Genomic DNA, 54956 nt, shown 5'->3' with positions numbered 1-54956 from the left:
ACCTATGAAACAGCTGTCCTGCCCTACATAAGAGGTACTACAGACAAAATTAGTAAGATACTACACAGACATCACATCAAGACTGCCTTCAAAACAGACAGAAGAATAGCAGCCATCCTTAGAAACCCCAAAGATAAAACTGACCTGGAAAACCAAGGCATATACGAAGTCCCCTGTGCATCATGCCCGGCCACATACATTGGACAGACCAATAGAAGAATAAGTACCCCCCTGGATGAACACAAAAATGCAGTCAAAAAGCTGGAACACACTTCCTCACTAGTCCAACACATGGAAGCCACAGGTCATAGCATCAACTTCAATGGCATCAAAACCCTAGCCACTATAGAAAACCCCAGCCACAGAATCATCAGAGAAGCCATAGAGATTGAAAAAAGACCAGAAAGCATGAATAGAAGAGATGATTCCACCAGACTGTCAATCATTTGGAAGCCTGCACTCACAAACAAAAAAATCTCCACACCACAAGCCAGGCAAACACCTGGGCACAAACAGATCCCCCCTGATACCTCCAGCTCAAACACACCCCAACCAGGCACCCAGATGAAACCTAACTTCCTAACTAATGAAAGCCGTCCATTTACCCAGAGCCAAGCTACACTAAAGGCCTCCAATAAAGTAACACAATGTTGCCAGCCAATCAAGATACAAAAAGAGCCAAAAAACAGACAGAAGATATTAGAAACACCAATCAAGCAGAACACAGTAAATATCCAAGACGAATAAACACAGACCAAGACTCCCAACCAATCAGGATGAAGAAAAAACCATTCTGGCACAGCAATAGGCTGCCCCAAATTTAAATCTGAAACCACTGTAAAAGTCTGACTCACAGATGAACACTATACAGAAGCCTGATGAAGGTAGATGAGATTCTGCTGAAAGGTTGCTACAACTTTAAAAGCACAACTACAATGACGTGGGAAAATACCCAAACAAAGCTGAATGCCATATATATATGGTATATGGTATTCAGCTTTGTTCGGGTATTTTTCCACATCATTACAGTTGTGCTTTTAAAGTTGTAGCAACATACATACATACATATTAAAAAAAACACATTTTTTTTAAAAAGGTCTAAATCCTGAAATGTAGGTGGAAAAATACATTTTGAAGCTCCTCCAGAACTATTTTAATGAAGAAGTAAGTTTCTTCAGTAATCCAGTTTCTTCATCAATCCACTTTCTCCTACTACAGAAAAAAAGATTGTTGAATTTCATTACTAAAGCTAACTTTGAAACTAGCAATAGGTATTGCATTCAATTTAGGCAGAAAACCTCTTATCGTTATGGAATAGGGCAGTGAATTGGGCATAAACCTGGTTTAAATTAAGCATTTGAATTCAGTTCAGAAAGAATGCCCACATTCCTTCTACAGACTAAGGTGCCTATCTGACCATTCTCTGACTGTGGCTCTTCCTCCCACCCCTGTCTCCCATGGTCATTACCGTATACCATTATAGATGGCAAGTTTGGCTTAGTAAAATGGTATATGCAATGGAATTGGTGTATATCAGCAAGTTGTCATGACTATGCATGGAACTGGAAAAGACCCTCACCAAACTGGCAATTGATGGTACACTGACAGTCTACCTACCTGGCACTGGATCTTTATAATGATCTGTGAGAATATCCCTGAGAGACAGAAAGAAGTGGAGCTGCAGACTAGCCAATGGTCAGATAAGAATCAGTTTAAAGAGCATGTGACAGACATCTCAGAAGAGACCCTCCCTAGTTTCTGGGACTATAAAGGTGACGGGGGAGAAATTGGTGGATCTGTAAAACACAGAAGGGCCATGAGTACTGGATGAAGCTATTCCAGCGAAATATCTTCCAAGCCCTCAATCTTATGCAGCTCTTTGATTCAGGGAGGAACTGAAATAAATGAAATGACTGAAATGATACCTGTAACACAAAAAAACTCAGAAGGGATGTGACTAAGCACTTATAAGAGTTCATATTCAATTCTATATACATAATGGCAAATGAGTGGTGAACCCTCACTGTTGCCCTGCATCTACTGCATCCATAGATTCCTCTATGGCAGCCCTTTTCAGAATAATCTGAAAAGCACAAAGCATACTAATGTAACTGTGCCCATTAAGACTATTTTTATGAAAAGCTGAAACCAACTTAGGTATCAAAAACATAAGACAAGAAATAAGATAACAATTAGGATGCTGTTTTGCAACCCTCTTTCTACTTTATTAAGATTAGATTTAATATAAAGGCTATAATACCTGGTTTGTTTGCTGGCCAAGATTGTGAAATAACATTAGGATATTTTTCAGCTTTTAAAAGTTGGTGATTTAAATATTTCCATCTACCAAAGTTGATACCGTATTAACATTCTAAAATACTTTGTTTGGATAAAATCAGGATGTCACTACAAGTAACAAACTCTCATACTGAAATTGATACTATTTAATCCAGCATTAGTCAGTATCAGAGTAGGTATCAGAGAATGAATTGATACCTGGTTATCCAGAAGATATTCAACTCTTCTACAAAAACAAATAGATTAACATACAACTGATAATTCCATCTGTGTTGTCATTAACATTGCTTTTTGAATAAGGTTCATATTCAGCCTCAATCACAAAACTGACTAGGTAAAATAAAATAAAAATAAATCTGATAAATTTTCAAAAACCAGTGGGAAAACATCTCCACTCCCCAAAACATTAACCCACTGACCTTAAGTTAGTCATTCTTGAGCAAAGACATTTAAACAGAAAAGTCCAACATTAAGTTACAAAATCACAGTTTAGCTTTAGCTCTTGGGTAAATTTTTAATTCCACTACATATCTTAATTAGCATACAAATACTGGGATATCTGTGTTGTCATTAATATAGCTCTTTGAATAAGGCTCAAATTCAGCCTTAGACATGAAGCTTGCTGGGTAAGGTCAGGCCAGAGAGACAACGTGGTCATAACAATTAAGGCGTAGGCTGGCAGCAGGGGCAGTCACGTTTAAATCTACCTTCAATCATGGAAGCTCACTGAGTGACTTTGACCAGTCATGCTTTCTTATCCCAACCTATCTTACAGGGTTGATATTGTGGGGGAAAAGGAATAGAGAACACTATGTACACTGCCCTAAACTTCCATCTACCCACAATTCTGTCCCTTAGAATTACAACTACCATCAATTAGATTTCCATAGTTCTTCATATTATTCCAGAGGAGACTCTACTGTTTTAAAGAATGAACCCAGTAGACAGTACAATTTGTCTGTCACTTCTCTATCCAACCAAGACTTTAGCGTATCTTTGCCGGTTGCCTAATTCTGTCCTTTTATCCCACCTGTGACTGAAGATGAATGCTAATCTTGGTAATTTCCACTGTTAATTGTGTTAATGTTATTAGAATTATTTTATTAATGTTATTGTGTTTAGGCTAACTTTTTAATAACAATTTTATGTGCATATGTTTCTATGTAGTACTTTCTAGATATAAAGGCCATTATAAAGATTTTAGGGAGGTTGTTTGTTAGTTTGTTTATAGGTGACAACCCACATCATGAATTGTATCTGAAAGCCTATGGTTACTAGTACAGCTGGTGTTACAGAGATGTTATGAAAGTATACCATTGCTTACTTATAACTTCTCATATCACTGCATTCTGGACCAGCTGAAGCTTCTAAATGGTTTTCAAGAGCAATCCGTTCAACAACACATTGCAATAGTCCCAAATGCAAAGTGATGAAGGCAAAATTAATTGTGAGAAGAGTCTTCAATTTAGGAATGAGTACAATGTAAGCTTGAAATGAATGTTCCTGGTTGCAAAAGCCACTCTTCTTTGATCAAGTCCAGGAAGAGTCCTAAAGTGCTATAATGAGCAGAAGGAATAATTCTGAGAAACAGAAGGAAAATATGCAATCAAAAGTATAGTCAGATAAAAAAATAATAATTTAAGAGAGTATCTGACATGACCATCCTAGTTCTCATGAAGATAAGGGAAGCAGGAGTGAGATAATATTATTGTTATCTTATAATAGTAGGATTAGTTTAGTTTAGTTTATTGTCATTGCACCTCGTACAATGAAATCAAACACCATCTTCAGTGCACATCATGACCATGACCATGAAAATAAACACAACCACACATCCTTCACCCTTCACATATTGAACTGGAAACCCCCGACACCACACCAACATTGCACTATACAGCAGAATTCAAAAGAGCTACTGCCCTGGGATAGAAGCTGTTTTTCAGTCTATTTGTGCTTGTTTTTATTATTCTGTACTGTCTGCCAGATGGTAATAGTTCAAAAAAAGGGTTCCCAGTATGAGATGGATCGTTGGGAATATTTTGAACATTCTTAAGGCAGCGGGAGTTATAAAGTTCTTCCAAAGAGGGGAGAGGGCAACCAATGATCTTCTGGGCAATGACGTTAACCCTCTGGAGTGCTTTCTTATCCGCCACTGTGCAATTGGCAAACCATACAGAAGTACAGTAAGTTAAAATGCTCTCTATGGTGCAGCGGTAGGTCACCAGCAGTTTCTCATTCAGTTATTTTCTGAGAAGTCTCAGGTAGTATAATCTCTGCTGGGCCCTTTTAACCAGGGCTGCAATGTCAGCACCCCAGGTCAGGCCCTCTTTTAGGGTAACACCCAGAAACTTAAAACTAGCCACTTGCTCCACTCGGTCTCCATTGATAAGCAAGGGCTGGATGTCTGATCTGTTCCTTCTATAATCCACTATAAGCTCCTTAGTCTTATTGGTGTTGAGGACCAAGTTGTTGTCTCCACACCATGAAAGCAACCGGTCTACCTCATCTTGGTAGGCAGACTCATACACACCCCCAAGATAAGTCCCACCACTGTTGTATCATCTGGAAATTTACAAATAGTATTACTAGCGTGAGTGGGAATGCAGTCATGCACATAAAGAGTATAAAGTAAGGAACTCAACACGCAACTCTGTAATGTACCAGTGTTAAGAATAAGGGCTGAAGAGGTATGATTACCTAATCTGACCCTCTGCCAGACAGGAAATCCATAATCCAAAGGCATATTGAATTAGAAAGCCCAAGGTCCAGAAGTTTAGTCACTAGTCTATGTGGAAGAATTGTGTTAAACGCAGAACTAAAATCCACAAAAAGCATCTTCACATAGCTCTTGTGCTGTTCTAGATGAGTCAGAGCAGTGTGAAGAGTGATGGCTATAGCGTCCTCTGTAGGTCTATTTTTTCTGTATACAAACTGGTGCTTATCAAATGTATGTGGAAGATCAGAAATGATGTGCCGGCAGACCAATTTCTCAAAGCACTTCATGATGATAGGAGTGAGTGCCACTGGTCTGTAATCGTTGAGGTTATTGATAAGGAACTTCTTTGGCAGCAGAACAATGGTGGAAGCCTTCAAACAAGATGGAATAGTGGATTGGGATAAAGACAGATTGAAGATCCTGGTAAAGACTCCAGCCAACTGTACAGCACAGTCTTTAAGCACTCGGCCATAGATACTGTCAAGACCAGCAGCCTTTCTAGGGTCCACAGCCCTCAGAATGCTCTTCACCTCCTGTTCCTCCACAATGAGGTGGGGGCTACAATTGGCTGTTAGTTGTGTTTTATCTGTCTCTGATGTCTCCACTTCAAAGCAAGCAAAGAAATGGATTTCTTCCCATGAGGCAGATCAGATATAACACAAGAACAATAATAGACATATTAGAATATTATAAAAAGCATCCAAGAAGCCAAGTGGCCATGGTCTTTCTGGACGCACAAAAGGCCTTCGATAACCTAAACTGGGACTTTATGAAAAGCAGATTAATTTGATGGACTTTGGAGATAATTTTGTAAAAATGCTGAATGCAATCTATGTCACACAAAAGGCCAATGTATTATTAAATGGAGAAATTATCAAATCATTAAAGATAAGGAAGGGGGTCAGACAGGGATGTCCGCTTTCACCTCTGCTTTTTATAAAAATTTTGGAAACTTTGCTAGACAGAATTAGATTAAATAAATTAAAGGAATCAAAATTAAAAATCAAGAATATAAATTACAAGCCTTTGCAGACGATATGGTTTTTGTTATAGAAGATCCAATAGACTCAGGACCAGCTCTACTAAATGAAATAGATAAATTCGGTAAATTAGCAGGATTAAAAATCAATAAGGAGAAAACCAAAATGCTAGTTAAAAACATAACAAATAGTAAACAGAAAAAATTGGAAGAGAAGATGGGATTACAAATTGTAAACAAAATTAAATATTTAGGAATTTGGTTAAGAGCTAGAACATTAAATCTGTGAGAGGATAATTATATGAAATTACTGAAGCAGATTGAAAAGGATTTGGAAAATTGGAATAAGATGCAAATTTCATTATTAGGTAGAATAGCAACAATCAAAATGAATGTTCTACCTAAAATACTATATTTGTTTCAAACAATTCCAATATTACTGGACAATTTTTTAAAAAAAGATTTAGATAAAATTGTGATGAAATTTGTCTGGGCAAAGAAAAAAACCACGATAAAAAAACCTTATTTACAGGATAATAAAAGCAGGGGTGGATTCAGACTACCTGTCTGGGAGATATATTATAGAGCAGTAGCATTAGTGTGGATAAAAGATTGGATTCATTTAAGGAATAATAGGATTCTACAATTGGAGGGACATGATTTACAATTAGGCTGGCATGCATTTTTATGGAACTCAAAGAGTAAAAATAATCTATATTTTACTAGACATGTATTCCGAAAGTCTTTAATTAAAATTTTGACTGATATAAGAAGGAATCATTATACTAAAATCCTGAGGTGATTTTCAACGATGGAGGCGATGTTTCACTTAAATACTATGGACATTAGTAAAAAATTTAAATATAACCAAATATTAGATAGTGAGGGAAGAATTAAAATGAAACAGGAACTAGAATCACAAGAGATAGTTATGGATAATTGGTCATATTTTCAAGTAAAACTGAGATATAACAAAGACATAAAGGAATATGGAATTGAAGTAAAAGACACATATTTAGATAAAATACTTTTAAACCCTGAGAATAGTTTGATTTGCAAATTATATAATTATTTATTAGAATATGAAATGGCTGAGAAAATTGTGAAAGGTCCTATGTTAGCTTGGGAAAAAATTTTTTGGTTATAGTATTGATCTGAATGTCTGGGAAGAAATCTGGCAGAAAAACCTGACACTAACCAAATCAGTAGCACACCAGGAGAATCTATACAAAATGATGTACAGATGGCATCTGGTACCCTCTAGATTGGCCAAAATATTTCCGACAGCCAACCCTCATTGTTGGAAATGTAAAGGGAAATTTGGTATATATTTTCAGTCATGGTGGACTTGTCCTGAGATAAAGAAATATTGGTTAAAAATAAAAAACATGGATAGAAGAAATTATAGAGTGTGGGCTGGAGTAGAAACCGGAATTATTTTTGTTGGGAATGATCAAAGGGGATTACCCCGCTAAAGTAAAATATCTGACCATCCATTTATTAACTGCGGCACTTATTTCACTAGCACAATATTGGAAGAACTCAAATGTACCACCGATACAGGTTGCTATTCAGAAAACATATGTGTGTGCCCAATTGGAGAGGCTTATAGGAAGGGGGATACAAATTACTATGGATATGGGATAAACGGTATAAGTGGGTAGATAATAAAAGGAGAAACATGTAAATGAACCTAAAATACAAATTACATTCAGTGGTTTATACTAAATATATAAAAACAATTAAAGGGTTTAAATCTTCTTTTCTCTGTTACCACTATTAATATTATTAGCCCTTTATAATATTTCTTTGTTTACAAGTTAAAAAACATGAATGTATCTGTTTTAGAGGAGTAGTTATAAACCAATGTGAAAATAGAGTATATTGTGAATTAATTAGCACTTAGGATGTGATAATGAATGAAGATGTGATTAGTACTAGCTAATACTGATTTTTAGGACTTACCAAATTCAATAACAAATGTGTTGTTCACATGTTATTGTTTCTGTATTTTTGAATTTGTATGTTTTTAAATTTGTAAATAAAATTGTTTTTAAAATAAAAAAAAAAGAAATGATTCAGTTCCTCTGCCAATGTAGCATCCCCCTCAGCAGGGATGACATTCGTCAGTTGATGGTTTGTAATTTGTTGAATCCCTCGCCACACCTGCCTCATGTTATTGCTATAAAAATTATCCTCAACCTTCCTCTTATAATCAGTCTTGGCCTTCTGAATACCTTTCTTCAGATTAGCTCTGGCAACACTATATCTTGCCCCATCACCGGACCTAAAGGCCTTGGTCTTGTCATGCAAGAGGCACTGGACTTCCTTGGTCATCCAGGGCTTCTGATTGGGATAGATCCTAATACGTTTATTCACAGTGATAGTATCTGTGCAGTGTTTGATACAGCACAGAACAGTTGCAGTGTGCACCTCTAGGTCAGGGTGGTAAAAGATGTTCCAATTTGTGTTCTCAAAACAGTCCTGAAGTTGTTGGGAAGCATCTTCTGGCCAAGATTTCATTTATTTATTAAAGGCAGAGCCCGTCTCCTAAGAGGGATGTAAGCTGGTGCTAAAAGCAGTGACATATGGTCTGATTGTCCTAAATGTGGTAATTGTATAACCTTATAACCATGTTTGATGTTGGTATATACTTTGGCCAATATGTTTGCTCCTCTAGTAGCACACTTAACATGTTGATAGAATTTAGAGAGCACTTCTTTTAAATCAGCTTGATTAACGTCCCCCACTATGATATGCACAGCATCAGGATACTTATTCTGCTGATTACTAACAATGTTATACAAGAATCGCAAAGCTATGGTAGTATTGGCATCAAGTGGGATATAGACTGCAGTAATCAAAACCACGCTGAATTCCCGCAGAAGATACATGGGTCTACATTTAAGAGTCATATACTCCATGGAGCAGTAGCTGTCTATAGTCACTGTATTAATACACCAGCTTTTGTTCACATAAAGGCTTAAACCTCCCCCTTTGATCTTGCCAGAATCTCTACTCCTGTCCTGCCGGTGAGCTATGCATTACCTCTAGTCTTGGAGGATTTGTAACATGTTGTTATACTGGTGTTACTTTACTCTAGAAATCCTGTTCCAATTGATCCTGTGAGGTGAACATTTTATTTTATTTTATTTTTAATTTTAAAAAACTTTATTAAATACAGAAAGTTAAAATACACATATACAAAAGTAAAAAAAAAATACAAAATTGTACAATTAAACATCCTAACGAATAGTACAGCCAGTCTTATTTTCCTCTAGTATGGTTTGATAGTAATTTAATTATTTCATCTAGATTATTAAGTGGCAGTTACTTTCTATCCATTGTGAAATTTCTATATTAATAATATACATTATCTATTAATCATTTCTTACTTCTTAATTACGACTATATAATTTTATAAATAAATCATTTATTCGGCTTCATCAAAACAAAGGACAGGTAAAAACTCATGCCCAATGATTGTCTGTCCTTCGAGTTATATATAATAATATATTTCTTAAGATCCTTATTTCTTTTTATTTTATACATTGTTTTTCTTTACGATCTATCCATTCGTACCATTTGTCCCAGATCTGATAATATTCTGTATCATCTTTTTCTTTTAATTTCAATGTAAGCCTTTCCATATCCGCACATTAGTATATTTTCTGAATGACAAAATATAGAGGTGGTATATTGGGGTTTTTCCAGTAGTATGCCAGTGAAATTCGTGTCACTGTTAAAATGTGGATAATTAAGTGTCTGAGTGAGTAATCCCTTTTAATTATGCCCAGGAGAAACAATTCCAATTTCCACTCCAATCTATCCTGGATTATCTCTTCTATCCTAATCCTGATCCAGAATTTCTTAATTTCCACCAGAGATGGAAGAAGGTACCATTATTTCCCTTACATTTCCAACAGATTGAATTTACTGTTGGGTACATTTTTGCCAATCTAGAGGGTGCCAGATGCCATCTGTATAACATTTTGTATAAATTTTCTTTATAGGATACTGATTTTGTTAATGTAAGGTTCTTATGCCAAATCTCATCCCAATCATCTAAATTTATATTATAATCTTTTTTTTTTTTTGCCCAAGCTATCATCGGTCCTTTCACAATTTCCTCAGCTAGATCAAATTCTATTAAATAGTTATATAATTTGGATATCGTATTTTTTTTCTTGGCCCAGGAGGATTTTGTCCAATTGTGTATTTTTTATTTCTAATCCAAATTCTTTTGCATCTCTGACATATCTCATAGCTACCTGAAGATAGGACCACTGATCAACAGATAGTCCTTGGGTTCTAATTCATAAATCAATTTAAGTTTCCCTTCCTTATTTAGTATTTGATGGTATTTTAGTATTTTACTAATATCCATTGTATTATCAGAGATTTTCTGATATTTGTATGACTTGTAAAATTAAGATTCCACAAAAAGGCATGCCACCCTATTTGTAGGTTGTGACCTTCTAATGTTAAAACTTTTATTTTCCAATTTAATCCAGTCCTTTATCCAGACTAATGACGTCGCTCTGTAATAGGTCTCCCAGGCAGGAAGTCCACAGCCACCTCTGCTTTTATTATCTTGTAAATAACTCTTTTTAATTATTGCTTTTTTACTAGCCCAAATAAATTTCATAGTAATCTTATCCAAAGAATTTTCTATCTAATTGTATAGGGATCGTTTGAAATAAATATTATAATTAAGGTAGGACATTCATCTTGATGGTGGCAATTCTGCCTAGTGAGATGAAGATTTTAAATCTTAAAATCTTCTCATTGGGCTTTGGATGGTGAATATAGGAACTAATATTCTCAGGGGTAATTCTGTTTTCCAGTCTTGATCTTTCTTATTTTGTTTGACTAATTTCTACCTACTACACCTAAAAAGTAAAAATTGAAAATAAAATTCAGAAATTGAAATTTGCATAACAAAGTACTGCTGTCATTGGAACAAGAAGAGGCAATGACTATTCTTTGGCAAAGAATCCTTAGCATGGAATTGCAAACTGAATATGGCAAAATATCAGAAGATATAAAATTAGGTCATATAAAGATCTATTTCAAATTAGCTAAACATTTTAACTACTTATAGTCAATAAATTCTATAGGGCTTTAATGCTGTTGCATTTTGATATCTTGCCATCAGTTATATTAGAAATAAGTTTCAGAAAATTTCATGTGGAAAGAGGAATTAGTCCTTTCACTCTGGGGATATTGAATCACTAGCCTATATATTGTTCTCCTATAACTGCTACAGACACACATATGGAGCTTTTAACACCCCTCATTAGACCATTCTCTGGAACCCCAGATGAATTTATGTTAAAAAAAAACTGGCAGATAAAGAGCTAAAAATAACACAAGCTGTTGCAAAATTTGCATTTGCAGCCTGTATAACTTATGTGTTCTTAATGGCAAATTAATTTTAGTCTGATTTTTTTTTTGCTGTAGTTTATAGGGTAGTGCATAAAGCACTAGAGTATTGTAGCATTTTCATGGCCTTTTATTATACAGTCTTTTCCTTCTTTTTTCTTTTATTTCCTTTTAACCTTATTTTATTGTATTTGAACTACTTGTCTAAATACGTATATTGGGTTTGTAACCTATAATAAAGTAATTAAATTGAACTTCCCTTTCCTTTCCCCAAACTGCCTTCTTTAGTTTTTTTAATCATATTCCCTTGATATCACTAAAAATTAAAAATATGCCATCCAGATTACATTTTTTTTCACAAGATTCTGTTTCGTCTGCATGTTATTCAATAGCTATGTTTATATGCCATAGTTACCTACCATTCCCTAATCCCATGGCATCCACATATAGTCTTTAATTCCCCGTAATCTCACCAAAGGCCACAGTACCTGGGGAATATTGGGAGGTAAAATCCATACATCTAGAAGAGATTCAGACTGAAGAAAAAAAATTAACTGTTGAATGTATCCATAATTGGTGAATTAATCCAATTAACCACATTTTAACTTTGCGGGTAACACAAATATAGTTTTAAATATTTAAATATTAAATTAAATATAGTATCCATATTTAATCATTGAAGAGGCCCATTAGGCTTTATATATTTGGTATCACCAAGCTATAAAACATACACAATTCAGTTTCTACTTATTCTAAGCAAGCTATCAGGACACTGTGAGTTTCAGGGCCACCTTATGAAAAGATGGTTGGGTGACTTTGGGCCAGTCACTTTCTCTCAGCTCCTCACTTCACAGGGTTGTTGCAAGGAAAACAGGAGGAGAAATGAGTATTGGGTATGTTCACTGTCAGAGTTATTTATAAAAATAACAAAGGCAGGATAAAATAAATAAGAATGTTCTGAGAATTGCCTGGTAGCATGCATACTACTAACTCTTGTTCAATGGAATGAATCTGAGAATTAGTGGAAGTGGAGACCTAACCTCCACTGAGTATACTTCCCCTTGAAAATATCATTTGGGTACATTTCTAGATTAGACCATAAACATGGATGCTCAATCTTGATAAAGCCAAGCATTTTAATTCAATTGCCTCCAACAATATTAATTGCAACTAGAGTGCCCCATACTTTAGCTTGATTACATATGTATTCTTAGAATGTGCTGCTCACAAAGTCACCAAGGATATAATTTTTGTGATTCATCTACTAATTTAGCCTTCCATCACTCCTATGTATGGCTTCCATTTCGGTAGAGCTGTAATTCCCAAAATCCCAACTGGGAAGAACAAACGTTATCAAATACTTTTAAAGTATTAGATACTATTAAAGTGTGAAAACATTGATTATGAAATATAATCCATTGATCCATCAGAACCAACTGAAGCTTCTATCAAACATCCTCCATGCATAAAATAAACTATTCACAATATATTGTTACAATGTAATTCAAAATTCAGGATATTAACTTTTTACAGTAGACCTACAGACTAATTTTAGTTCATCAGTATGTTCCCATACAAACCAGAAAAACCATCTAGTTATTTTTACACTATAGAAAAAAAATCAGATCAATAGAAAAGTCAAATCATCATTATGTTTAATTCAGGAACAAATTAAAATTACACATCACCACACAAAGAGTAGATTATGTATTTCATGGAGTCATCTTGATTAAAAGCCAGATATGGATCACTGCAGATCCTCACAGTTTGAAGAATCTTGCATTTCAGAGTGTCCCAATAATGGAAAAACGTCATAAATCCTCTGAGTTTATAGAATGGATACTGCAAATAAAGACTCACAATGATGATCAAATAACAAATTGCAACCACATCCATAAGTTGTACAAGGACAATCAAGAGAATAATTTTTTATTTGCTCCTCAGGCCCAAATACCTGAACATTAGGAAGAATTAGGAGTCATGGTTATGGCAACAGAGGTTCCAAAATGAAGTATAAAGATATGGTTTATCATCATAAACAAAAAAATCCTTTTGTAAATACCCATGCTTAAATCTATGTTTTTTTTCTAAAGATACCACCCTAAATAACCAAACCATAATTTTTATGATTCTTCTTGTAATCTGACATAGCTTTAAGTGAATAAAAATAGCTAATTTCTACATTATGTTCTGCATCATAGCATTGTCAAAAATAAACAGATACATTACTTCTGTGATCTGTGGTTTTTCTGAATTTTGAATTAGAGCAGTGTAATTATATTAAGAGTTGACAAGGATTTGTTCTTGGAACAGGTATTTTGGTATTGTGACAGCTTCAAAAAGTGCTGGCACCTGTCAATATAGACAATGGTTTCAGACAAGTGTCATACAGAATTGTGAAGATCTATGTGTATCTGTACTTTGGACACAATTTTCCAGCATAGGAATACAAAATATGTTATAAATGAAAACAGAAGCAGCCAGTATTATTTTGCTGACTTTTGGATTGTTTAAAATCCATGAAAATCATGATAATTCATATTTTAGATTCTTTATTTGTGCTCCAGGTTGGCAAAACACTACTACATCTAGAATTGTGTTCTTTATCCATGGAATCACATATGACCTGTGATTTGTTGATAGTATCCCTTTCTTTTGCAACAGGTAACTGTCCTCCTTAAATAGGCAAAATATAACCTGCTACTGGTATGATGATTTTCCCTATTACAGCTTCTACTTTATAATGGATTTGCTATTTAGTTTTGTATTTTATTCTACAAATTTTATAAAATGCTTTAATATATGTTTAATTATTTTAAATCATTATTTTAATTTTTATTGTAAACTATTTTAAGGTTTTTTTTAAAAAAATGGGATATATATTCATACATATATACACAGGCACACAGAGACATGCAGTCTGAAACTGCAATAGTACTCTTATGGAGACGGATGTGAACTGTGGTTTGACATCACGAGCAAATGTCTTCTAGTCTAGTGTATCAATGTAAACACCATGTAAAACTTAAGAAAATCCATTTATAATTTCATGGATGTAATTCTTACTTTTATTGTTTTCTTTTTCATATATGTAATAAACATTTTTATATCATATCATTCTACTAAATAGATATTTAGCTCTTGCAAGTATATGTCCACATAATAACTACAAAACTAAGATATGAAGATACTTAAAATTTCTCAAATTTCAGTTCCAACAATTGTAAAAAGCCAAAAGAGAAAATATACAATCCTCATTGCAGAGGAAGAAATTCAATCCCTCAAAATATTAAAATTGTTTGAAACCTAAAATGGTGTTTTTCCAAATGCATGTAAAGTCTATAATGTGGATGATAGGGAATAATAGCTCTACTTCATGAGTTGTTTCATTTCACTCATAAATATGATTCCTTTATTTTGGTGCTGTAGGATTCCCTTCCCCCTCTCCCCATATCCGCACATACATATTGAAATGACCTCTATATGGTGGAGAGGAAGGAGAGCAAGGCCTGGCGAAATATTTTCCATTTCTTTCAACTGGCAAAGCACAAAGAGAAAATAAGCAAACGTACGCTGGTTCATCTTTGCTTGTTTGTATGTACAGGCAACCCATTCACTATTTTTAGCTTATCTCCCAATCCTCGGTCCCCTCCCCTCCCTCATAATTTCTAATTGCATTTTGGCAGGTCTATAAAAGTCGCGTTTGCGTATTAGAATCGGCTTTAATTTGACAGGCAACTCCAGAAGAAGGTGATTGGCTCTATAGAAGATGACGCCCTTAACAACAAGGTGGAGCTGGAGAAAAATGGATTTAAAAAAAGAGAGAGAGAGCGAAAAGGGAGTGGGGGAGGAAAAGCTCGGCTTTTGACTAAAATCTACACGAATGTCATTTTCACGCAATGATTTAGACTTCAATCCCAAACCAATTGTCAATAAAATCCGACGGGACACAAGGAGTTACAGCCTTCCCTTCCCGCCCCCGTTGTTTATAAGGCAAATGGGACATTGGAAAAAAAAAGCTCGATTGTTGCCAAAATATGTCTTCCTCAGAAATAATCTGATGGCGTTGCAGCAGCTAGCGCTCTCCGGGTTGTAATTTTGAAATTCTCCCCTCCCTGGTTCTTTCGATACGATCTTTTGAAAAGGAGATGAAGAAAGGGGAGGTCGCAGGAGGAATTAAAATCGAGTGCGTGTGATTTGTGCTCGTTTTACAAATGCCAAACGAAGAGGATTTGTAGCAAATGTAAGCGTTTTCTCCCCTCCTCTCTCTCTTTTCCTTTCCCCTCCTCCCTCCTCGTTTGACTACAGTGTTGCAAAAGCAAAGAGCAATAAAAACATACACACATACACACTCCAGAATCGGGAAAGATAGACCCACAACCTGGTGAGATTAAACAGAGAAAGCGAGACGAAGCTCTGGAAACATGTTTCCTTTTTATCAATCCCATCTAGGGAGCAGCTGGGAAAAATGGGGACTTGTGAAGAAGGTCTGTAAGGTTGCCTAAGGATCCGGGAGCCGAAGAGACCGGCTGATTGGAAGAAAAAAGCAGAGAGATGGAGGCGGGGGAAGTGCGAGCTCTCTGCGGGGACTGGAGCGAGTCCACGCCCGGGGCCAGCGCTGCAGAGCTGGCGAGCATTCAACCAACGCTTCCCAGCTAAAGCAAGCCCAGGAAAGAAGAGGGGGAAAAGGGGGGAGCTTTTCTCCAAAGTCCTTCCGATCTGCAGGTAGGTTGCAGATGTAGAAGGGGACTAAAAAAATCTCCCCTCAGATCGACTCCAGGATGGAGCCCCCGTTGCAAAGAAGGGCGGGTAGGCAAAGACGGATCAGGGGGAGGGGGGGAAGCAGGCACGATCCGAGGCGCCGCTGCCTACAGCCGGGGCTGGCTTTGCGGCAGTACGAGCGCATGTGGAGCTCGCCATTCGCCCGACGTTGTACTCCACCATCTGGGCTGGAGGGAGGCGCTTTTGTTACCTCCTCGGCTCCGGCGGTGAAGCAGCGCAGCCAGGCTGGGACGCAGGCGGCGGCGGCACTACCACCACAACCAACACCCGTTGCTGCTTTTTCTGCCCAGCATCTCAATTTCCTCGGTAAGGTTAAAAAAAAGGGTTCAAACAAATTTTTCGGGACGCATATATTAAAAGAACGAAATAACATTTTGAATTTTAATATTCCCTTTTTTCAAGCACATTTTAGAGAGTTCGGGTATATTAATGTCACCTTATCTATCAACTGATACTTTAAAATAGCATGTAAATATATTTTTGCAAACGCGTTTGGGGTTGCATTTTCTCCAAGGAATCCGATCGGAGCCTTGGCAGAGACAATCGAATCGGGGGCCCTTTCCTCTCTTCCGGCCGCCTTCTAGATAGGCCGCGCCGCGGCATTCGACCCATAGAAGGGCGAGATCGGAAGGCGGTGGCTGCCCCTGTCGCCGTTGAGTCGCGGCGGAGGTAGATGGAAAAACTAGGCGGTGCAGGCTGTGGCGCAGAGATCCGATCTCTTTTCCTGCTCCCGCCTGAGCTGCTTTTAGAACCAAAAGGGCGCTGCCAGGCGTGAAGGGAAAAAAGCGGTGGAAACAAGCCGTCGTCTTGTAAGCTTTTCCCCCGTCGCCTGCACCGTGAAAGAAACCAAATGCGGCGGAGGAAGAGTCTTGGTTTTTTTTCCCCGCCTTTCCACAATTGATGCACCCTGGCTTTATAAATTACGTGCAAAACATTTCGCCTCAGTTTTTACGGAATCTGCCGCGGTGGATTCCTATTACTTTCCCTCGCTTCTACCGCGTTGGACGGTCTTGGCGAGATCGGGCACCAGAATGGCTTTTTCGACCGTCGACCGGTTGGAGCCAGCGCGAAGGGTGGTTCCATGCAGGCGAAGAGATCGGTGTCCCTCCCCTGCTCTCGACGATCATTTTTTTCGGGGGACCCCAGTTGCGGTTGGGTGTGGAGAATCGAGTTAACGGGGTTTGAGTCGCCGATTTCCCCTGCGCCCTAGGCACACAGGGGGAGGCGCTCCCGGGGGTCTGGGCGCTGGTAGAGGGAAAGGAGGAGGCGGCGGCGGCGGCAGTAGCTGCCGCAGCCAGGACGTGCTGCCCTCCCTCGGCTCTGCCTGGACGCCCCCAGCCGGGCATTCATTTCTCCCTCCCGCCAGCCAACCATCCCCGCCCCCCTTCCACCAGCGGCTCCGATGGGGCTGCTGCTGCAGCGGCTCTCCGGCTCCTGCTCCTCCCCACTCGCGACTGCCGCCGCCACAACGAGGCGGGCTTGTCTCATCCTTATTAACCGCCTCAGCGAGGTTACACCGACGGAGAGAAGAGAGACGCGGAACTCGCTTGCTGCTCCCCTTTCTTCTGCAACACGCTGGGCACTTCGGCGCCTGGCTCCCGGCCGACGAAGCGGGATCCGCTGCTTCGCGCTCTGGTACAGGGGTTTGGGGGGAACCGAAGTTCTTTCTTTAGTGGCAGGCAAAGCTTTCACCGTCCGCCCGATCGACGGGGAACAAAGCGGGAGCTCGCCTTCCCCGCTAGATTTTCCGAAGGGGGATAAACGAACGATTTACTGTATCGAAAGCTGCCTTCTTTAGGGATCGTGGCTTGGGCTGGGATGCGAGTCTTATTTATTGAGATAAAGGAAGGGATCTTCTAGTGAAGGGAAATGCTGCACTTGGGAAACGAGCTGGTTTCCTTAGGATTATTTTCGTAGGGAGGATTCCGCGGGGAACCGAGGGTGATCTGTTAACGCACGTTGTGTGTATGTGTAGATCTTGAATAAATCCCGTAGAAATCCAGTAAAACGAATGAGAAGGGAGCGAAATCCTGCGGAAGGAGGGAAAAGATCCTGGAATCCGTCGATCTCAATGTTCCCCCTCCCTGGAAGGTCGACTGAAGATGGTTGGCGAGGAACGCTGGCAATGTCGAGGGCCGACGGGGGCGAGATCGTAGCGAAACCCTGACTTTCTCGTCTTCGAGAATCAAGGCGGGGAGGAACGAAGGAACGGGGCCAGGAGGCTGGAGCCCGAGCAGGGGTTGAAAAAAATGGGGTGGGAGCGAAATCAGGCAAGCGAGGTGGCGGCGGCGGCTAGATTTCCCCTTCGGTGGCGCCCGCAGGGCGTGCGGAGAGGAAGGAGGCGGGGGGAAGGAGGCGAAGCAGAAGCAGCTGCACCACCAGCTCCGTCGGTTCGGCTCGGCTCTCCCGCCTGCCTGGAGACAGGCGAAGAGGGGGAGGGTGGTAAGCAGCAGCAGTCGCGCTTCTGCTGCTGCAGGAAGGCGGCAACGGAGATTGGCTGGCGATGGTGCGGCCTCTGAAGAGCTGGTGAAAGGGGAGGGAGAGAAGAGAGGTCCGCAGATCCCTCCTCTTTGCCTGGCCTGCCTCCTCTCCACCCTCCCGCCCGATTCGCCTTTACTCCGCCCACCTTGTGCCTTCGTACTGCATTCTCCGCTGGCTGCTCCAAGAACGTCTCCGCTTTCTCATTTCTTTCGCCTGGAGATCGAGTCCGATCCCTAGCTTTTTCTCCCTTCATTAATGCTGGCGATTTCTCAATCGCAATAATTCTGCTTTGATACCAAGGCTCTCAGTCTTTTTTTTTCTTTTCAGTTATAATACCTGAAAGTATTTTATTAATTTTATTATTGCTTCTATGCTTACAGATGGAATCTTTCTCCGAATATCTTTCTATTCTCTGATTTAGCTGTGAGGCGGGTTTGGCTTAACTGTTCCAGTGTTCTCTGTGGCTACAGATCATGACTACATTAGCTGGCCAAATTCCCTTGATTTTTGTGCTCCCCACCCGGGTTCCTTTACTGTAAAGTGCCAACACTCCTCCACTTCTGTTTTAGTTTTCTTCCTCGCCTGCTTGAAGCAGCTTTCCTCACCTGCATCATTGGGTGTGTTTTTTTCTAGGAAAGCAGATTCCACCAAACCTTGCTCCTTAGAATGTATTTATTTATTGAATTTGAATCGTCCCTTATGGCTAAATAAAGTGCCATATCAGTTTACTGAAGAGAGAATTCTAAGCTGTTCCTGTAGCAATCTTAGGCCACTAGTAACTTCCTCAACTTCATAGAAAACTTTTCAGCTATACATTGTGGGTACCTGTCTTCTCTTTCAGTTCCCATTTACTCTTGAATTTATGAGTAGCTCACAGGTTATAGGTTCAAAAATTGTTTAATTCTTGTATTAATTTCCAGGAGTTACTAACCCAAACTCCCATGTTTGTGACATCAGCTCTTTTACCTCTTTGTGAAGGTAGCCTGGTAAGCAGAGATCCTTATTCCAGTTTGTCTTTTTCAGGGTGAAAATTGATTGACGCCACCGTGAAGGGGGAAGACAAGGAGCTGGAAGGGGGAGACCCGGGAGGTGTCACCCTTGGGTCTGAGAGGTGGAGGATGAACGGAGAAGCAGATAGTCCAACTGATTTAGAAATGACGGCCCCCAAAAATCAAGGTGAGAAGGAGTGCTCCCGGAAAAGCTAACACTGCAGTAGAAAATTATGCAGAATCATGTTCACAGCTGCCACTTCTTGAAATATTCAACTTCATTTACTGATTTTTAAATATATTGATATTTAAATAAAATTACTTATTGATTTTTAAAGATGCTTAGCTAATTTCATTAAAAAATATCAAAACAGAGCTAAATACTGTTGCTAATAGATAACATGTGGAAGAAAAACTTTTAAAATGTATGATACTTTCTCAGATATTTGCTATGATGACACAAGATGTAATATTATTTTGCTGGCTTTAACAGCAACTTCATCTCGTTGGCCATTCTATTCTTGTCCGCATTTAGAAAACACTGACCTTGTTCGTGGTTAACCATGAATACATCTCAAGGCTGCCCATCAGCAAGTTGTTTCTGTGCTGCCTGTAATAATTTATCATTTTCTTTTATAACTCCCAAAATTCGAAAGACTATGCTGACCTTAAAGGGTGTTAGATTGCTGTGCCAGAACATTTGAAGAGCACTAATTTGATAATAAGTCCTCAGAAACATATATGAAATTCTTGCATAATATGTTTTTTCCCCCTTTTTGCTTTTCCTCCAGACCGTTGGACCCAGGAAGACATGCTGACCCTCTTGGAGTGTATGAAAAATAACCTGCCCTCCAATGATGGCAGCAAGTTCAAAACCACAGAATCCCATTTGGACTGGGACAAAGTGGCCTTCAAAGACTTCTCTGGTGATATGTGCAAGATTAAATGGATTGAGATCTCCAATGAGGTAATCAATTGCTTTCTGAGCTCAAAGAGGACTGACCTGAAATGATGCTTTACATATGATGATTTGCCTTGCAAATGTGCTGTATTGGTTAATTTAATTTGAGTATTTGATCCAGTAACAGTTCCAGTGTAATGGCAAGAATTACTATATGGTAAGATGAGCAGCCAATAAATTTTATAAATGGCAGAGTTTTTAGTGCTGTTTACCTATGTCTCATTTATGTCTCAGAAGCTCTTTCAATAACTTATATATTCTCAAACCTCTAAAACAATGTTTCTTTTCTTTCTCTCCTCCAATCAAGGCACCCCTATTCTGTCTTTATTTGGCTCATGTGAGCTGTCTTATTAGTCTTGACTGCTTTACTGTATTCAGGCTACAATTTTGTACTGAATTGCCTGGAGATAAGGCTGAGGCTTGCTGTTAGAATGGCAGAGGATTGCCTTGTTAAATTTGAAACTGTACAAAAATACACTGCTATTACTAATAGAGATGGTGACTGATCAAATTTGACTGCATGTTGAACCATGATATAGAGCAGGGCTCAGTAAGCTAAGGAAAATTGGAGGAGCTACAACTCCGTTGCTATCTTATTAGCAGGGAATGCTAGATGGGATTGTAAAAGTTCATCAAACCTCAAAGAGTCCCACTCCCCCACCCAACCCCTGCATGTGAATAAGCCTCAACAAAAATTAACCATACATCAAATTTCCCTCTCCTCATTTTTCATTGAATGGTTAGGGGGACTGCTAAACTGAGTTTCACTGGTTAAAAATGTGGGTTTACTGGTGATTTGAATGAGGAATTATGGTTTAAAACAAATTTTAGTTCTTGTTTTCCCAGTTAACAGTACTAAATTTTCCAGATGCATTGCAAGCTGCCATTCTTAGAATATGCAATCAGCTTTATGGTTGTGAATGTATATTGAGGACATCACTTTGGGAAAGTTTGCATTGGTTTAATTAATATATGTTATCAGCAGCTGCATGTTAGCTGCAACACAGAATATCGATCAATAGTCCCTCCAAATTCCCAATGTAATTATTAGACCTATCTATTGTTCAGTTGCCTGCATGACAAATGGGCATGGTAAATTTAGTGTTCTGATAATCTCAGCATAGGTGTAGGTTTTTTTGGAAATGAAAGGCAGGAATACATTTCAGTTCAGTAAAACAAAAGAAAAAGAATTATTCCATTGGCAGGACAGTACTCTTTTTACTATTACTAGTTTCTGCTTAAATTTACACAAATAGCTTGACAAAAGACCCTACTTGTCAATTGAATCATACAGCAAATAATTGATTTTGATTTATCAGTTTAAACTAGCAGCTTTCAAAATACTCATACCACTATTCTCTTGTCTCACTTCTTACTTCACTACATCTATTTTCTACTTATTCCTGCAGGTGAGAAAGTTCCGGACCTTAACAGAATTGATAATGGATGCTGAAGAACATGTGAAAAATCCATACAAAGGCAAAAAACTGAAGGTAGGTGTTGGCTTCAAGGAGGAAATAATAATAACAACGACAACAATAAAAGAACTTTCTTTTGAATCAATTATTGCCTTCCCCCAAATGGCACAAAATTGTGATTTACGTATTTCTTAAGACTCAGTTTAGCGTCCATTTTCTTTTTTCTGGTTATCCCTTATTTTAATAATGGATTACAGGAAGTCATAATTGGTAACATATCCCACTCCTTGGATTTATCCATAATTTTCTCAGCAGAGTTTATTTACTTGTTAGATTTATATCTTCCCTTCCCTCCAGAGACTCAAGGTGGATCATGTGACACTCCTTTTTCCACCACAATTCTGTCTAGTGTTTTGGGCTGACAGATAGTAACTGACCTAGAGTTATCCATTGAGCTTTCTAGGCCTCCTGGGTCTTCATCAAACACCTTAACAACTGTATCCCCAACTTTACATGTGCAGATGGATATACCTAATTGTATATTTGTATTTTAGGTGAAAGTTTTTCTAATAAATATTGATCAATTCAATTCAGGAAAATGGGAGAAAATTTACAGAGTTCCTTAGTGGGTGCATAATTCCAAATACCATATATCAACACAGTGGCTGTTTTGTATTGATTAAAACATAAGTATTAAATAGTAAATTATTAATTGTACAGTACTGGTAAAAATGGATGATCTGACATTGAGAGTCACACGTTCATCAGGTAGGTCAAGTGATTCCAGATCACACCACTATCATACAGTTTTTGAATATAGTTTATTAACTATTACAAGGTAGGAAAAGGGTTCCGTTTATTTCTCAATTAAAGATAGAAACAAACACAAATGACTTTTAATAGACTTACTCTTAGAATGTGAAACATTGAAAATGACTTATCCCAAAGTGTGTGCCAAAAAAGAAATATTACAGTTATGACAACAAGCATCTTAATTATTAAAACGGACTTAGAATCAAACTGGTCATTCACGAATGCAAATCATAGGGAAAAAAAACAATTACATTGCCCTGGGATTTTCTCCACAATCAGATGCTGTTAGTCTTGCTCCATTATGCACATTAAAACTAGTGAGATCTCTCCTCTTCCTTGTAACAATTTGCATGATGAATTACAACTTATGTCTGTGCACAATCCATTTTTCTAATCGGTGGACGATGAAGAGAAGGTATTTCTGCCACCTATTTGGAATGTAGCCGAATTGTTCAACATTCTGCTGAAGATATTTATGCTTTCATTCCTTGTTCAAAATCCAAAATATTGATTTGTGCAGAATGAATAAACATGATGATGGGTCTCTGAGGACAGGCTAAACTTGATTTGAGTAATCTTGCTACCCTAGCCAGCGCATACTGTTTCTTGTGTGGGTATTTGCAGACATTATTACATTGTCTAACTGTAGAGTTTACAAATAATTGTCAGATGAAATCTGGATGGGGAATCTACCTTCATTCTATGTTATATTACAGAAAAACAAACAAAAAACCAAAGAAATTCTCTGTGACTTGGAAGATTGAAATTGTCCGAACCATGAAAAAAATTGAATCTGAACAAGAAGTCCTTAACTTACGATCAGTTTGGTCAAGAATTGCTATTGCTAAGCAAGGTGCCTGTTAAGTAAGCTGCACCTAATTTTACAACTTTTTTTGCCAGGTTTTTAAGCAAATCACTTCCAATTGTTAAATGAATCGTTGTCATTAAGCAAAGCTGACTTCTCCCATTCAGTTTGCTATTGAAAGGTAACTGGAAAGATTGAGAATGGTGATCATGTGTCCCAAGGATGCTGCATCCCTCATAAATACATGATAATTGCCAAGCACATGAGTTACGACCATATGACCTTGGAGATACTGCAGTGGCCATAAGGGCAAAGGCTTGTTTTAGAAGAGAGACTTGTACTTTTCAGTTGAGTTTTCTGATGCATCATTTGAAAGACCTCCTCCTCGCACACATACACATTTCTTTTCTGTGTGTTCTCTTTCTAAATCATTCTTACATGTAGCAAACCATGTTGTGGTTGAAACTTTTTGATAATTTTTGGGAATAAATTCTGGAAATGAACTAATATGTCCAGACAGCTACATCCCTAGTGTTTTGCATACATGGCTCTGCTGGTTTTCAGCTTGATTTTTACAGCACTTACAACCTTATATAGCCTTGTATATCAAACATTAAAAAGCTATAATGTTTAATTAAAAAGTACAGCGGTCAGAAGAAAATATGTATTTGCTGTTTAGTTGAGGGCTGTTCTTTTTCCAGGTGACAAAGCTAAAGCCCCCCCAAAATGTAAAGATTTTTTTTTCTTTGTGATGCTATTTCCTTTTTCTGGCCATATAAGTGGGACATACTGCCTTGAAGGTCTGAACTTAACAAAATAATTTATCTTGCAATACTTGGATTATTTAATATGTTTCTTATATTTTCCCACTTTTTTTAATAGTAGAGTGGGTGGCAAGTAAAATACAATATTGTGATAACTACTGATAACTACAGAAAGAAGCAAAAAAACAGTCATAAAAAAAGGAAAAGTAGAAAAAAGTATTTTAAAAGGTTTATGTTTTTTTTTAAAAAAAAGCCTTAATATATATAATCTTACAGCGAGTATATTAGCGGCCAGTAATTAACAAATAAACAAAGGTATCCAATAGCAGGAATCCCTAATTGGAAATAACAAAAATGAAAGTCAAATTTGGAAGACCTATTCTTATAACAAAACAGACAAGATATACTATTTTAAAACTCAAACTTCCAAAGCAATGAGCGTCCATGTGTAGAATTATAATCAATCAGTGGACCCTATGACAGCCATTATACCAAACAAATATGGTATACTTTGTAGGGATATGTTTAAAAAAAAGCTACTGGCAGGAAAGATAAGGCAAATTAAGGTGTGTTATTCAGCAGTAGGCAATGGGAAAGATTTTAAGTTGGCCGTAGCTCCTTCCGCCTTTGCTTGCTTGAGAATGAGTATGAAATAAAGCCTTCTAAAATAGGAGTGTCTTCCTTTGGCCAACAGGCAAAGCTTATCAAAAGATGCAATCAGATGTTGAATAGGCATTGATGTGCAAATATATGTGAACAATTGGAACAAAGGCTATGTTAAATAACCTGTAAATTGCAAAGATCTCTTCCTCTCCCCAAATATTTTCTTGTACTTTTCCTTTGTTATACATCACACATTGATACTTTTTATTGTACAATTTTCTTGGTTATATATAGGATTTCATTATTCATAGTAACAGTATACCATCTGGGTGCAATCTCTATACTCTTAATTACATACTGGTAATAAACCTTATACATACAATAGTGATAACTGTTATTCTCAATATATTCATCTTCACTTATCCTTTTTATGAATTTTACATTGTATTTTAGGCCCTCTATTTGTTTTTCTCTATAGTCCATTAATACTATCAAACAACTATAAACATCAAGTTGACATCACAATTATAGCCAATTAACTGTCAAATAATCCTAATGTTTACTTATCTTAGTTATTCTCTATTCATTAGGCATCTATGTTTACCTATCCAGATTTCTGCCATTATTTGGCAGAATAATGCCATTATTCTTCTGCCATTATTTCTACTATAGAATAGTTCCCAAATCAAAAAGGTGATCTCCCAATTTCTAATTTCTATCTTAGTGCTAATTCTTGAAGATATAGTTTCTGTGTTAAACAATATTCTGCATTTATCTCTCAACTCTTGCCTGTTTTCCGATTTGAACTCTTGTTGACTTCTTGGCATGTCTCCCATACTCTTCCAATGTAATCTTGTATCTTATCTCATTCATATTCAATCTAAGTATTTCTTCTATTTCTGTTGCTGCTTCTTTCTTTTGGATCTTCCATACACCTTTCAGTGGTATCCCCTTCTAACTATTGATTTCTCACAGCATAGCTTTATTTCAGCTTTAACTATCTCCTATTTTTTTATTTTTTTGTATTGTTTGTCGGTTTCCCCCCCCTTGTCCATTCCTCTATTCTTTCTATTTTATTTTCTATTTCCTGGACTTTCCTGTTTGTTGTTCAATGTCTTTTGGTCATAGTTTTCTGGTCTCTTAATCATATCATGTATCATTTCTTTTTATCTCCCTATGGTTCCTTGTCATCATTCCCTACATACCTTGAATAATAATAAGATATTGTTCCCCCTTGTAAGCCCATTTTGCCTTATTTTAGTTAATTTAAAATTTAACTCAGTAATCAATCAGAATCCCACTGTCCCCGTTATACCTCAATAAGACAACCAATATTAGAGCAGTTCAGACAATCCCTCTATTAGACCACTTTCCCTTCATCCACTTTTTCCAGCTTTAGTTTACCTTTTTGGCCAGCAGGTGTCACTGTTAAATTCCCTCCCTCCTCCATTTTTACTGCAATCAAAATGTCTCCGAATAAGTTTGTTTTCCAATAGTTTCCCAAAGTTTTTCAAATTGAGGAGGTAGTAAGAAGTCCAGACATTTGAGACAATTTTAGTTTTCACAGAGCTAACCAATCCAATCTGTCCTTTACTTGTAAAGTTACTTTTAGCTGCAATATCTTTTCTTTCTTTACCCTATCTTACAGTCGTTTCAGGTCGTTAATCGCTGCTAATTTTCTCTGTTAAATCCCACTTTCCAGGGGGGGGGGGGATATTAGGAAAACTCCCACTGCAGAAATTAGAATAATTCTTACCCAGATTGAGCATGTTATTACAAGATCAGCTTCAGTTCAGCCATGATGTCCATTCTTTCTTTTGTCTGGATCAAGGGGTTTCCTTCAGGTTAATCAAGGAGATTGCACTCTCCTCATGGCCACCAAAGCATGCTCTCTACCTTCATCACCCCTCCAGGGTGACTTTCTGCTCCGTAGAGTCTCCGTAGAGTGAAGAAATCAGCAGGACTTCACGGAGCTGCCACTCATCCGCACCACTTCATTGCAAAGTCAGCTGCCTTTTCCGCAAATATCTCTGAAGTAGCAGTTTAAAGTCAGTTTTATCATACTATATGTCAGTATTACCTGGAAGACTACAGGTTTCTTTATTTTTGTGAAAGGTTTATAGAAAACTAATTCCCCATACCTACCCCAATCTTTTTAAAAGAAAGATTGACTAGTAGCATAGTTATTAACAGGTATTAAAATTAATACCCCCCTAATTGTTACAATGTTCACTGAAGCTTCTAAAGTAATGAAATATATTGTATTTGGGATCTTTGGTGCTGTTTAAATTTGGTTTTCTTGCAGATGATTCATTACCAGACTAAGTAACATCAGTCAGACTGCGGATGTTACCTGGTGATGGGAATGAAATATCTGCAAGAAAACTACCAAGCTCGAGAATCAAGGGCCCCTCAGTTCAACCTGAGCTATAAATATTTTTCTATTAATATGTTGTATGATTTTTTTTTAAAGGCACAAGCCCTTTATACTTTAACAAAACACTTTTTCAATTTCTAACACTGTTGCTAATAATAAAAGTTAAACTCAAGATTCTAGTTATGCCTTTAGGTTTATAGTGCTGCATTTTGAATGTAAAAAAAATGTTATGCCAGGATGATTTGTTTATTTAGTTTAATATTGCTAACTGATTGGATCTTGGTCTTTCTACAGTTGGAGATGCTACATGCTTTACATGGAGGTTTTGGGCCAGTCACTCTCTCAGGCTAACTTACCTCATTATGTTCTTGTGGTAGGAAAACAGAGGAGAGAACACTACATATACAGTAGAGTTCATGTGTGTATTGCACTCTTGAATGAAAGGAGAGAAAAGTACTGGTAATGAATAATAGTAATATCTCACAATAATAACTAGGAATTAAAGGTACAAGTTGAAGGCAAGTTGTGGCAGAAAATGTAGAGTGGGCTTTCCTTGTCTTGATGCTTGTGTTGGAAAGTGATTGGGAATTCTGGGAAATTAGAATTCCAGCCCACAGAGAGATGTATGGTTGGGAGGACTGTGATAAGCTTCAATGCTGGCCTTACAAAGTTAATCTTCAGGGTAGGAACAAGTAGTTTAAAACAGTAATAAACAGTAATGGCAAAATAGATAACCAATTTAAGTATTTATATGTCTTGAGAAGTAGCTCCATTTTTATGTCTCATCAGATAGAGATGCTAAGCTAAAATAAAGCTTACATAAGATTAGTGGAGTTTCATGGTTGAATTCAATTACATGTGTTACTTAAATATGCTATCACCTTATTCCAGATACTTGGCACAGCAAACAAATGTTATAAACAAAACAGAGTAAGAAGATTAAGTAAACTCCTAATTTTTTCCATTTTTTGTGGAAAGAGTTCATCTCAAAATATTTCTTTACTTATCTCCTGCCCCATTCAGAAGCATCCTGACTTCCCCAAAAAACCTTTGACTCCGTATTTCCGTTTCTTCATGGAAAAGCGAGCAAAATATGCTAAGCTACATCCAGAGATGAGTAACCTGGACCTAACCAAGATTCTCTCAAAAAAATATAAGGAACTCCCTGAAAAGAAAAAGGTGAGCAGTACATACTTAGAATGTGGTGAGGAGTATCAGGAATGGCATAATTCCAGAAGCAGTTTTGCCTACCAACAGCAAGCCCCTTTTTATTGGTGCTTCTAGCAAAACCAGACAAAAGCAAAAAAAAGGAAACGAATGAAAGGGAAAAAAAAGCTATTATTTCCCCCTTGGGGAACTTAATACCTAAGAATTATGTATTGTGTGCCTTCTGCAAAAAAGAATATTCCCTTTCTCAAGTGCTCTGTGAATGTGCTACCTTTAATAACAAACAGCAAAGTGAATTTTAATAGAACAATTCTTTAGACTGTTATTTAGCTTCAGATTATTAGGATCTTGAGCTTAAAACTGGATGCTTCCCTTGTGAAGGGCATGTTTATATGCCTTTCTCTCAAAGTAACTAAAGGAACTTGACTTCTTGTCTGCTGAATTGCCACTGACATTTAGTGAGCAATTTTAACTTTTTATAACATGGTGAGTTCCACATTTCCAAAATCAGCTGGTATACTACTTAGTTATTTCTGGGTGGCAGGGTTTCAAGTGTGAAATAGTTGTCTAAGCATCTTCAAGGTGACTCTTGCCTATTAATATTGCCCTATATAGGTAGTCCTTGACACTGTAATTGAGCCCCAAATTATATTTTAAAGTTGTGGCAGTCATTAAATGGGTCACTACATGAGTGCACTTGATTTTATGACCTTTTTTGCAGTGGTCATTAAGCAGATGCAGCAGTCATTAAGTGACCACTGCAGTTGTTAAATCCATTTTATCTTACGGACATTTTTTTGCTGGAAACTGGCAAAAGCTACTGAAAATTGTGGTGGTGCAGGACACTGCAAAGGGTCGTAAATGTCAACTGGTTGCCAAATGCCCATAATACAGTCACATAACCACATAGAGGAGTATGGCCATCAGAACTCTGTAGATCTGTCATAACTTTGGACACTTGCCAAAACAGAATTACACATGTACAAAAAAGAAATCCTGAAGCAGTGGTCCCCAGCCTTTCTGCAGGTGAGGGAAGAGGGGATCTGTGCAGAGGCAAGCTTGCACACATACCCTCTACTTATGCAGCCCAGTTCCCAACAGGCTGCAGCCTAATACAAGGATGCTGCCTGAGGGTTGGGGACCCCTGTCCTAAAGGGGGAAAATATTTTTGGCCCTATTACTACAGAGACTTCTAAAAATAGGCTGCAAAATATCTGACTTTCTGCAAAACTAAGTGGGAAGCAAGATAACATTCTGTTGTATGCAAATGTGCCAAAACTTAACGTTTAAGGGTCTTGCAAGCTGGAGACAAAGATTGCTGAGTAGAAGAGCATTTCAAATTTTTACAGTTCTTAGCTCTGAGCTAAGAAGAGTCCCAGATGCTTTAGTTCTGCATGCCAAGAAATTGAGCTTCTCATGTCATTTCCAGAGATAAAGAATAGCCCCGTGGAAGACTTGATGGGCATCTTGTGCAAACACACACGCGCACCAAGTTATCTGCAATTTCAGAACATAGAATTAGGAAGTAGATATTCAATATAATAGCACTCAGACTTACATACCACTTCACAGTGCTTTGTAGCCTCTCTAAGTAAGAGTCAGTATATTGTCCCTAACAATCTGGATCCTCATTTTACTGACCTCGAAAGAATGGAAGGCTGAGTCAATCTTGAGCCGGTGAGAATTGAACTGCTGGCAGTTGGCAAATTTAACCTGAACTGCTGCATTTCTAACCACCGCTCTTAAAGACTCAAGGCAGTTCTTTCCCCAATGAGAGGGCTTGCGTATGACAGCTGGCTACCTCATATATAAATAGCAGCGGTGGAGTATTTTTCCTCTTCTCCCTGTTTTTTAGATGAAGTATATTCAGGATTTCCAACGAGAGAAACAAGATTTTGAGCGGAATCTGGCAAGATTTAGGTAAGAGATCTTAAGCAACAATGCCTTGCTTGTGTCCATGAGCACTTTAAGGCTTCTCAGCTATAGACTTCAGTTGCACACATCCAGTGGAGGTTTTCCTGAACTTTACAGTGAAAGCTGCTTTGATTAGAAGATGGCGAGGAGAGAGTAGAAAGAATAAGTACTGCTAGGTTTCTTTATAGCACAGGAACCCACTTCGTTTTTTTAAAACTAGAAATAGAATAACTAAGTCTGTAAATTTATATGTGTATAAGGCAGGTAGAATTGTCTCTGTGAACATTTCAAGCACTCATCTAATCAAATGTTGACTTAAATCAAATATCTACCTAGGCAGCTGTTCCCAGCTTGAGATATGTTGAATCCCAAGATGTTATGCTATAATTCACTTCATTCCCAGACATATGCACATAAGTGATCATATGCACTTAGGGAAGCTGTAGACCACAACATCTGAGGAGAAAAAAAAATTGAGAAAGGAAAATGTAGACCAGCCAGATTTTCTACAATACACAATCGTTATCATCTTCCCAAAATTTGAAGAGAACTGCCTTTCCTGCTGTGTAGTGTGTAATTAAAATTTTGGCTTCTAGGAGAAGAAAACCAAACAAAAACAATGGATGCAATGAGCGTTTATATCTACAGAATGTTTCTTGATAAGGGATTGGGTAGAAAATTTGTCCCGTTATCTAGCATAACAGTTGCTGGGTTGATTGCTGTTGATCATTTTGTTATCTATTTGTTTAATTTCGTCCTCTTTCTTGCTGGCATTCATTTCCAGCTGGTAGATTGGTGTGTGTGTGTGTGTCTGTATGTGTGTGAAATGTTTTTATTCAACCCAGAAACTCGTATCCTTATTCTCCAGAAATGTCTGGGTAGGCAGTGGGTACAGCCTTTTCCCTCACACTTTTTACCATGTCCCCATCTTGCTCTTAAAGTGTTAGAAGGTTTCAGAATTTTGTGCTAAGGTCAAATGTTGGTGTTATGTCTGAAGACCTTTCTTTGCTCGTGTTTGAAGCTTGGAGGATTATGAGGGAATATTTTTTTATGGAGAGAAAATAAAATTCTCTTATGGGCAGATTGATCCCGCAGTCTGGAGATTTCTTGGCATTCAAGAGTGGGGACTGGTATATAGGGCCTTAGAGAGGTTTATATGAAAGTGTGTTTTGTTAATTCCAGTATGGTGATGCCTTACATTTTCCATCCCCTGTTATCCTGAAGGGAAGACCATCCTGATCTCATTCAGAATGCCAAGAAATCTGATATCCCAGAAAAACCCAAGACCCCCCAACAGCTCTGGTATACACACGAGAAGAAGATCTACCTGAAAGTCCGACCTGATGTAAGTAGCTCTACCTTTATAAGTTTGAGGTGAAGGTGGCATGGGAGGCATGAATAAAGAAAGACAGCACAGTTAGAAAGCAGTGGAAACAGAGGGAGAGAGGGAGGTCGAAGGCTGTTTCTGAAAGTGGGGGCGGGGGGATTAGGTATAAAGCTGTGTCTTAATTTTTGATCAACTGAGGCTCTGGGTTACATTTGAGGAAAAAGTAAAGGCCGCCTTGGGTTATTACATTTGGGGTTTTAGTCACAAACATGAACATTTTCTTCTTATCGGAAAACTTCCATTTTGCTATATGACCCATAGTGTGTCAGATGAAAATGTTCAGCTTCATGTTTTTTTCATGTTGTTTTCTTTTATCTACAGAGGGGTCCTGCTTTTTTAAATAAATGAAGCATTCAGATAAAAGCATTTCCCCCATCTACCGCTACATCAGGAAATGATACACTCAGGAAAAGCTTTGTCTTTTGATTCTGCTGAATATGTAAAATTGATTCTGAGAGGGCTGCCAAAGCGTCAAGAAAAAGCTATGAAACATAACTAAAGTTTGGGGAATATAATCTTGACAAATATTTGTTTGTTTATTAAATGTACATGCCGCTTGTCTCACTGTCAGGTGACTCTGAGCGGCTTACAACATCATAAAAGCAAAAATTGGGCCAGTGAATACAAGTGGCTTACTCTAGGATTTTATAGTTTTTTCAGTTCCAACTGCCATTGAATGTTCAGATATTCTTCTAATAGCCTAATTATTTTTTTTTTTTTTTGGGCGGGGGGTTGTTATTCTTTGAAGTAGCCCTAAGTGCCCTTTTAAAGCATAGCCAGATTTTGATTTACTTTCTCTTCTGAAACTGTAAGGTTTAAGGTCATCTAGAATAGATGATGAGAAAAATATATAGGATAGACAAATAGTTTTCGTGCAGTGTATAGTTAATTCATGGAACTCATGGCTACAAGATGATAAAGATCACACATACAGATGGCTTCTAAAGTGCTAGATTTGTAAAGGATTCCCTCCAGAAGCTGTGGGTGCTCCATCGCTGGATGTTTTTAAGAAGAGATTGACAATCACTTATCAGAAATGGTATAGGGTCTCCTACTTGAGCAGGGAGCTGGACTAGATGACCTCCAAGATTCCTTCCAATTCTATTCTGTTAGAATGGTAAATAAAGTGAGGCCAAAGAGAGATCACTACAAAAAAAGCCCTGGGGGTTCACTAACTCCCATCATTGTTGGAGGTGTAGCAGGGATACTCTTGGAAGTATGTAAAAACTGTGAGTGCGATATACTGCTCTTAGTGTTTGTAATATTTGCTTACTGTTTACGTAAGTTTCCATAATTACCGTTTTTCAGACAGTTCTTTTATGAATGAAGACAAATATACATGTCCCATGATAATGTTGCAGGATCTAATCTGGGTCAGTCACCGGGACCAGAGGTTTAGTCTTCCATGTTTCTTTTGGTGAGAAAGAGAAGGATAGAAAGAGCAAAAACATGGGACCATTACAAATGGCCTTCATGGGACTGAAACCCTTTTTATATATATTTAAACTCCAAAATAAAGATTCTTCAGAATTCTCATTAGACTCTCTGCATATGCCTTATGCAGCAAGTTATATTTTGCTTCCTTGCAGGATCAAGAAAAAGACCCTTTTAAAAAAATCAGAAAGAAAATTCATCTTTCCCAAAGTTTAGTGTAATTCACTGCTGTACCACCAGGGTGGGCAGTGTCCCCTCCCCCATTTTTTTCCATTGTACCTATTTTTTTTTTTTTATTTCCCCCTCCCCACCTGGGTTTTTCAGGCCACCACGAAGGAGGTGAAGGAAGCGTTGGGCAAGCAATGGTCTCAGCTCTCGGACAAAAAAAGGCTGAAATGGATTCATAAGGCTCTGGAGCAGCGGAAGGAGTATGAGGTAGGGAACACTCAACCGTTCCCCTTCATCTTCTCCCCCCTATGCTCAGCCCGGCCTTGTCGCGGCTGCCCAACCCAGCCACGCTCCGAGAGCCGATTTGTGGGTGCCACTCCCTTTTACTAAGCTGGAAGGTAGTTGCAAAGCAACACCCTCTCTGCTTCATCCAGAGTTGAAATTGGTCAGGGTCAAGTAATGGGTTCTCTTCTGCCCACCTCATCACCCTAGAGCCTAGGAAGGGCTTGTCCCCCAAACTTTCTGGCTGTATTGTGTTAACCACCCTCCGTGTTTGTTGTTTCCAGGAAATGATGCGGGATTACATACAGAAGCATCCAGAGATGAACATTGAGGAGGGGGCACCACCACGGTCCACCCTAACAAAAGCAGAGAGGCAGCTGAAGGACAAGTTTGATGGGCGACCCACCAAGCCCCCTCCGTAAGTTGGGGTGGTCATAATTGGGAAGGCTTTTTCCCTTTCTACAGGATTTTCACATATATTTCTTAGAACTTGTAAAATATGGGGATCTTCTTTACATTTAATGTGGCAAAATGAACTTGGAGGTGAACTGAAAAGGCTCAAATCCCTGCCAGAGCACGTCACATACTAGCTCTGTTCATTCCACACATTTAACTAGGTCTTTTAGTATACTAACTGCTATCTTTGACAATGCTGATTAGGTTTTTGTGGTTCAATATATCGTGCCTGCTTAATGAAGTTATAGTTCAGTGTAGTAGAAATAGTAATTGTATGTCATTGTTACAGTATAAACTCACAGCATAAAGAAGTCAACAACAACTAAAATAATATCCATAAGAAAGACTATAGGAATAATTTGGAACAGGTTTAAATGATGTGAACCTAGAACTCATTTTAATTTGAACTTTGACTGTTTCAGTTTAATCAGTAATAGTAAGTGGCATACAATGAAATGAGAACATGTAAAACCAGGTCACAAAACCATAGTTTACAAAAATATGATAATTTTGGGCATACAACTTAACCAATAAAGATAAAAGCTTGAAAAAAAGATAAAAAGACCATTTCAACCATAATAAAAGCGTACAATGAGAAAACTTTTCAAAGTCCGACCTCTGCAGGTAGAATATGGTATAGCATCTGGATGTAAGTTATCTTCAAAAACAACATGGCTCCTCATTTTTCCCTCAGTTGCCAACAGAGGTCTAATGTTGTGCTTGTTGATATCTGCAAGAAAGTAAAACTGTTGAGTTGGTGGGTACAATGTTGTGATTCAAGCCCTGCTTTTTACATAAGAGATATGTTGCATGACAACATCATGTCAAACATTTTGCAGATTTTTCATACATACTCTACTGGCACTTGCCTTCATTAAGGGGACAAAATACTTATCCTTACAGCAGTGCAGTTTGAAGAAGGCTAAAAGCCCTAGGAATTTATTTGAGCCCATGTTTATTTTCTCTAAATTATTCTCCTTCCCATTGTTTCTCATATACGATGGAGATTTCATTTACAACCCCTTGTGTATTTAAAAGGAGAACAGTTTACTATCATTTGTGTTGTAGGATGATGAATAATATAGCATAAGATATTCCTTTTCTTATCCTGCTGTTACTCTCAAACTATTGAGGCACTAGCTAGGCAATCCTGGGAGTTGAACTCCACACAACTTCAAACTGCTAAGGTTGAAAAACACTGGTCTAGATAAAGATTACTTCTTGTCATCAGGTCATCCAATTCTTCATTTCCTTCCACGGCTTTATTCTGAGATGAGATTCTATTTGAACAAATTTGCCATATCCAAACTCTTTGGCTGTGAAGGCAAGGAGTTTTGGGGAATTCAGTCCTAGTTTGTAGGAAGGATATGTTGCTGAAGTAACACTTTCCTGCTGCGTTTCTGCAGGTTAATCCCCAGCTCTTACCTGTAGTTGTATAGCTGTCATTTACCTCTCAGTGGTAGATCCAACTCAATGCTTCCACAAAAATCTGAGAGAGAACAATACACCTAAAAAAAAAAAACACCACCATTGCAACCTTGAGTTAGGGTGGAAAACCATCAAGTTGTGATTTTTATGCAAGCAAAGAAGCTTGTATTAAATTAATACTTTTTCTCTCTCTCTGTCTCTGTTAATCTGATGGTTGTGAGGGTGGATGTCACTAGTTGACAAGTGGCTTGTTCCCAAGGTTGTCTTCTCATGATTGGCAAATGATTTTGAAGTGCAGGGGTATGCTTGAATGTTTGGAAAGGCCTACAGATCACTATAGCTGAACTGATGTGGCAAATTGGGATGGCTTTTCTTGAGTTTGTGGGATTTTGAGCTCTTTACTTGGATTTTTAAAAGGTATCAATATTAAGGCTTATGTTAACATTTTTGTGTTTTTTACCTCAAAATCACACCACCCATTTTCTTCATTTATGGTCAGAGGTTCCAAGGTCACAGAAGAACAGCTGGAGAGTCATAAATTTTTCCCCAAGCTACAATATTAATTCCCAGTTTAAGATAAATGTGCTAAATGGGTGGCGTATTAGAAACTCTTAAGTCTTTTGAAGTGGGATTAGAAAAAAATGAATTAAAAAGGTAATGTACTTAACCATGCAATGTGCTTTAGATTTTTAGCAGTTTTCTTGTTTAATTAATTAGCTGACATCTTTTTGATCTGACATCTTTTCAAAGCTTTTGTGGGGACTTGAATGCCCTACAAGTTATGCACCTCTATTTTAAATTATTGAAGAAAATCCCCACCCAAAGCGAACACATGTGGCTGAATGGGAATTTATCTCCAAGTTATCACAGAACTTTGTCACAGGCATTTGATTGCTATTGGTTGGTATAATGTATACCCAGTACTAATGCAATGGGACAGTATTACATAAAAGAAACTTATTATTCTAGAAATAGTTACTCACTTTACTGTGCTGAGCTGATGGCAAACATGAAAGATGTCCCAAGCACAGAACGGATGGTGCTCTGCAGTCAGCAGTGGAAACTTCTTTCCCAAAAGGAAAAGGATGCCTACCACAAAAAGTGTGATCAGGTAAGTAGGGCTAGAGGAGCAAGTATTAAAAATATTTTCCAGAAGGAAAAAAAATCCACTTCCTGATTTCTGGGTCAGCTGGCTATTCCACTGTTGATAGAGAATTGTATTTATCCACATTCAGAAATGCAATAGGATAATCCTGTTCACGGTTTTGGAAGCTTAGTCCCTTGTTCAGAAGGCAAATAAACATCTGTCTCTGTATGCTACTGTATGCTACTACATGAAATATAAATAAATAAATAAAATGTGTAAAATCTAATCAATTAGTTGGGCTAGTGATTCACCAATTCCTTGGCTAACCTGATGTTATTAAAAGGCATACCTTTGAGTGCCTCTCAATCCTCTGCCGTACTAGATTAATGTTCTTTCAATTAAAAATAGCAGAAGGGAGACAGACGTGCTGTAGAGCAAAGTGCCAGTCCTAAAGTCATCTCCTTTCAAAGAAACTCTAAACTCTAAACAAAGACTCTAAACAAAATATAGCAAGGAGCACTTGGTGACACTAAAAGTCTACCTGTATCCATTCCACTTGTTCAGCTGTTTTCTGCCATTTTGTCCCTCATGGCAGCCATTTTGTGGAAGGACAGCCATTTTATAAGATGCCTCAGAACAGAATTCTCAATATTCCAGATAAGAGGAATCTGAAATCTGAGACCATTGTGGGCTCATTAATATTGGAAAAATAAATTTGCAGGAGTTCTCAAAGCAAACGTGTAATAAACTAAAATTCAAATACATCTCATTGCCCTCACCCCATGGAGAAGCTGTGATGATGTAGGTTACTTACTCCCTGAACAACAAGTCTTGTTAGTCACTGCAAGTTTCATCTTGTTTGTAATAATACAGGAGTATACTATTCAGGCTGCATCAGATGTGCTTACCATGTTGAGGGCTGCACCCAAAACAGGCAGAGCAGGATTTTTTTTCTCCCAAAAATTTCTTCCAGAAAAAGATTGGAAATTTTGCCAGTAATAAACTAGAAGATTCTGAGGACCACAAACATACGCCTGGTTTTCTGTGTCTGCCTTCTACTATAGGATAAAAACGAAATCCAGTCTTCTCCATAATGAAATAATTTCCTTTGGTTTGTCATAAAAACTGGGTATTTTCTCTACCCTTTTTTTTTACAGTTGAATTAAATAAAACACAAATCAGTTGCTTAATTTGGCCATTTTAATATACTCTTATCACAATGTGTTTATTTCAGCTAATACCTATCTGACTTTAATCATCTGATATCAGTTATGATTATTGTAGACTTCATTTCAGCTTTATTTAATTGACACAGGATTGAGAGCGGTCCTTGTTTAAACATGAGCACACTGAAATCTCAAATAGTAGTCAATTTACAATAATGGAAAGGAAGAGGACTGTGATACAGAACAGTTGATGCAAGGAATTGTTTAAGAAAAGTATGGCAGATTCTTTGCTGTGCCTTCAGAATCTCCTCCAACCATTACAGCCATAGCATCCTCTGTGAATTTGATAACTAACAATTGCAGTGTTGATAATATAGCCCTTTCTAGCCCATTTTAAATTCCTAGGAAGGGCAAAAGTTCCAACAGATGACTTGATCATCCAAGCAGGCTGTTCATAACTTCATTTGATATAAGCTGAAACACACCTCAGCACAAGTCGACTGAATCTATATCCGTGGGCTTCTCTATCTCTCCTATGTTTGTAAAATTTAAATTGGAACAATATGTTGAATATATTATAGCCGAGTCTCCCTCTTTCTATCTCTCTGTCTTTGTCTTTCTGGGTTGGATTAGCCCACAAGGTTGTAGACACATTATTCAAAATCTCACTTTTCTCATAATCATCACCTAGTTGTAGTAACAGTAATTGAAGCAATAGTATTACTGTTTAATAACGATCAGGCACCCCTCTCTTTGCTTTCTGTTAGTTCAGTCATTCCTTTTCACGTCATTCCTTAAGTATAAATGGACCCTGTCTTTTTTAGAAATAAATTTTAAAAATAGTATTACCTCTGATACACGTATCTATTTTTTTCAGAAGAGAGAGAGAGAGAGTGTGAGTGTGTGTGTGTGTGTGTGTGTGTGTGTGTAAGAGAAAAAAACAATTGAAAACCTGACTACATAACCATCACACCTTATACTTCTCCCCTTGACTTTTAACAAATTACTTTGTAGAGTTTAAGTAGGATTCTCTAGAAGTGGTTGGATCGTCTTAAGTAGGATTCTCTAGAAGTGGTTGGATCGTCTTCCGAGGAATTCAATAAGTCTGCCAAATTTAAAGAAATCTCTCAAAGATACCAGGAAATTGTCACAATAGTGTGCTTCCCAAGGCAGACCTGCAGAAAAGAGTAGTAATTCACAACTGAAAATACAATTAGTAGTGTGACTATGACAGGGAGTTGAAAGCTGGTAATTGTACCCTTATAAACCATTATGTGGTCTTGGGGCAATCTTCTGTCTTAATTCTATCAGATATTCCTGGCTCGGCAGGCTCATTATTGTCATGGAGGATTTGAAAAATCACAAAGCATATTGGACAAGGCAGCCTCCAAGTGAATTTCAAAGTCGTATTTCCAGCTGTGGGTATCCCCCAAGCTGTTTCCCAATTAATGTATGGAGTATGAAGGCTGATGGGTGTTGCTGCTATGTTAATAGAATCTTATTTTCAGTGCCCACTACTAAACATAAATATTCATAATTGGCTGATTAGAAAGTTGAAATTGGCTGAGAAGAAAGTTCTCAGCCAGATGGATGTCAGTCAAATCCTTGCATCCTTCCAGGATCACATTTGGAGTGGAGGTCAACTTACTGTAACCAACTAGGCATTTCTATAAACTAATTTCTTACAAACTTGTAAGAATCAAGAGAATCAATTTTTTTAGAGAGGCAACTCGGGTGGAGCAAGGAAAAGGAAATGGGAACCACTTGACATACCCCCAAAATAATGTTATCATCTTGCCATTTTCCTTTGTAGAAAAAGAAAGATTATGAAATTGAGCTTTTGCGTTTCTTGGAGGTGAGTATGAACCACAGCACACCAATATACATATTCAACTATCTTAATTAAATGAATTAAACTTAGAAAAAACTTGACATTGGTTAGCTCATAAACACTACAACAATTTGCTGGTTTCAATTTAGCATAGGATGGGAGAATGAGCTACTGTTTTCTTGAACTCTTCAAGATAGTTTTTAATTATAATGGGACTTTGGCAAAAGCAGGTTGCTCACAAAATGAGCACCTGTACTGCTGTCATCCTGTTTCTTTAAGTCCTCTTCCCATTGTTGGCTATAAAAGCTGTTCTGAGAGACAGCTGGATATGGGTGTTTATGGTTGGAAGTGAAGCAGTCTGAAACAGATAATTGTGTAGTAGCACTAATTCATAAGAAGAGATAGTAGTTGAAGTGGCAGCAATAGTAGTAGAAGTGGGGAAGGATGGGGTAGTAGTAAGCAATGGATAATAGCTGTGAATACTTATTCGTTTGCTGTTTAGAATCTGTGTTATAGCTTCTTTGGTATTTGGAGCCCACTAAATTGGACATAACGTGACAGGGAATATGGTGACAGAGCTTAATTCTCCTCTGCCAAAACCGAATTTTCTTTCTTTGGCAGGGAGATATAAGTTAATAATTTGCAGTTGTGTTTATGCCATTCTTATTTCTTCAAAATATTTGAGTTTATATTTCAAAATGCACTCTAACTATCTCCGTGTGTTACGTGCTAACCTGTATGGTTTTGGTGGATCACATTGGGTTTCTTGAAAAGCAATACTGGACAAATTTCTTCTATATGTTGGAACCTCAGTCATATAAAACATCCTGAAAAAGGTTGTGAATAATATACACAAAACTGCATTTGTGCTTTCTGTCCCTTCAGCATATTTTATAAGTTTTTCAGTGATTTTCAGAGGAGCTTCCTCATTTCAAGGCAGGGAAGAACAGGTAAAAGATTATAACAGTGTAGATGCTGTATAAGTAGTTTAGTGACCACAGTTGGGACTGGCAACTCAATCATTAAGCAAAGTGCTTACTAAATAAAATCACAATCTTACTTCAGTTTTCCTGCAAAAGCAGGCATTGGTCACAAAGTTATTTTTTCATCACTGCCCTAACTGAATGGTCGCTATCTGAAACTGTCACTAGGGTAATTGGAAAGATATTCTCAGAAGAAAATGAATAGGCAGACATAGAGATTTCTGTTGATACTGAAATTTACTCTGCAGGGAAAATAACAAATACCTCTGTAACCCTTTAAAAACTGTTATTATCTTTTAGAGCCTCCCTGAAGAAGAACAACAGAGGGTTTTGGGAGAGGAAAAAATGCTGGGAATAAATAAGAAAGGTGCCACCAGCCCTGCCTCTAAGAAATCATCACCAGATGCCAACAAGGTGGGTCACCTACCCATACATTATGGATATGGAGGTACTTTTACATAAAAACAATGGAATTAATTTGATCTTTAAAACAGCCTCAAGACTTCATTTTAAATGGCTGCTGGACTTGCTTTAAAAAATTTACTACTCAAACAGTTTAGCCAACTTGGAAAAAACTTATTCGATAAATCCATCTCCATTTTAATCTAATAACAGTTAGTCGGTTGAAATAAATATTTGTTCAGGTCTTAACAGAGGAACCTTTTTGAGATATTGGATGTATGAAATTATTGATTGATTTTTAATTATCAACATTATTATATTCAAATGCTCATCTTTAAAAAGCTTTTTTGTTTACTTTTCATTGCATTAAGGCAATTAAACAAAAATTGTTTTAACTTTTACAGCCCTACCAATTAAAATCTGATTTCATTGGTATAATTGGCTTCCTCTTATTGATTAATGAAGTAAGATGCTAGTTGATCAATCTAATAATCGACTTTGCAGGTCTAAAATTAAATTTGTTCTTTCCATAATTCACACAAACAAAAAAGATAAATGCAAAGTTCCACAGTCATGAGTCCCTTTGTCTCTTTAATAGGGAGGTTCTGAGAAACCCAAACGACCTGTTTCTGCTATGTTTATCTTCTCGGAGGAAAAACGCAAGCAGCTGCAGGAGGAGCGACCTGAACTGTCAGAAAGTGAACTGGCCCGGTTGCTGGCGCGAATGTGGAATGATCTTTCTGAGAAAAAAAAGGTTGTTTAATCAATTATGCACATTCTCCTAATTATCTTTGGGGGTGGAGATGTTGGGGAACATAAGTTCCTGGATATCTCAGTCACATAGATTTTTTTTTTTCTGTTGACTTAGAACAATCCAGGAAGTTGACGCTCATCCTCACTCTTAAAAAAAAATAGGAAAAGAAAAACATGCTAGATACTTGCAGTAAGTTCTGGGATTTTCCAGAACCATGAGCACCAAGCTCCATCACAGTCTGGGTGCTCCTATCATTCCATCATTCAAGCGTTACATCTTTTAGTATTTATGTATTTATTTTTCCCTAGTTGGGTGTTGTCTATGGAGCCAGACCTCGACAGTACCCTCATGGTGCAAAAATGGGGCCAGCTGGAGCCTATTAGGTATTCAGTAAGCAGTATTTCCCATGAGATCTATGACAATTAAACAGAGAGGTTTTGAGGCTTGGTTTAGAAGCCTTGAGAAGGGGAGTGTGTGAAACTTTGGGGAAATTGTACGTGCACATTGATTGCCGCTTAAAAAGTTGAGGTTTAGAGGGATGAGATGTCATTTGATGTTGTTTAGGTACAGTATATGCATCAAAAGCTGGATTGGGGTAAAGACAGGACTATTTATCAAACTATACACTCATCCCTAAGCTGAAAAACCTTTTTACACAAGGAAATCCCAAGTGAACAGTAGGATGATTTTTTTAAATTTGCTTTATTTAAGCACATATTTTTTGGTCCCTTTGAGTCAATGTTAACTTTCAGCAACTGCCTGGATGAATCCCTCTGTTATTTGTTCAAGACTTTGGAAATGATTTGTCTACTTGTTAGAGGGAAGATTTTGGTGGGAACAAAGCATCTGTTGTAGACTTCATTAAAATTAGCTTTGTATCCCTGTCTCCTAGAAGCACATTGGAAAAAAAGAGAAAGAAACGGAATGAAAATTTAAAATCTCTAGGAGGCTGGATCCTAATTGGTCTAGCCCATCTCTTCAATATACTGTATATGTTTTTTAATTATTTAATTATATCTCACTGTTTTGCTTTATAGAAGCACACATCACTAAAACATAAAACAAACAAAAAACAGAACAACTAGCAGTGATACAGGTTCAACTTACAACCACAGTTGGGACCATAATTTCTATTGCTAAGCAGGCTGGTAGTTAAATGAGTCATGTCTGATTTTACAACTTTTTTTTTTTTTTGTCACAATTGTTAAGCAGAGATGACTGCCCCCATTGACTTTGCTTATTGGAAACCGGCTGAGAAGATTGCAAGTACCGATCACATGACTCTGAGATGCTGCAACCATCATAAATACGTGTCGGTTACCAAGCACCCAGTTCTTCTATATAAGAAGAATAAAAGCATGTGTCCATTTAAATTAGCATTACCTTTCTAGGTAGCAGTATTTTAGATAAAAGCTATCAGTTCCTGGCTTGTCATTAGCATATTTCCAGGTTTGAAACAAAGAATGTAAAAGCAGAAAGAGAGTCTTTGGAAGATAGCAATTAGAAATATTTTTCTTGAAGTTCAACTTTCAATCTCTTTTCCTACAGAGGTTTGTAAGTGAGGTCTTACCAATTATTTATAAGTTATTTAAGTTTTTTTTAAGTGAAGGGGGCTTTTGCTTATAAATCATTACTTTCCTTGCAGAATTTTAATTGTTCAGAAATATTTGTAGATAATCATTTCCACATGCGTTTTTAATGCATGGTTTGTATAATTCAAGCCTCCATCCAGCTGTCTTTTTTTAAGGCACAAGGCTGTATTTTTAATTTTAAAGCATCTTCACGAATTCACCACAGTAGGTTTTAGACTTAGAATCATGGTTCTGGGTCATAAAAAACAAATTGATCATTCCTTTTTTTCAACTCTCTGTCTAGAAGAGGTGTTGATGTCTTGGGGAGAAGGTATTTTTTGTTAGTGCTACATTATTGGCAATCATAATCTCAATTTGACTACAGCCATAGTATTTACCTAACTTGATGGAATTGTATCTGTATTATACTGTTTTCCATAGTCTCAGTTGTTTCTAATTATCTTTAGGTATATTATTGGATTAATGCATAGTTTATACATGGAGAAATTGGGTGAGGTTTTTAAGTTCCAATCCTGCTGGGTCAAATCAACTCTGATGTTTGATTTTCCCAAAACAGAAATATCCTGCCTGGGTCCGGTTAGCCATGGTGGACTAGACCAAATAATCTGCTCTGATTTTTTTTCTTTTTGGAACTAGTTTAAGCTACTTAATTCCAGGTTTCTGTATAACGTTTAGTGAATCTTAACTCAGAGAGGTTGGCTGTTCTTGCTCTTTCCTTATCTAGGCCAAATACAAAGCTCGGGAGGCTGCCCTAAAAGCTCAGACAGAGAAAAAACATGGTTCTGACAAGGAAGATCGTGGCAAACTTCCTGAGTCACCCAAGACTTCTGAGGAGATCTGGCAGCAAAGTGTTATAGGAGATTATCTTGCCCGCTTTAAGGTAAAGTCAGAAATGGACAAGCATGGCCATAATAGGAAACACCTTCATAACCTTGAGATTTCCTCCACAACTCTCCTCCAAGATTTTATCAAGCCTGATTCTGGTTCAGTTTGATTTTGCAGTGGGGGGAGGATGAGTCTGGATCAGTGTTTTGTCAGCCTCAGCAACTTTTAAGATGTGTGGACTTCAGTTCATGGAATCCCCCAGGTAGCATTCTGGTATTGTCTGAGGTTGATCCATTAATTTAGATTAACAAACTATTAGTCCTGTTTAGCTGCTGGAGAAGAGTGACATTTCTCAACTAGATCGCTTTTCAACCACACAGATTGAGCGCTGAATTCTAAATTGGTCATGTTAGTTGTTAGTCAGAAACAGTTTTAGACTGGAGTTTCTATATAATCTGGCAATATTTTTTAAGTGTACAAAACATGAATTTTAAACCTTTCAAATTGGATATGCCTTGTTGCATACTTGAAACATTATTTTGAATTAGAGACAGGGTTTCCAGTCTTAACAGAAATATACCAAGCTCTCAACAGCTCAAGAATGATTTTATTATTGCACTGTATCTTGGTACAGCAATTTGAGAAGTGGTATTGTAGTTCAAAGACACAAACAATCCCCTTCCCCATTTCAGAGGAACCAGTCTGAATCCCCTTTCTTGCCCATATAGCATACTCTAGGGCAATGCTACAGAACATGTATGCCTTCCTTTATTAAGCTTGTTTTTTCCAGTTTCAAATTCTAGCTTCACACATGCATGCACAAATATACATTTTCCTCCTCCTACAACTCCTTCAAGGTGGATAATTATTGCCAGGTGCCTTATAAATAGTAGCAAGAATTTTGCTGGTTGGAAAGAATGTGGAATGATACATGAAGATGTATCATTGAAAATGAAGATGGAGAGGAAGCACAGCAAAGAAGACAGAGGTTAAGCCAGGAAAATATGCGGAGTGAGGGGGAAAAAGTGAAATTGCTAACTAAGTGAATGGGTTGTGTGAACGGAAAGATACGAGCCTTCTATTTTTGTTTTGAAATGGTTGGAACCATACATTTGGAATGATTCTGCAGTTTATTTAGAGTCCATAAAGTTTGATAATCCTTCCTTTATCTCAGAATGACAGGGGGAAAGCATTAAAAGCCATGGAAGCTACCTGGAATAATATGGAGAAAAAAGAAAAACTTATGTGGATTAAGAAAGCAGCGGAAGATCAAAAACGATATGAAGTATGAGTCATTAATTATACTATATTAGAGCAAGCATGCATGTATGCATTATTTCTTTAGGAATGTAGGAAACTGAGAGTTGTGATGTTCATTATTCCATTTATTAAGCAGTGATATCTGAGAGGACTTCAGAAACATATTCTTTGAAGCAGCGTTTTCCCTGAGATTTATCCGACCCCCACCCCACCCTGCTCTTATTAAAAGAGTCCTTAAAATCAGGGTCTTCCTCTAGGTCTCGGATTAGACTGCTCATCAGGTTGCATGTGTTGCATAGCTTTTAGAATGGGTCACCTTTTGTGCTAGATAATTGTAGTGTTTTTTTTACTTGTATCATTTTTAGTATGGAATTTATTATTGTACAATGGGGTTGAGCAACTTTACAAATAAATACAGCATTAACTTTTTTGTCTTCATTAAAAAATACTAATCAGGTTTCTAGATGCAGGCAAATGTGTTTGAAAATTGTTGGAAATATTCCTGTTCAGGCTGTTAAAATGGCTGAATAATATTAGGCATTACCTACCCAAATGGTTTATTTGGCCCAAAATTATAATTTTTAGTATTGTGTATTAAAGGTTATGGTTTGGAGGATAAGCAGACCTAACTGTTCCTTCTTTATTGAAAACATTCAAATACTTCATTAAAAACTCAAACAGGATAAGAGAAAAAAACAACTGTTTATTCTACTTTTTCCTGTTTTGTAGCGAGAACTGAGTGAGATGAGGGCACCACCATGTTCAACAAATGCTTCCAAGAAGATGAAATTCCAGGGTGAACCAAAGAAACCCCCCATGTAAGTGTTGGCTTAATAGAATACAGAAATGCGGTGTTGTCTGAATTCAGGAGAGCCTTGTAGCTAGGCTGATTAGTACTTGTAGAGTATTAATCCACCCTTTGGGGGTGGAATACGCTTCTTCCTATTACTTTGTTTTATTTAAAAGATACAAATTTTCTACTCAACAAATTACTTCTTAAAGTGTTTTTTTCCAAAACAACTTCAAAAGAAACTTAAGACTAAAATTGTATTGAAGTTCAGATATATTGTATACATATGCACTACTCCACCCCTGCACAATCTCATACAATCCAGCCAAACAACAGAATAAAAGGCCTAACTTTACAAAAATGTAGTGAAGCAAAATTAGAATTGTAATTTCATGAAACTTCTTAATACCCTTCATGAGATTGAAAGAAAAACATATTTAAACAGGAGTCTGGAAATTGTGGGAAAATATTGTTACATCTCACTTTATGTTCCTGTTCTAAGTTTGTAAGGACATGTGGGAGGTGGGCAAATGGATGTTTTGCACACTTTCTGGGAATCATTCTACCACTGAAAGTTGCTCTTAAGTGTCAGGAAATGGAACAGATGAAACAGATGTTGCTTAGTTGGAACTAAGCTTGCCATTAATTATTATACCAAGGATCCCAGCCACTAATGATCTACATTGCTTCATTTTTTCATCTGCAAAACCATACCTTCGATAACTTTTTTTAATGAATCTAAAGGGTGATAGCCGAGAATATCTCCCAGCATTAATTCCCAACGATTATGAAATTGTTTAAAATAAATTACCTGTTCTGAATATTACTGTTGCAGTGAATTTGAAAATGTTAAGAGTAATAGACAGATTCTTGTGTCTTTTCAGGAATGGATATCAGAAATTTTCTCAGGAGCTGCTTTCAAATGGTGAACTCAACCATCTTCCTCTGAAAGAGCGAATGGTAGAGATTGGGAGCCGCTGGCAACGGATCTCTCAGAGCCAAAAGGATCAGTATAAAAAGTTGGCTGAAGAACAGCAGAAACAGTACAAAGTGCACCTGGACATGTGGCTGAAGGTGAATTCTAAAGCGGGGAAAGGAGGAGGGGAGGGAAGGGTAACATATCCTTGATAAATTACAATAAAATACAAGTACATTTTTTAAAAAAACCTGTCAATTTAAATGAAGTCATTATTTCTAGCTTCTATATGAAATATTGTTCTCCATTATCAATGACACACAGTTATGTATCCTTTGTGACCTTTAACTCAGATTTCTCAAGTTGTCTCCGTCCTCAGCTGTCCTGTTTCACTGAATGTCTTTTAATCTTAGTTTTCCATCCTCATCTATTTTTTTTAAATTTTTTACAGACCTTATCACCACAAGAGAGAGCTGCCTACAAAGAGCATACCTCCAGTGTTAGTATTTTGCAAGTTGTTTTTGTTTTTTTGGGAGGGGGGGGAGCAGGAGATTGCATATCTGTTGTGTTGAAAAGGATGCTTCTTGAATTTTTTTGCATGAAATGAAATGTAGCTTGAGCTGGAGCTCTGAAAGGAAGGTGGCGTCGTCTGCCAGGCATTTCAGGATCCATATTATTCAGTAAATTATTTATAATGGAATACGAGAGGGTGAATGTTTTCAGAATTAATAGAATCTTGGGTTATGATACGCTGTCGTAGGGGATAGCTGTACTGAAGTAGCTAGCACTGGAACTGTGCACCAGAATACAAGCAGAGTTTGTGACTATTGAAACTTCATCCACTTGCTACTTTTTAGTTTCCAAGCTCAGGACTGGCATGAAGCTGATATTAGAAGGTAGTTCTGTTTTTTTTAAACACTTTAGTTGCTTCAAACATTCATGCTGAAGATAAACGTAAAGTCTTGCTAGACAACAAATACATTGTTCATTGTATTCATATGTTTAATTATACTTCTCAATCTGATGCCCTCTAGAGATGATAGAGGACAACTTCCATCATCAGCAGAAATGCAGTCAGGTTGTGGAAGACCAAATTAGGTGGTATACAAGCTGGCTGTTTTTCACCTGCATGTTCACCAGAGGCTGCTACATCAGGATAGAATAAAAGTTAACAAAAACTACTATACAGATGCTATAATGTGAGAGAATTTGGTCTGGGTACAACAGTTTAGAAATTGTTATTGAGCCAGAAATTGCTGGCTTAATAACCAAAATGAAAGAACCAGGTGTGCAATCAATTTTTAGATATTTAAAATGAAATTCAAGAGAAATGGTGGTAGTGATATGTCAGGAATGGGCAACTCATGGTCTTCAGATCCTATTTTATGGCTCTTAACAGACTCTTTCTGACCCTTACTGCTGAATCTGTGCCATTTGGAAACAGATTAAAAATAAGATGTACCCCAAAATAGACACTTCACTATGCTAAAAGCAAAATGTCTTTCCCCAGGAGCAATCTCAATTATTTTACAATCCTTTGTCTGTCTCAAAATATTAAAAGTAATTCTTGGCCAACTCTGCAGTAAAGAATAAATGTTAGGGGAGAAATGAATTCCCTACCAGGTAGCTGAATATTATCTTTGGGTAGAATTAGTTACACCTCCTCATTTTACCAATTTTGGCATCAGTATATGTTCAGAGGTACGTTTGAGGGTCACAGGCTATAAATCAATAAGGAGGAAAGATTTAGGTAATGGAAATTGTTCTGTGTGTAGACTGATTTGTGAAAAGCAGTACAGTCTCCTATGTTGATTATGTCTCTTATCTTCCACTTCTTTCTCATCAGAAACGTAAGAATATGGGGAAGATGCGAGGCCCAAATCCAAAAATGAAACCTTCAATGCAGTCCAAATCAGTAAGTATCTTAATAGTACTATGTCTATGTTATACACAGCTATTATTGCCTGGTGAAAAATTCCAAAAAAAGAATGCTGTTTTGAGGTCAGCTGGTATTTTCAAAGTAGTAACAGAATCCTGGAAGTAGTATAAAATCCAGAAGCCCCCCCCCCCTTTTTTTGTTGTTTTTGTTTGCAGAAATAAAAACAGCACAATATTTCTACAGCTGATGGATTTTCTACTAATCCTAGTGCCACGGTGCCTATAATCCAAGCTGCGGTGCTTGGCAGATCTTTAAAGAAACTGTCTTCTCCTGAGCTTTCAAGGCAGCTATGTAGTTCCAGGAAAATGGAGTGAGCCTGTGGCTGTACCCATTTGCTGTCTTCATAAAACCATATTTTCTTGGGATAAAGCAGTATTCTAAAAGAAAAGGTGTGGGACACCAGATCCAAAGCACATTTCCTATTTCGGATCTTATTACAACACTTTAAAAATTTCCCACTAATTCCCTTTCTGCCAAAATTATCTTCTGTTGCAGCCATAGGAAAATTATATTATTTGCTAAATACTTTGAAGTGCTTTCATGCTTATTTGAATCAAATTAAGCTGGATTTCATCAGTTAAGCTTAATTAAAGAAAAACTTAAATTTTGTTTTTATATTAGTCCCACTACTATAGTAATGAGAAAGTTATGACTCTCCATATATTAACCATTAACTTAAGTGTGCACAATAAGACATTCTATTTTAGAAATGGGAATATGTGTGGCTGCTTTAGATTTAATTCACTGTAGTCCTCATGAATACCTTCCCTAAAGTTGAAAACTAATTTGCTTTTAATCTACACTCTACATCCACAGGAATCTGAGGAAGAGGATGAAGATGAGGATGAGGAGGATGAAGAGGAAGATGAGGATGAGGATGAGAATGGTGATTCCTCTGAGGAGGGAGGAGACTCTTCAGATTCAAGTAGTGAAGAGGAGAGTGAAGATGGGGAAGAGGTGAGGCTCTGCTTATCCCCCAAAGCTTTAGACAACATGGCTCCTTCAAAGTACCTCAGCATGCTCTCCTTCCCTCAGGATAGAGCAGTTTCCTCTTTCCAACAAAGCATCTTGGCAGTGGGAACTTCTCTTAAATGTGCTTCCACAGATATAACGAGTTTAATGAATATATATTTAATGAAATATAACTGAAATATTCCAGAAAGCCACAGTTTAAAATATGGTTTATTTTTTGAAATACATTTCTCAGATAAATACCCTGTAAGAGCCTAAAGCATTTTATGATGAAATTGAAAAAACAGTCACTTCACACAAACTAGCTATGAGAATGGCAGGTTTTAGGGCAGTGATTCCTTATTGGCTCAACTTTGCCTACGAATGAGTGGTCCCATTAACAAATATTTGTCAGAATAACAATGGTAGAATTATATGAACTATAATACTTTATACTGGGTATTTGGGGTAATGCTTGTAAAATCTTAATTCATAGTGCTTTTGAGCATTGATGAGAAAGCTTTCCCTCATTACTGAGCAGCAATAGTTTGTCCCTACTATGGTTTCTAAAATGAGATTGCTTCATAGGAGCCAGATGTTGGGACATCTGCATTGGTTTTTGTATAGTGAAAAATGAACAGCTGTATTCTGCCAAATGTTAAATTACAAAAATTGAGCAAATTTCTTAATTGACACAATGAGGTTATCTTTTTTGTGAATAGTCAAGAGATGACATACACAGGATCGCCCAACAGTGAATTTTTATAGTTCCTCTGTCCCTTTCTCAAACAATCAAGATTGCTGCTTCCCCACTAATAATATCAATAGAAAAACAACAGTTTAATTCACCCTGGAATTACAGTGGTAGCAAACCCTTTCCAGATCTAAAGAATCCTCCTGACTGAGTTTTAACAACAGCACAACAAAGACGGGAAAGAGAGGATAGATCTATAGATCAGTGGTCCCCAACCTTTTTTGTACCAGGGACCAGTTTCACGCAGAAACACTTTTTCAAGGACCGGGGAGACACTTTTTCAAGGGGGAGGGGAGGACTCCGAGTTTGGTGGTTTGCTTGCAGACGCTTCATTACCTGACTAGATAACATCTGATGTTGTTACCTAGTCGGGTGATAAAACGTCTGCCAGCAAACCACCAAGTTCAGGGAGGCTCAGGACAAGTCCCTGCAGGATGGCTGAGAAGCCCCGCCTCTCAGCCCTGCCTCCCTCAGCCTCATCCCTCAGGTGTCTCCCTCCCTCCCTCCCTCAGCCTTATCCCTCAGGTGTCTGCCTCGTTCTCTCTCTCAGTCGCTCTCTCGCTCCTCCACCAGCCCAGGAAGAAACTGCTTCAAAGAAGCCGGCAGGGTGGCTTTTCTTGTTGGCGCAGCTCCTCCAAAGCGCCGTTCACCCCACCCGCCGCCCGCAGTTCAATCCAGTGCTCCGTTCTGCCTGCCTGCCTTCGCTTCTGGTTGTTTCGGAGCAGCTTCAGCTGAGTAAAAGAGGCGAATAGTTATTATTCTCAGCCAAAGCTGCTCCGAAACAACCAGAAATGAAGGCAGGCAGAACGGAGCACTGGATTGAACCGCAGGGGGCGGGGTGGGGGTGAACGGGCGCATCGGAGGAGCTGCGCCGACAGGAAAAGCCACCCTGCCGGCTTCTGTGAAGCAGTTTCTTCCTGGGCTGGTGGAGGAGCGAGAGAGCGACTGAGAGAGGAACGAGGCGGGAGGAAACCGAAGCCGCTGAGCCGGAGAGCAGGACAGGCTTTGGTTGCTTCCTCCCTCCCCTTCTTTCATTTGTGTCCTTGATCCCTGATCCCAGCAGCATTCACCGAAGGCGAAGAAAGCCGCCATTTTTATTTTATTTTTATTTTCTTTGCGGCCCAGTACCAAATGATCCACGGACCAGTACCGGTCCACGGACCGGTGGTTGGGGACCCCTGCTATAGATAGCAACTGGCCATTGTTAGCCCGGTTTGACCCGCAGGTTGACAGTCTGTAGCCTATGAGCTAACCATCTTTTGAAAGGGTGAATAGATACTGAGATGCTTCAAAACCGGGATTCTATGCTCCCACTTACCCTTCTGTCAGATTTACAGGAAGTGTGTTTCCTGTTCTATTTGTAGCTTCCTCTCCCCCCCCCTCCGCCCCCAACCTTTGGCTTGCTCTGTAACTCTCCTCTTCTTTTCCAGAATGAAGAAGAGGATGATGAAGAAGATGACGATGACGATGAGGACAATGAATCAGAAGGCAGCAGCAGTTCCTCATCCTCTTCAGGAGACTCTTCCGATTCGGACTCCAACTGAATTGTCTTTCATCTTCCACCTTCCTTGCTGTACTTTATTCGGTTTTGTTTTTCCGGATAATAGTAACATTGGAAAGCTGGGAATGGGGAAGAAACAGAGGGGGCGGGGGGTGGGGGGGAATCACTGTGGTTTAATTCACTTCCTTTCTTCACACACCTCACATTGCATTAACGATGTGTGGGTATGGCAGAGAGGAGCAAGGGGCGGGGTACACAATAGCTGACAACCAGCTGAGGGGTGTACTTTTCCCTTTTTTATGGCTGATGATAGTGTGGGGAGAGAACTTCATTATATAATCCCTTCTCTCTCCCTCCCCTTAAATCTCTGTTTATGAGAGATGACAGGGGTCATAGCAAAATCCAGACTCCTATAACTTCTTTTCCCCCTCTCATCTTCATCCTTCTTCCAACCCCCAGTTCTAGCCACCAGCTTGGGACTTTGTACAAATCCTTTTTTAAACAACAACATGGCAATGAGAGACATTTCCCCCTTTTTCTCCATCAACCCCAGCAAACAGCCAAGGAGAGATGGATTCTGAAAGAGCGCGAGCTGTGGGAATTTGCCAGTGAGCCCCATCACTCCTCATAATGGACAATCTTGTATAGTCTTGATCTTTCACATTTTAACAAAAGAGAAAGAGAGAAAGCAAACAAAGTGGCTGCAACTGCACTTAGCAATTTCCTGTGACAAACTGGATATCCAGCATTTCCTGCTGAGGGAAATGGGGGTTGGGGAGGGTCATATTTTGTGTGAGCGTGTTGCAAGAGTCAAGGGATAGAAGAGGAACTGAAGAACAGGATTTTTTTAATTTTATTTTTTTGCAAAGGGGAAATGTCTGGCATACTGTTGAAGATGGAGAGAATTTCAAGAACTTCAAGTGACTGGCTTTATTTTGCTGGAGATGGACTTTTCTGTCATTTTTCTGACCAGCGTTTGGATAAAGACCATAGTAGCCAGACCCCTTTGGGTTGATGTTGTTGTTAATATATATATTTTTTTTTACAATGAAGTGACCAATAATTGTACCAAAATGGGGCATTTTGTTGACTGTCTTTGGGAGGGGTGGTTGGTTGTGGGGATCATATGTGTCATTAGCATTTTTTAAAAAATATTTTATAAACCAAGTAAGACAACCATCTTTTTTTACAACAAAACGTTCCCTCTTTGACATTAACCTCTTTATGTGTCTTTTACCAAATGCAGAATTTAGTAGTTTTAAGATCTTGAGGAAAAATGATTTCTGTGAGACCGTGTATTGAAGAAATACAAATGTATGTTTTTTTTCCAACATGTCTTGAACACACTAAGTTGAATTTTCAATTCAATTCTGGACAGAAATGTGATGTCAGGAAAAGATCAGGCGCACAATTTCTCTCTTCCTGCCCCAACCCTCTCTTTTCTTTAGCATGGCTTTTAAATATCTGTGGAAGTTCTGTAAATTAGGCTATGATTTAGGAGAAACTTAGCTAAGCATATAAATCACAAATAACCAATCCTAGGTGAAGTTAATATTTTGTATGTAGGCATTGCAATAAAACAAAGTTAAGTGATAACAGAAGTGAAAGATTCCAATCTTGGATTTCATAGGTACATCGAATTTTTAAAAAGGGTGGAGATCATATAAGGTAAAGGTGTGAGAATAAGCTCCTAAATCATCTCCAAAGGTTTGAGAATAAGCTCCAATCATCTCCAAATAGGCCAATATATTTGGGGAGGGTGGGGGATAACAGTTATTATTGCAATCTTAATTTTCAGATATCCTGCCCAGGGCTATAGGAGGTATGATTGAATCCTTGCTTGGAAAGGATTGAAACAATAAGACTTGTATTTCACTCCTTATTCACCACTCCCATGAAAAAAAATACCAGTTCTAGTGGTCAAAATAAGGCAAGGGGAAGGACAAATTCTGTCTTCAGTGATAAGCCACCCTACCAATATTCGTTCCTGATTGACATGGGAATCTCATAAAGGAAGGGTGTGGTTTCCTTCCCTTATTACTATTAACATTCAGATAATTGTTTTGTTTCTTGTAAAGAGCCAGTCTGAATCTTTTTGAAAATCAGATCTAATTACCCTTTCTGTCTCAAATATCAGTATTGTATAGGCAGGGATTACCTATTGTCACTTGGTGAATATAAATACACTGGAAAACACAGTCAGTGAGCAAAGGACTATTTGGACATGCAAGCAAAACAAATTCTACATTTCTTTCACACTCATTACTCAAAGGGGACTTGACCTTATCCTAAATAAATGATTTAGATTGCCTGTTAAATAACCTCACCTTACAAATATGTTTTTGCCACACAAGAGGATATGCATCTTATGCACACACAAATTTATGCATGCACACATACTATATGTAGACAATTCGTGGTCTTCAAGTGAGTAAAGATAACCTTAAAAGTGAACTATGTAATTAGAAGGGAAAGCTTCCAGTATTTAAAGGGCCAGTGCCTTTGTGACTGCTTTTCCCTCCTGAAAATCTAAAGGAGATTATATTTTTGAGGACGACAATGTAATTTAACACTACATGGTATCCCCAAATAATCCTG

The 54956-nt window shown here is 37.9% G+C and overlaps 1 protein-coding gene across 7 annotated transcripts; it reads left to right on the top strand.

The window, feature by feature from the left end:
- The first annotated feature begins 15998 nt into the window (after positions 1–15998).
- UBTF (upstream binding transcription factor) lies at positions 15999–53951 on the top strand. Of its 7 annotated transcripts, none has more exons than XM_026717576.2 (21): positions 15999–16103; positions 19665–19817; positions 20422–20597; positions 22001–22084; positions 28395–28550; positions 30394–30458; positions 31677–31797; positions 33598–33708; positions 34008–34141; positions 36577–36718; positions 39674–39715; positions 40975–41088; positions 41675–41830; positions 44147–44302; positions 45422–45532; positions 46237–46325; positions 47182–47371; positions 47665–47712; positions 49060–49128; positions 49969–50109; positions 52288–53951. In XM_026717576.2, exons 2-21 carry the CDS (start codon positions 19760–19762, stop codon positions 52399–52401), a joined length of 2277 nt encoding a protein of 758 aa, XP_026573361.1. In that variant the 5' UTR covers positions 15999–16103; positions 19665–19759; the 3' UTR covers positions 52402–53951. The 7 variants fall into 7 exon arrangements, with proteins under 7 accessions (XP_026573361.1, XP_026573364.1, XP_087771415.1 ...); XM_026717578.2 differs by lacking the exon at positions 15999–16103 and adding an exon at positions 16223–16466; XM_026717577.2 differs by lacking the exon at positions 15999–16103 and adding an exon at positions 17679–17795.
- Positions 53952–54956: the final 1005 nt, after the last annotated feature.

The sequence above is a fragment of the Pseudonaja textilis genome, chromosome Z (genome assembly GCF_049901715.1).
Source record: "Pseudonaja textilis isolate UNSWEBS1 chromosome Z, rPseTex1.2, whole genome shotgun sequence".
NCBI lineage: Eukaryota > Metazoa > Chordata > Lepidosauria > Squamata > Elapidae > Pseudonaja > Pseudonaja textilis.
Note: the sequence above shows the minus strand (reverse complement) of the source record. Positions and strands in the feature narration are given on the sequence as shown.

Bases quoted from the DNA above. Each gene is read 5' to 3' on its own strand.
- UBTF (XM_026717576.2), top strand. From the start codon at position 19,760: ATGAACGGAGAAGCAGATAGTCCAACTGATTTAGAAATGACGGCCCCC. The intron at 34,142-36,576 runs GTAAGTTGGGGT...TTATTATTCTAG, and splicing joins CGACCCACCAAGCCCCCTCC to AAATAGTTACTCACTTTACT. The intron at 36,719-39,673 runs GTAAGTAGGGCT...TTTCCTTTGTAG, and splicing joins ACCACAAAAAGTGTGATCAG to AAAAAGAAAGATTATGAAAT.